At 43.3% G+C, this 72,089-nt stretch overlaps 2 protein-coding genes across 2 annotated transcripts; both read left to right on the forward strand.

The window, feature by feature from the left end:
* The first annotated feature begins 6,943 nt into the window (after nt 1-6,943).
* On the forward strand, nt 6,944-31,446 carry fabp6 (fatty acid binding protein 6, ileal (gastrotropin)). Its single transcript, XM_068042938.1, has 5 exons — nt 6,944-7,075; nt 7,467-7,537; nt 23,261-23,433; nt 31,053-31,142; nt 31,256-31,446. The coding sequence occupies exons 2-5, from the start codon at nt 7,471-7,473 to the stop codon at nt 31,307-31,309; spliced, it is 384 nt and encodes a 127-aa protein (XP_067899039.1). The 5' UTR covers nt 6,944-7,075; nt 7,467-7,470; the 3' UTR covers nt 31,310-31,446.
* A 26,643-nt stretch (nt 31,447-58,089) lies between these two features.
* On the forward strand, nt 58,090-61,188 carry LOC137375579 (gastrotropin-like). Its single transcript, XM_068042939.1, has 4 exons — nt 58,090-58,163; nt 59,935-60,110; nt 60,939-61,028; nt 61,114-61,188. Exons 1-4 carry the CDS (start codon nt 58,097-58,099, stop codon nt 61,165-61,167), a joined length of 387 nt encoding a protein of 128 aa, XP_067899040.1. The 5' UTR covers nt 58,090-58,096; the 3' UTR covers nt 61,168-61,188.
* The last annotated feature ends 10,901 nt before the right edge of the window (nt 61,189-72,089 follow it).

Here is a 72,089-nt window from a genome sequence, read left to right on the forward strand (position 1 = left end):
TTGATAGGTACTTTGGCTGGTCGTCTAGGTTTCATAGTTTCAAAAAAAATAAATTATCGTTCAAGAGAATTGAGACATTATAACAAAAGTGATCGAGTTTTGAATATAGTAACTACTTTCATATGTCGTGGACTCTGTAGAATGTAATAGCCACTAGAGGGTTTTATTTGAAGACGAAGAAAATGATGGGTGCATTAAGAGATTAAAGGAGCACAGTTTGATCTTACTGGTGACTTGAAACCTGTGTAAGTAGATGTTGGGCAGGATTTTGTTCTCCCCCAGGCATCAGGTTCCGTGGTGGGGGGGTCCTGAAGATGCTGCAGATGAGGCCCGCCACAGACCTTGACATCAGGAGGCTCAGGCCTGATCCTCCGAGCGGCAGTGAGGCTCCGTGAAGGACCCCTTGCAGCTGGGCGACGGGGCCACAATTTAAATATTATGAGGGCCCGCCGTGATCTATGGCGCGGCAGCCGGCAATCCCGTGACTTCAAATTCCTGTCCGGGGAAATGCGCCACACTGGTGGAGAGGAGGGAGGAGGTAAGGTTTTCAGCGAAGGAGGGAGGGGAAGGTCAGATGTAAAAGATAAGTCTTTTGGTGGGGGTGGGGGGGAAGGGCAAATAGTTATTGTAATTGCATTAGCGGAAAGGGGCATTAGAAATTTATGTATTTAATTTTGGGGGTAGGGCTTCAAAAATTTAAATTGGGCGGCAGGGCTGGCTGCACTTGAAAAATGGCGCCTGCGCCTGTGCACAGGCAGCTGACGCGATTGCCGGTGATGGACAGCCCGCCACCTCCACATGATGGGGGGTGGGGGTGCAGGCCGCACCGGCTATTTAAATGAGCTGCTGTGCTTGAGATTGCAATGGCTGTTTGGCATGCAGCCCCGAGATCACTGGCGAGCTCTTAAAATCCAGCCCATTGCCTCCCAACTGTGAATGCTGTCAATTACGCTGCTCAGGTAAAGTTTTTTTTTCCTGTCTCACATATCAATCAATGCAGCCTGTAAAGAAGCATGGTAACAGAAAGCTACTATTAAACTTTAAAATTGCATTTGGCAAAATTAAATGGGGACAATGGTGTCTTTTCATTGCTGAGTTAAGATGATAATTTCTAAGATTATGGTTTTTGTGTGCGTGTAATTCATTTTATGTTAAGATTTATCATTCAGCCTTCAGGACTGTGGCAAAATAATGTAAAGTTTAATGTGACGGAAATCACACCTGCCAAATGGAAACATTAATTTCCTCATATGGGACACTGCTTGAAACTTTTTTACTGGGCATTGCAAATAACTTGTTTAAAAAAGCAGAACTGAACAGCTGAAAACATGGCTGCACATTTGCATTCTGAGAAGACAAAGGCTGGCTAAGAGACAGATGAATAGAGAGACAATGGGGGTGTTCCTTCATTTTATTTTATTTTATTTTTTATTTGGAGATACAGCACTGAAACAGGCCCTTCGGCCCACCGAGTCTGTACCGACCATCAACCTCCCATTTATACTAATCCTACACTAATCCCATATTCCTACCACATCCCCACCTGTCCCTATATTCCCCTACCACCTACCTATACTAGGGGCAATTTATAATGGCCAATTTACCTATCAACCTGCAAGTCTTTTGGTGGTGGGAGGAAACTGGAGTACCCGGCGAAAACCCAAGATTGATCTTGGCAATAGTGGTGATCAACACCCTTTGACTTTGTAAGAGCCAAAACTCCACCCCCCACCAAGTATGTCTGGAAGGTTCTAAAATCCAACAACCGTCCAAGGACTGCAGATTCAAGCAAAGAGATGGTCACATGATTTGCCTGCTGGTAAGACTGGGGCTTTTGAATTGTGCCTCGCAGAAAGGAAACAGACTGCAATTCTGAACCTCAAGAGGAAGACATCTCTCTCTCTCTCTCCAACAAAGTCCCAAAAAAACCACGGTGGCAGCTTCTATGCTTCAGGACTACAGACAAAGTCTCTCTTTAGCCTTCTGATACCAAAAAAACAAGCCTGAAATTGTGCACGTGGCCCCAGCAAGGACTCCAAGACCTTAACTTCAATTGAGGACATTATACCAAGAACATTAAGAACCATATCTGTATTCCATTTATTACCAACTCTACTTCAATCCCCCTAACTCTTTCTTCTCCTCTGTATCTATTTGTGTGTGTGTGCCTCTCATATATCTGTGAGCATGGATGTGTCACGTATTTTTGTAATTTTAACCAGGTTAGAGTGATAAGGCTAATAAAATTATATCTTTCTTGTTTAAACTCAAGAAAACCTGTCTGATTGGTTCATTTACAATTGAAATTAGAGTGCAGTGAGCAAGGGCTCACTGAGGTGGTAAGCTAAAATCACTGTGTTTTAAAAGATAAACCCTGTTACGGCCAAACCAGAAAAGGGCAGGAGGGGGACCTGAGAACCCTTCCTCACCTGGTCGTAACATTAATAATTATGTGGATAATAACCAGCAGGATATCATATTACATATATCACTGTAACCCATTGATCCAATCCCATCACCCCCCTCATACGATTGGCATCATAATGGTTCATCCCAAAAAACTTTAAAATAAAGGACACTTTATAATTCTTGGTGATACGATGCAAGGAATTTGAAGTTGGATCTTCTTCTCTCCCCACTGCAAATTATTTTATAGCCTCAAAAGTTCATGGGATGTGCTCCCTACATCACTGCTGGAATCAGGCCTGCCTGTGTTCTCCAGCACTGTCTCACTGGGCATCCCTTATGGAATGGAAGAAGCTTGAGAAAGTCTGGAGAAAATTGTTTTTCTTTTCACTAGAACAATGCAGATTACAGGCCAGTGCAATAGAAGTTGTTAAAATTAGGGAAGGAGGGAATTTGATTCCTTTTTTTTGCAGCTTATATTTCGTGATCCGGATAATACACATTGAAAAAACTGATTTCTTTATCTTGTGAAATAGATGAGTCACCTATATGATAACATCCCATCTCATCTCATAGCAGTTGAAAGTCAAACATAAGGTTTATGATGGATATAAAAGGTACAATAGTAAAGTTTAAAAACACAGAAAAATAAGTCAAGAATGAAGATAGCTAAGTAACCTCTAAAAAACAAAGGTCATGAATAAAGTTCATTTTGAAGAATACTAATTCTAGCCACCTATCAGCCTTATATTGATTTTTTTTGATTCTTTCTTTCTTTCTTTCGGGCCTCCTTATCTCGAGAGACAATGGATAAGCGCCTGGAGGTGGTCAGTGGTGTGTGGAGCAGCGCCTGGAGTGGCTATAAAGGCCAATTCTAGAGTGACAGGCTCTTCCACAGGTGCTGCAGAGAAATTTGTTTGTCGGGGCTGTTGCACAGTTGGCTCTCCCCTTGCGCCTCTGTCTTTTTTCCTGCCAACTACTAAGTCTCTTCGACTCGCCACATTTTAGCCCCGTCTTTATGGCTGCCCGCCAGCTCTGGCGAACGCTGGCAACTGACTCCCACGACTTGTGATCAATGTCACAGGATTTCATGTCGCGTTTGCAGACGTCTTTATAGCGGAGACATGGACGGCCGGTGGGTCTGATACCAGTGGCGAGCTCGCTGTACAATGTGTCTTTGGGGATCCTGCCATCTTCCATGCGGCTCACATGGCCAAGCCATCTCAAGCGCCGCTGACTCAGTAGTGTGTACAAGCTGGGGATGTTGGCCGCCTCGAGGACTTCTGTGTTGGAGATACGGTCCTGCCACCTGATGCCAAGTATTCTCCGGAGGCAGCGAAGATGGAATGAATTGAGACGTCGCTCTTGGCTGACATACGTTGTCCAGGCCTCGCTGCCATAGAGCAAGGTACTGAGGACACAGGCCTGATACACTCGGACTTTTGTGTTCCGTGTCAGTGATTAAAAGGCGCAATTATACATTTTGTACAACATTAAATATTGCCATTGTTTCAAACTAATTTTTAAAAACTTGAATTTACATAGAGCCTTTACATCGTAAAACGACCCTCGACATTTTATTTATTTGTTTTAAGCCCTTTCAGTTTGTCTAGGATTTCCATCTCTATTATATTGGAGCCTGCAATTTTGTCTTGATACCTTTTTTGGGAGGAAGGCGAGTGATAAGTTGGAACAATGGTCTGGGACTGTGCGGTAGGAGTTTGCCAAACCAGGTGTGAATATACTTTTCCTAATTTTGAGATCCAGCATTTAATGAAAACAGCCAACTTTGGGAATCTAATAAGAAAGTGAGAAAAGAATAAGTGCCCAGTGAGACAAATATGGAAGAATTACTACTATAAGTACCCAGTGAGATGAAACTGACAGAATTGGCATTGCTAAGTATCCATTGAGACATTCCGAGCGAGGGAATGCTTTTGTCACTTAGGTCCATGACAAACCGTGTTGGATTGACTCTGACTCTAATGATCAAAAGATGCTAATATGCTTGAAACTGAGGATCAGAACAAGATTCTGAATGCTTACTTTGTCCAAGTCTTCCTGTTGGACCATCTTACCTTGCCATCACTACCAGTGGCCTTGTTGTCATCCTTGGTAACCCTGTTGCCTCCACTCCCTGTGCTGCTATTCTAATTTCCTTCTGAATAAAATATTCCTAGGATAGAGTTGGGGAACCTGATTTTTTTTTTTAAGTTGGGAATTAGGATTGGGCTGAGCCTTAGGGCTTGGTATTAGGTTTAATGCTTGACTTTTCTTTAGTTTAGAGTTAATTTATTTCAAGGAGGATTTTAATTTAATCTTTTAAAATTATTTGAACAGGGAAAACTTTAATAGGTAGGTATGCAAGTTCTTTATTAGTTGAATATGCTTAGCTAGTGAGGAATCCATTAGTGGGGCCAATATATTTCATGAAGCCAGCCTTGCTACTGCTCCACCACCAGCCCAGTGCTGCTCTCCTTGGGTCATAGCTTGAAAAATTGGGTTCAAGAGTTGTTGGTGGGGTCAACTACTGCAGGGGCAGGGGTCAATGGTACACAAATAGTGCTGTGGGGGTAAGTATCTCTTCTCAACACAATCCACTTTAAACACTGAATCATTATTTAAAATGACTAACATTGAAAGAACCACAACTGTCAAGATTACAAATGAAATGACAACCATCAATTCAGATCGACCACACCTGAACAAGTAGATATTGGCAGCTGCACATTTCAACTTCCAGCGCACATAATCCATGGGCCATTCCGTCCATCGGAACGAGAGAAAAAGCTGGAGCTCAGCTATCTATTGCCTTTATAATAATACGGGAGTCATTGTTACACAATACGATTGTAAGACTTTTATTAGATTTGTGATGGAATCTTTCAAAAGCTGGGAAGGAAATATATTTCCCAGAATGGGTGTACTTATTATTTTTAAGGTTCACTTGTGTCTTTTCTTTAGTGAAAACCGCTTAAAGTACATGATATTCCTCAGACTGTACAGAGTCACAGAGCCATTTACGACACAGAAGGAGGCCATTTGGCCCATCGTATCAGGCTGAATCAGGCAGGTCACCGTCATGGTGGCATGCTGTACATCCCGCTAAAGTTTCTGTGAGCCGCTTCCTCATCCCAGAATATTTATATACCTTTTAAACAATGGAGTTCTGCAGCCATTGTCCTAACTTCCTGTTTTCAGCTTTCATCAGTACATCACAAATCCATGCTACTGTTGTTGTAGCACAGTTTAACATAGTAAAATGTTCCAAGACGCTTCACAGGAGCATTATCAGACATTTGACACTAAGTCCGTAAGGAGATATTAGAATAAGTGACCAAAAGCTTGGTCAAAGAATTCGGTTTTAAGGAGCATCTTAAAGGAGAATAGAGAGGGAATTCCAGATCTTAGGGCTGAGGCAGCAGAAGGTACAGCTGCCAATGGTGGGACAAAGAAAATCAGGGATAGCCAGAAAATGAGGAATGCAGTGTTCTCAGAAGGCTGTAGTGCTGGAGGAGGTCACATAGATAGGGAGGGAGGGGCTAGGCCATGAAATGATTTGAACGCAAATTTTTAATTCAAGGCATTGCTAGACTAGGTGCCAAGATAGGTCACTGAGGACGGGGGTGCTGGGTGAACTGGACTTGATACAAGTTAGGATACGGCCTTTGTTGTTACTTTTCCCAGCTAAGTGTCTATTAAAGTATTAGAGAAGCCTAAACCTGACTGTCTTGGGATTGGTCAGCTTTCTGCCACTAGCAGCTGTGACACAATGAGAAAAGAATGCTCACAATTGAAAATGAAGGATTTTCAATGTAAAAACATTAACACAAAATACTCCAGCTAAAAGGACTATCAGCATTATGCTTCTAAAAGCCAAAACGTATGGTCAGTAGCCACTGTTTCCTGATTTACCTGGTCTTCCATTTTATTCTTTTCAGTTACATGATTGGCTGTTGTAGTATTGAATCATACAGACTAGGATATTCCTGGTTTGATCTCTAGCCTGTACTAACTTGGCTGTTCCTAGCCTGAGTGGCTGTAGAGATATCAGTTGGCCTTGGTATCCTAGAACTATTGTGTGGGGGGAAAAAAATTCAGACAGCGTTGCTGTTCCTGATCTTTGATTTTGTGTCTGTGGATGTCAGGTGAAAACATAATAGGGCGAGGCTGTGGTGGCCCTATGCATGAATAGTCTGCCAGCATTCACTGTATATACTTAAATGTGAACAATGGCTGTTTGAGTAAAGTAGAAGACTGCAAGCAAGAACCAAATCCCAGCCTAAATCAACACCTTCAGTAGACAGGGAAAAATGAAAGGGGGAAAATATAAAATTAAAGTGGATATTCAGTCAGTGTGAATCTGGTTAATCAAACCAGCAGCTTTCCACTTAAAATACAGTAAGGAAATTTCTTGAGTTGTGAAATCATTATGCATTGCTAATTTGGGGCAGTCATTGCTTGGGGTAGAAATGCAATACTGTACCAATGTGCCTCCTGGCTTGCCGTAGTCACGTGACCTCTATCATGAGGGACTCTGACTGCAGGCAGCCATTATAAGCAGTTTCAATAAAGACTCGGTACACACCAGACTGGTGTCCTGTGAGCTCGTAACAGTCATGTACATGCAGCTTTGTCAATGATAACCAGGTCTTTGTCACTGCAGAAGGTTAGTTGCTTATATTCCCACAATGTTTCAAAGGATCGCTGTTTGCTGCATTCAAACCAAGGTTCATTCTCTTCTGCTTCTGAGCAGGTTACCTGGGCTTACATTGTGTTCTTACCAGGTGGGCCTCAACCTGGCACTAAGTCTTTAGCCGATTAGATTCTCAGTGCTATGAGTGACAAGAGCCTTTTATTGGCCTGAGCCACTCACCACACCTTGATAAAATAGTTTAATAACTAGCGCTGAAATAATTTATGGTTAAAATTTCGTGAACAGTCTAGCTAATGATTGATCACAGGGTGCAGGTGAAATGTACAGACACTGAATATATTGCACTGTGCCTGCTGCCTTTATTGTCATAGCACTTAGTAAATCTTTGATTCCATTTTTACAGCAAAATGAATTTCACTGGCAAATATGAATTTGGGAGTCAGGAGAACTATGAACAGTTTATGAAGGCTTTAGGTAAGGAATTGTTTTCTGGTAAAATCATCAATTTTAATAAAGGACACTGTCCTCCTTTGTTGGAAGAGCTTAGGAAAACAAATTTAATGGATTACCATTACAAGAACAATTGACTCAGTTTGTGTTTTCACAAAGGCACAACATGGGTCTGAAATTTCTGTTGTGCTGATTTTATTGAAACAGTACATGTAAGTTAAAAAAAAATTAATGTTAATAATCTCATATTTTTCCCTATTGAGTCATCCTGCTGAGTCAGTTAGTTTATCCAGTGAGTATCTGACCCATACAAACCAGAAAGGTTTCAGTTCGATCTCCAGTCTGTGGTGCCTTAACTGATCTCTGACATGTTGGTGTTAGGGATGTTACAATTGGCCTGCATCTCTAGATTGGGGAGGGTCAATTTTGGCCAAGGTTTTCAGCCTAGGTGGACTTTGAATCAAAATTGACTCAGGCTTTTGCTAGGATACTCTGGGTTAAATAGCTTACCAACATTTACATGAATAGTGGCCACTGAGGCAAAGTAGCAAAGTGCAACCATGGAACTGTCAATAAATTTGTTTATGCCTTCAGCAGAGGAGGAAGGGAAAAAAATCAGTAAGGGGAAGAAAAGGATTCATCCAGAAATCTCTCAGATATCACTGATTGGTAAATCTGATCTTTTGGCCCAACAAAGCCTGTCTGTTTTTGATTACACTCAATCTCACTTCACTGCCTATCCATCCTATACAATCAGCTCTTCATAAATATAAGTAGTGTTTCTTGCACCCATTTATACCACTTGCTTCAATGGCCCTTCCTGTTTTTAAATTATGTCCTACACTTTATACAGGGAAAGAGAAGATTAAAGGGATTTAACAGAAAGCTCTCTGTTTTATATTATTTCATATTTTCCACAATTAAAGTTTTAAAAACAACAACCTCATACCTCATGGCATAAAACAATAAATCAGGAACCAGTTCTACTTACATGACCTTGGGGAGGTGAATTAAACAGAAACATACATTTTTATAAAATATAATAAAACCATCAGAATATCACCAGCTTTATTATAGTTTTGTCCAGCTAGAAATGTCTCTGTTACGACCAGGTGAGAAAGGTGTCTAGGGTTTCCTTTCAGCCTTCACCTGGTCTTACCGTAACAGGGTTTAATTTTAAACACATCATGTTTTTAGATCCTCCTTGGTGAATCCTCGTTCAACGCTTTCCATTTATCAGGCAAAGAAACCAGCACAAACAGGCTTGCTTAGGTTTAAAGAAAAAAAGTTGAAATTTATTAAACTTGAACTTAAACTCTAATTCGGCTGACGCCTACGGATACACGACGTGCCCATGCTAGCATGCATACACGATACACACATGCAAATAGAGACATAAAAGAGCAGAAGAAAAATAAAGTGGAAAAGTTTGAGGCAATATCTGAAGAGGTTTTGTTACGGTTCTTCGAGCTCTCTGTAGAGTCCTTGATTGTCGGTAGATCTTGCTTTTCATTGTGGCCCAGTATTCTTCTTAAACCTTGTTCTCTGTAGGAGACTTTACTCTCTTGGGGTTTATGTGTCTTCAGTGAATTCAGAGGCTTATGAGAAAGAGGTGGGAGCAGACAGGAGAGATCTTCTCAGTCCAGGAGCAAACAGACACTCTCAGTTCAAACTCTTTGTACAATTCAGAAAAACCCAGGTTGCCAAGCAGGTTAGTCATTGACTAACTGGTCTGACCATGTCTTGGATTGTATCACCTTAGCAGTCTCTGGAATGCTCCTGTTACACACAATACCTGGTGATCAAGGTCCATTGTGTGTTGAATGTGTCAGGGAGTGGCTGCTTTGTCCTTCCAAACACTGTCTGTTAATATGCAAATGTCTTTTCCAGCCACAGCTGATCTATTTAACAAGTCCTTTCTTCACTCCAGTAACAGTTTAAAATCAATGTTCATGACGAAATTAACGTACCTCACTCTTGGCAGATGGGGGCCAAACATGACACCTCCACACCCAGCAGAATGAAATGCGATTTGAGAAAAGGCACATTTCATTAAAAGGGTCAAGAGAAAATATAAGATACAGAAAAAAACCCATGCATTTATCTCATTCATTTACAAATCCTAAAACTTATTAAAATTGCCCCTTTTTTGGCACTCCAATAAACATCTGATTCTTTTTTAGGGAAGTGTCTCTTCTGTTTGCCCATTTCCATGGCTGCCTAGGGTCTTTGTTCCTGCTAAGGTAATTTTTTTCAAAGTGATTCCTAACAACGCAGTGGCCCGCTGCCATCATCAGAATGCGCCAAACTGCACAAATGCACAGCTACATCCTGCTGGGACTAAGAGGCGCGTGCGCGGGAAGACGTCATTGTGCAGTGCCAGCATCATCTCGTATCCACGCCTGGTCCATCTTCGCGTATGCGCGCTAAAACATCATCGGGTATCCAGCCCCCCACTCGGCTGGAGGAAGCGACTGAATGGGAGACTTGGAGGCTGGAGCTCTCCCTCCTCGGCATCTCACTCCAGACCTCACTGCTCCCCACAACTCCCCACTCCCCTGGCCAATTGTTCCTTACTCCGTGGCACCCCGCACTCCGGCCCCTCACTCACCGCTTCCTCCCCTCCCCCACCCCCTCCAGTCGCTAGCTCTAGGCCATGCCGCTTCACTCCTCTTGACTACTCGCTCTTACGTCACCCTTTGTGGCCTGCCTTGCTTCTTGGGGCGGCGCCTGGAGTCTGATCAAATATGGCAGCAAGTGGCGGAGAGGAGGGAAGCGGTGCGGCCTGGAGCTAGCGGCTGGAGGGGGGGGAAGGGAGCGACAGACTGACCAGAGAGTGGCGTTGCACGAATGGGGAACAATCGGTCAGGGGAGTGGGGGAGAGCAGCAAGATCTGGAGCGAGCGTCTGAGGGGGGAGGGAAGTGAATCATGGGGAGGAGGGGGAGAAAGCGAGTTGCCAAGATGAGGAGAGCGGCCAGTGGGGCGGGCGCTAGTAGCTACGTTTGGGTGAAATCAGTCCTGGTCAGTCATATAAACGAATCACAATAACCAATTGGCAGCACATTTTATCTTCTGCCTCTAGTTGAAGAGCCTGCATTAGCACATGTGTAAGTACTGCATCACCTAGTGGTTGCGTTGTCAGCAAACGCAACCATTTTTTTCAGGAGAGTCAGTAGTGGGCAGGTCTATCCTGAACTGTCTTTCAGTGCATTGCTGACTCATGCAAAGACTTTTGACTTCAGGGAATGGGTGGTTTTCTTTTGTCTGACTGTGGGGGAGGATTCTTTGCTAATCTCCCCTTTGTCCCAGAGGACAGTCCTGCCTGCAAGTATTTGTGCAGATGCTACTGCACTCCCCCGTGGCACTTCGACTAGATGAGGCATCACCCTCATGGTTTCTGTGTCCCCTAGAGGTCTTTCTTTGTCTCTGCAGGTTCCTATAAATGCTGTTAGCATCTCTGGTGGGGTGCTTCTAGTGTCTGCGTTTACGTAGGAGGATGTGTGGTCTAACCGTTCACATTTTTCAGGATTGACTGACTGGACAGTAAGGGTTTTCATTTGGGATTCCTCCCGAACGTCCTTTAACCTGCCCTCTTGGTTCACTTTTTCCCCATCTCTACCTAACCTTTTTCCAGCCTTGTGCCTGCCTGTCCCCTTTTGTTCTCGGCGGGGTTCTCTTACAGTTCACCAGCCTTCTGCTGGAGGGTCCTCTTAACACTGGTACAGGATTTAGGGATGCAGGTTTCACTGTAGGTTGGATTTTCCCCTCAACCTGGCACATGTGGCAACTCCTGCAGTACTCCACCACATCTTTGTGGAATTTTGGCTAGTCAAACAGCTGTCTAGTGTGGGCTTTGGTCTTTTGTATACCAGCATGTACAGCCACTGGAGTCTCGTGGGCCCTTCTTAATATTTCTCTCCGGTATCTCTGCAGCACCACTAAGTGGTGAATCACTGTCCACTCCTTGGTCTCAGGTCTGTGAGGGGAACTCCATTTCCTCATTGGTACCTCATTCTTTATATAGTAGCAATCAGGTACTCCCTCTGCTTCACTTTCAGACTGGGCAGCCTGTGCTAACTCTCGCAATACTGGATCGGCTCGCTGAGCCTCAGCTAGGGAAATCCATTTAATTCTTTCCCTGGGTCTCCTAATTTTCCAAAGAAAGTCTCGGACAGGAAGACCGCATGGTCATCTGCCTGCAGTGCCAATTCAGTCTCCTCTGGGGGAGCTGGTTTGATCATGGCCTGATCTACTACATATTCAGGGAAACTGTTGGGCACCGTCTCCTGACACTGCCCTGTTTCACTGACCTCCTGTGGTCTTTCTTTCACTACTCGGGGGGCTATCACCTTCACCCCCGCCAGATCATTACCTAGGAGCAGGCAACCCCATCCACAGGCAAACTAGGGACAATCCCTACGGTTACCGGTCCCGAAACTAGGTTGCCCTTTGGTGCACGCAGTGCACAGGTACAGGCATACACTGCCCTCCAATACCATTCACCACCATTCTGGTGTTCACTGCACTCTCTGGGGGAAAGGTCAGGCATTTTCCCAGTAAAAAGGATCTAGTGGCCCCTGTGTCTCTGAGAATTGCTATGTGATTGCTTGCCCCACTCGAGGAGTATGGGGTTACTTTCCCTTCAGACACAAAACCCTGATAGCCTTCATGAATCCTATTAAATTTTCCTGCACTTGCAGCCAAACGCTTCCTGGGTCTCATTCTTACTGCATACTCTTACTACTCTACTACAACTTGTTCTTCTGTGCTTTCCATCAGGTTCCCTTTTTCACTGAGGTGTGCCCTAATTAATCCTACCGGTTTTCCCTTTAGTTTCCAGCAGTCTGTTTTTAAAGGCCCTGCTTTATTACAATGGATGCACACAGGTCTCCGGGTCTCACTCCTGCTCATAGCACCTTCCTTTTTGGCTAGAGGAGGACCCCTTGTGTCTCTTGTTTTTTTTTCCCTCCCAGGACTGCTTGGGCTTCTATCACCTTCCCATTCTTTGTCCTTTTTGGATTTATGAAGGTGACTAGGAAAGGTTCTCCCCTGGGAAACTGACTTCTAAATTAAAGCAAACTCATGGGCCAGCACAGCCACTTGCCAGGGTCTCTGACTCCACTGCTCCTCTACACAGGTCTTTGTGGAGAGTGGGAGAGAGTGTTTAAATTCCTCTAACAGAATTACTTCTCTGAGATTCTCATTGCTGAGCTATACTTTAACAGCCCATAGCCACTGGTCAAAAGCCAGCTGCTTACTTCTTTCAAAATCCAGATAGGTTTGATTAGCTTGCTTCTTGAGGGTTCTAAACTTGAGGGTTCTAAGCGATAGACTTCGGGTGCTAACTCATATGCCCAGAAGATAGCATTTTTGGTCAGTTCATAATTTGATGAACTTTCATCTGACAACAAGGAATAAACATCATGGGCTTTTTCAGTTAGCTTGCTTTGGAGTAAAAGAAGCCATGTCTCAGCTGGCCATTTTAGCTGCCTTGCCAGTGTCTCAAAGGACACAAAAATTCTTCTACATCTTCCTCATTGAACTTTGGAATTAGTTGAGCTAATTGTAACAATTTTGTACCCAGCCCTGAATTACGCTCCTCCATATTGGCCATGCATTCACTGGGTTACTCTGTCGCACCCGAGCTCAAGCCGTTTCAGCTCTCCTTCTTCACATTTCTTCCGGAATATTCTTCCTCTCTCCCTCTCCTCCCTTTCATTTTCTTCACCTTCCTTCTGGAAGGCTCTCTCTTTCTTCCTCTCCTGTTTCTCTCTTTCTCTTTCTTCTAATTCAAGTTTCCTTTGTTCCAATTGTTTCTTTGCTAACAATACCCTGTCTGGGTCTGCTTCTAACCCTGTTTCTGCTTCTTCAGAGTCAAGGGAAAAATGGTTGGCCACAGCCTTAGGAGTTCAGACTTCCTAGCCTTGCCACATACAATGATCCTAACACCGCTCAGCCATTTTTCTCAACTCCTCCATAGACAGTTTTTTTAATTTATCCCAAGTTAATTCACCCTGGCTTGGGGAGCTACTAGCTTCAGTTGTAGATATACTAGTATTCAATCACACAAAACCATAAGAAAATCTGTATTGAAATCTTGCTCTTTTTTGATTGGGAACAATTTAACTTCCCACTTCCAATTTATCTTGTTTGTCTGTGGATCAATTCCGGATGCTAGCACCCATATTTCTGTTATGACCAAGTGAGAAAGGTGTCTAGGGTTCTCTTTTAGCCTTCACCTGGTCTTACTGTAACAGGGTTTAATTTTAAGCACATTGTGTTTTTAACTACCCCTTGGTGAATCCTTATTCACCGCTTTCCAATTATATGGCAAAGAAACCAGCACAAACAGGCTTTCTTAGGTTTAGAGAAGAAAAGTTGAAATTTATTAAACTTGAACTTAAGCTCTAATTCGGTTGACATCTATGGATACACAATGCGCTCACGCTAGCATGCATATGCGATACACACATACAAATAGAGACAGAAAAGAGCAGAAGAAAAATAAAGTGGTAAAGTTTGAGGCAATATCTGAAGAGGTTTTGTTACGGTTCTTCGAGCTCTCTGTAGAGTCCTTGATTGTCGGTAGATCTTGCTTTTCGTTAGGGCCCAGTATTCTTCTTAAACCTTGTTCGCTGTAGGAGACTTTTCTCTCTTTGGGGTTCATGTGTCTTCAGCGAATTCAGAGGCTTGTGAGAAACAGGTGGGAGCAGACAGGAGAGATCTTCGCAGTCCAGGAGCAAACAGACACTCTCAGTTCAAACTCTTTGTACAATTCAGAAAAACCCAGGTTGCCAAGCAGGTTAGTCATGTGACTAACTGGTCTGACCATGTCTTGGATTGTATCACCTTAGTAGTCTCTGGAATGCTCCTCTTACACACAATACCTGGTGATCAAGGTCCATTGTGGGTTGAATGTGTCAGCGAATGATCCATTGTCCTTCCAATCACCATCTGTTAATATGCAAATGTGTTTCCAGCCAAGGCTGATCCGTTTAACAAGTCCTTTCTTCACTCCAGTAACAGTTTAAAATCAATGTTCATGACAAAATTAATGTGCCTCATTCTTGGCAGGTGAGGGCCTAGCATGACAGTCTCTATTTGCAAATTCATTTTCTCGATCCCCTGAAGCCTGTTCTGTGGAGACAGGGTACTTTAATAATTAGGCTGAATACAAAAACAACACAGGCAATGACTCAAAATACTCCTGGGGCTTGTGATAACAACAGTGAGCACTTTAATCGTCAGAATGCTGGTCGGTGTAGGCCAATCAGCCTTGGTTTAAAAAAAATAATATTTTTAGCTCGTTCACTGCAGAAACTAATCCAATGTTGCAGCAATAAAAGTATTCGGATGCCACTGGTAGTTTCATTATTATTATATTAACCCTGTACGACAGAAATAATCATGTTTAAAAACATTTTAAACATTTTTATTTTTGCCTTGTGTTCCCTCCTGTTGTTTGCCCTGTCTTCACTTTCTCGCTCAATCTCCCTCCCTCTTGCTGTTTGTCCCATCTCTCTTCCACTTTCTCTGCCTGTTGTGCCTTCCCTCCATTTTTCTTTGTTTGCTTTGTCCGTTTGACTCGTCTCTCTTGCCCTTTCTCTGAATTCCCTCGTCCAGTCTGTGCTTGATTTCTTTCTCTCCCCCACTATCTGTGCTTGCCTTGCCTCCCCATCTAATTATCTCTTCTTCCACACTTCCTCTTATTAAATTATTTTGCATTTGTGCACATGCAGCTAGTTTTCTTTTAGATCTGGAGGGCTGATTTTTCTACCTTCCTGTTATAGACAGCCATATATCAAGGTTTGCTGATGACATCGTGAGTAGTGTAGATTGGAGCATAAAATTACAAAGAGACATTGATAGATTAAGTAAATGGCAGATGGATTTCAATGCAATTCAATTTCAATTCAATTCAATAAGTGTGAGGTCATTAATTTTTGACCAAAAAGTATAGATCTGGGTATTTTCTAAATGGTGAAAAACTAGGAACAGTGGAGGTTCAAGAAATTTAATCATCCATGTACACAGATTATGAAAATGTAGTGTAAAGTACAAGTAAAATCAAAAAGGCTAATGGAATATATAGGGAGGATGATGTGCGACAGCTGCACAAAGCCCTGGTTAGACCCCAGTACAGTTCTGGGCACTACACTTTAGAAAGGATATATTGGCCTTGGAAGAAGTCATAGAGCCATAGAGTAATTTACAGCACAGAAGGAGGCCAGTTGGCCCATCAAGTTCATGCCGGCTCTCCACGGAGCTATGAAATTAGTCCCACTCCCTGGCTCGATCCCCATAGCCCTGCAAGTCTACTTCTCCCAGGTGGCCCATCCAACTTCCTCTTGAAGTCATTGATCATCTCCACTTCCACCACCCTTGTGGGCAGCTGCATAAAAATGTGCTTTCTCATATTCCTCTGCATCTTTTGCCCAAAACTTTCAATCTGTGTCTCCTAATCCTTGTACTATTTGTTAATGGGAACAGTTTTTCCTTGTCTAACTTATATAAATCTATCATAATCTTATACACTTCTATTAAATCTCCCCTCAATCTCCTTTGTTCTAAGGAGAACAAACTCAGTTTTTCCAATCTAACCTTGCAACTAAAATCCTCCATCCCTGGAATCATTCTGGTAAATCTCCTCTGTATCCTCACAAGGATGCTCACATCCTTCCTGAAGTGTGGTGACAAGACTGGATACAATACTCCAGATGGGGCCTAACCATAGCTTTATAAAGGTTTAGCATAACTTCCCTGCTTTTGTACACAATGCCTCTATTTATGAAGCCTGAGATCCCATATGCTTTCCTTACCACTCTCTCAATATGTCCAGCCACCTTCAAAGATCGATGCTCCCCCTGGTCCCTCTGTTCCTGCACATTCTTTAGAACTGTGCCATTAAGTATATATTGCCTCTTCTATTCCTTCTGCCAAAATGCATCACCTCACACTTGTCAGTATTAAATTCGATCTACCACCTCTCTGCCTATTCTGCTAGCCTATCGGTGTCCTGTTGTAGGCAGTTCATATCATCCTCACTGTTTGCCTCACCTCCAAGTTTGGTGACATCAGCAAATTTTGAGATTCTACTCTGTCTTCCAATATCCAAGCCATTTATATATGGCAAAAAAAACCAGTGGTCCCAGCACTGATCCTTAGGGAAAACCACTGTCTACCATCCTTCAGTCTGAAAAGCAACCATTTACTATGACTCGCTGTTTTCTGTCATTAAGTCAATTTTTTAAATCCAATTGGACACTGACCCTCCTATTCCATGAGTTTCAATTTTGTTAACCAGCCTTTTATGTGGTACCTTGTCAAATGCTTTTGTAAAATCCATATAAACAACATCCACCCCATTCCCTTCATCAACCTTCTTTGTTACTTCATCAAAAAATTCAATTAGATTAGTCACGCATGATCTGCCTTTTACAAATCCTTGCTGGCTATCCTTAATTAATTCGAACCTCTCCAAGTGTCTGTTGATATTTTCCCTGATTATTGTTTCTTAAACCTTACCCACCACTATTGTTAACTGACCAGCATGTAGTTGCTAGGATGTCCTTACACCCGTTCTTGAATAAGGGTGCCACATATGCCACTCTCCAATCCTCTGACACCTCCCCCATATCCAGGGAAGATTGGAAGATCATGGAAAGCACTTCTATTATCTTCATCCCCACTTCCTTTAGCAAACAGGGTTGCAAGCCATCCTGATCAAGTGACTTAACTACACTAAACATAGCCAGCCTTTTTAGTACCTCCCCCCCTTTCAATTTTTATCCTATCCATTACCTCTACTCTCTCTGCTTCTACTGATAGTTTGTCAGTCTCCATTTCCTTAGTGAACACTGATACAAAGTACTCATTAAGTATATTAGCCTTGCCCTCCATCTTAAGCATATATTACCCTCTCTGTCCCTAATAGGCCCCACTCCTCGACTTATACTCGCTTACTATTTACATGCCAGATCTTTGGGTTCTCTTTTATGTTGACTGCCATTCTATTTTCATATTCTCTCTTTGCCAGTCTTATTTTCCTCTTAACCTCCCCCTCAAATTAATGTATATGGCCTGATTCTCATTTGATGAGTTCACCTGACATGCATCATATACCCTCTTTTTTTAGTTTCATCATCATCATATCTATCTCCTTCATCGACCAAGGAGCCCTGTTCTTGTTTCCCCTACCTTTTACCCTTGTTAGAATATGCCTAACCTGTACCTGAAGCATCTCTTCCTTAAAGACAACCCATTGTTCCGATACAGCTCTTCCTGCCAGTCTTTGGTTCCATTTTACTCTGGCTTGATCCCTTTTCATCGCATTGAAATTAGCTCTCTTCCAATCTAGACATTCTACCTTATTTTGTTCCTTGCTTTTCTGCATTACTAGTTCAAAACGTATGATACGATGATCCCTCTGAGTCAAGGGCTCCCCCACAGACGGTCCACTTGGCCCACATCATTTCCCAGCATCAGATCCAGCAATGCCTCTTTTCTAGCTGGGCTGAGAACATAATGATCAAGGAAGTTCTCCTGAACACATTTTAGAAATTTCCTCCCCTTCTTATCATTTGCTCTAAAATTATCTCAATCTATATTTGGGTAATTTAACTCCCCCAGTATCACTCCATAGTTCTTGCACAGCTCTGTGATTTCCCTGCAGATTTGCTCCTCTACCTCTCACTATTTGGAGACCTATAGAATAGCCTTAGTAGCATGAGCATACCCTTTTTGGTCCTCAACTCTAACCAAATAGATTCTGCTCTTACCACTTCAAGGACATCCTCCCTTTCCAGCATTTCAATGTCTTCCCTAATCAGGACTGCCATCCCACCTCCCTTTTTCCTTCTCTATCTTTTCTGAACACTTTATATCCTTGTATATTAAATGCCCAGTCCTCGCCATTTTTAACCTACGTTTTCGTTATTGCCACTGTATCATATTCCCATACTGCTATTTGTGCTTGTAGCTCACCAACCTTATTCACCACACTTTGTGAGTTTACACACATGCATTGAAATCCTGCCTTTGCATTCCTCATAGTCCTTCTCAGTCCACTCTCATCTAATATGGAACTACACGCTTCTCTAGTACTGTCTAACGTTCTCACTCTGACACTACCTAATATTTTGCTATTTCCTACTCTAATGCTATCTGTCTCTTCCAGTTCTCGGTGCACCTTGGTGTTCCTCTCTTGTATCATCTCCTGGTTCCCACACCCTGACCAAATTAGTTTAAACCCTCCCCAATAACACGAGCAAATTGCCCCGCAAGGAAATTTGTCCCAGTTCTGTTTGGTGCTATCCGTCTGGCCTGTACAGGTCCCATCTTCTCCTGAACTGGTCTCAGTGCCCCAGGAATCTAAAGCCCTCCATCCTGCACCATCTTTCCAGCCACACATTCATCTGCACTATTCTCCTATTTCTATACTCACTTGTGCTTGGTACTGGGAGTAATCCTGATATTACTACTTTTGAGGTTCTGGTTGCTACTTTCTTACCTAGTTCACTAAACTCTTTCTGCAGGACCACATCCCTCTTCCTACCTATGTCATTGGTACCAATGTGGACCAGGACTGCTGGCTGTTCACCCTCCCCCCTCAGGGTGATCAGTAGTTGTTCAGTGACATTCTTGACCCTGGCACCAGGGAGGCAACATATCATCCCAGATTCATGTCTGTGGTCACAGAAATACCTGTCTGTTACCCTGACTGTTGACTATCCTATCAATATCACTCTTCCAGTCTTCCTTGTACCCCCTTGTACAGCTGAGCCAGTCGTGGTGCCATGGCCTTGGCTCTGGCTGTGCTCCCCAGATGAACCATCACTTTCCACAGTATTTAGAACTGAATACAGGTTGGAGAGTCAGATGCACACAGGCGCCTCCTGTACTACCTGCCTATTTCTTCCTGACTGTTTGGTGGTCACCCTTTCCCTCTCTGCCTGGATACTCTTAAACTGCGGGGTGACAAAACTCTCAACCTCACGGATTCTCCGCAGTGACACCAGCGGCTGCTCAAGTTCAGAAACCTGGAGCTCATGCTGCTGCAACTGACAACACTTCCTGCACATATGGTTATCCAGGACACGCGAAGTGTCCTGGTGTTCCCACACAGCACAGGATGATGCACTCCAAATGTTGGAGCAGCCCTGCCATTCCTCTGTTTATTAGATAATAAACTTTGGTACTACAACTAAATCCTGCTACTAATAAACCCTTCTACTACTAATACTAATAAACCTTACAACTGCTAATAATAAACTTTGCCAATACTAATCTACCTTACCACTATTATTAAATGTACTTTACCAATACTGAAACGTTACCAATAGTAGTAATAACCTCACCAAGAGTAATAAACCTTACCAGTAGTAATAATAAGTAGGAAATACTCACCAGCCAATCTAATAAGCTTTACTACTATTAATAAACCTTACTACTACTAATAAAACTTTACGATTACTAAAATTACCCAAGTTTTGAAAGATAAGAGAGCAAAATACTCACCAACCAATCAACTACCTGTATTCAAAATAAAAGCAAAATACTGCGGATGCTGGAAATCTGAAATAAAAACAAGAAATGCTGGAACCACTCAGCAGGTCTGGCAGCATTTGTGAAAAGAGAAGCAGAGTTAACGTTTCGGGTCAGTGACCCTTCTTCGGAACTACCTGTATTCCCTTGACATCATACTTTGATTTTTCTCAAAACGCGGTCGGTCTGCTCTGAAGCCACAGACTGGACTGGACTGGGTAGCTCTGTGCTGCTCTTGCTCTCTCGCTCCTTCCTGCTGCCCCTCTTTTAAACTCCCCACTGGTCTTGCACTCCCTTGCTCTTTCCCGCTGCTCTTTTGAGCCCCCCCGTTGGTCTCGCAAGTGCAGTGCTGATTCACCAGAATATTACCAGAGCTCCAAGGATTAATTTATGAGGAGAGATTACGTACATTAGGATTGTATTCCTTGGATTATAGAAGGTTAAGGGGTCATTTTATTGAAGTCTTTAGGATCTTGAAAGGAGTTGATAGGGTAGATACTGAGAAAATTATCTGCTGGTGGGGAAGTCTAGGACAAGGGGACATAATTTTAAAATCAAAGCCAAGCCGTTCAGGAGAGAAGTTGGGGAGTATTTCTTAAAGCAAAATGTGGCAGAAGTGTGGAACTCTATCCCACAAAAAGCAGTAGATATTAGCGCAATTAATAATTTTAAATCTGAGATCGATAGATTTTTTTCCTAGCTGATGGTATAAGAGATATGGAGTCTAGGCAGGTAGATGGAGTTACCATATGACCATACGAATTAGGAACAGAAGTAGGCCATTCAGCCCATTGAGCCTGCTCTGATCTCATTGACTGGAGGGAATAGGCTTGAGGGGCTGAATTGTCTATTCCTGTGCCTGCATACCCCTGAAAAACACTGTGCCTGTCCTCCAGGCCCATGTGTATCAGAATTAATATGATTTGGAAGCATTTTGACTCAGACCAACCCCTCAGCAAGACCCAACGTGTAACTGCTTGCCTGCATCCCTGGCTGTCAGCAATGGTGCCTGCTGGGTGCTGCTGGAGAGGACGGGAAAATCAGACCCTCAGTCGGAATACTAAAATCAATAAAAAATGTTCATTTTGCTCAACCATAATGCATTGCCATCCCTTTTCATGCATCTAGGCATTGGGTTGCCACCTTGTGTTGGACATATTCCTGCCTCACCCAGTCAAACAGACTTTTTCTCCATCTCCAATATTTTTATAATTAATAAGCAAAAGCGTTCAAAGAAAATAAAATACTTTTTTTCATTTCCCTATAATTTTTCTCCTGGGTTTGCTCACAGATTAATCTTTAATCCCTGGACACTCCAGGATAATCCTGAAGAGTTGCTAACCCCACTTGGTTATGAGGGCATGCTCATATCTTTGTGACTTATGAAAATTGGATGGGTAGTCATACTGCAACAGCAGTGTGCATCTCCTTATAGATGGTTATATGATAGAGACCTGACGGCAGAATAATCTGTGTGGTTTGTCTATGTTTGTTGTATACCTCTTTAAGTTTTGCACATCTGGAACAGCATCTGAACATAGGAGCAGGAGTAGGCCATTCAGCCCATCGTGCCTGCCCTGCCATTCAATATGATCATGGCTGATTTTCCACTTCAATGCCTTTTTCCCACCCTATCCTCATATCCCCTTATGTCATGTGTATTTAGAAATCTGTCAATCTCTGTTTTAAACATACTCAATGACTGAGCTTCCACAGCCCTCTGAGGTAGAGAATTCCAAATATTCACAACCCTCTGAGTGAAGAAATTCCTCCTCATCTCTGTCCTAAGTGGCTTCCCCCTTATTTTGAAATTGTGTCCCCTGGTTCTAGACTCCATAACCAGGGGAAAAACCTTAGCTGCATCTACCCTGTCTATCCCTTCAAGTGTTTTATAGGTTTCAATGAGATCACCTCTCATTCTTCGAAACTCTAGTGAATACAGGCCCAGTTTCACCAATCTCTCTTCATAGGACAGTCCCACCATCCCAAGAACAAGTCTGGTGAACCGTCGTTGCACTCCCTCTATGGAAATAATATCCTTCCTAAGGTAAGAGGACCAAAACTGCACACAGTACTCCAGGTGTGGTCTAACCAAGGTTCTGTACAATTGAAGCAAAACTTCACTACTCCTGTACTCAAATCCTCTTGCGATAAAGGCTAACATACCATTAGCCTTCTTAATTGCTTGCTGCACGTTAGCTTTCAGTGACTTATTGACAAGGACATCCAGGTCCCTTTGTACATCTACATTTTCTAATCTCTTACCATTTAAGAAATACTCTGCACATCTATTCCTCTGACCAAAGCGGATAACCTCACATTTTCCCACATAATATTGCATTTGTTATGCTCTTGCCCACTCACTAATTCTGTCCAAATCCCCTTGAAGCCGCTTTGCATCTTCTTCAGAACACACATTCCCACCTAGTTTTCAGTCATCCATGATCTTGGAAATATTACATTTGGTCCCCATATCCAAATCATTGATATATATTGTGAACAGTTGAGGCCCAAGCATTGATCCCTGCGCTACCCCACTAGTTACAGCCTGCCAATGTGAGAATGACTCATTTATTCCTACTGTCTCTTTTCTGCCTGTTAACCAATCCTTAATCCATGCCAGTATATTACCTCTTATCCCATGTGCTTTAAGTTGGCGAACCAACGTCCTGTGGGGAACTTTATCAAAAGCCTTCTGAAAATCCAAGTATACCATGTCCACCGACTCCCCTTTATCAATTCTGTTAGGAACATCCTCAAAAATATTGCAACAGGTTCATCAAACATGATTCCCATTCATAAGTCCATGTTGACTATGCCCAATCAGTTCATTATTATCCAAGTGTCCATTTATCACATTGAGAATAGATTCTAGCATTTTCCCAACGACAACAGCTGACCAACCTCTGAAGAAACCTCCACAACTGAGTGACCAACCTGTGAGTGAGTTATCATTAGTACATCCTAATTTTAGCCCTGAGCAATCTATCATTAGCTTCTGTAGGACTGTTAAAGCACCAGCAATAACAGCTTCAAAAGGTAAATTCTAATATTTAGAAGACCATCTCCAGGAAGTCAAGACCATCAGCACAGATTTAGGTCAAGTGAAAATGAATTACAGCCGATGATAGTATTCATCATTATGGGCATGGAATGTCCCCAAACCTTTGCATTAATATGACCACTTATTTCCCACTTTGCAGGTGTGCCTGATGACGCCATCGAGCATGGGAGAAATTTAAAGTTTGTCACAGAGGTTGTCCAGAATGGGAATGACTTTATTTGGTCTCAGATTTATCCATGCCACACTACAACAAATAAATTTATTGTCGGCAAGGAGTCAGAATTTGAGATACTGAACGGTGATAAAGTCAAGGTAAAGCTCAAGTTACTAGATGAAGAACTGAATTTCCCTTATTTTTCTATATTGTGTTAAACGTCAATTGGTTTTGAAATCCTTGCACTGTGCACTTCCAGTACCTCATCTAAGTAGCCATCTTTTAGGTGTTAGCCTGGGCAGCGGGTATCAGCAGGCTCAATGAGTTGCCGTGGGCTATTTGACCATGGTAGCACCATCCTTGAGCAATATTCCCTTTAAAATTTAGCTGTTGTGCATAGTAAGTTTTTTCAATCCTCAATCCCTTTACATTGTGTTGTGTGATTGCTACACCAGCTCAGCTTAGCGGAAACATTGGGCTGGATTTTTTTGGCGGGCATTGGGATCCTGATGCCCAGCCATATGGGGGTTCTAAGCCCATATGGGGGTTCCAAGCCCACCCATGTCATCAATGTGCCCTCTAGTGCCATCTTCTGGGAGGCAGCCTCCTAATTGGCCGCCTCCGTGCTCGCCGTCCTGTTAAGGATGGCTGATGGGCTCCTGATGCTGCAAGACCAATCAGAGGGCCCACAGCGATGTAAGGCCGGCAGCCAGGCAAGGGCAATTCAACATGGAGACGCCCTCAGCTGCCTGCTTTGAAGCTATTAGTTAAGAGGCCGAAAGCTGGTAGGGCCATCGGGTTGGAGAGGAAACCCCTCCGCAGGCCTATTCATTGCCAGGCTCTGACCTTTCATCCCTGCCACTCTGTCATTGAGGATGGAGCCTCTTGCTCTGTTGGTTCCCGCCTGCTTCCAGGAGGTGGCCTTGATCAAGCCAGTGGCCTCAGCGCTCGGCCGGGGGAGGGGGAGGGTTGGCTTTCTGACATCGATAAAATACCAGCACTGACGCAAAACGGCCCCTGAGTGGGGCCTTAACTGGACTAATTGGCTGCCCACCTTGTGGAGCGGGCTGCCCTCCCAGTTCCCAGCCCACCCCGAGGAAAGTTCCCTGGAGGTGGGAATGTGTTGGGCAGCCATCCCGATGCCACTCCCCACAATTTTCCCGGCCACCACACCTCCATCCGGTCTCCACAGGGCCGGGAAAATGCAGCCCAGTATCTCCGAGCCTGATCACTGGGTAGTTATTTAGGAGGGGGAGCCCTGGCTGAAATGTTACCCTCGCTTCTGCAGGGAATGCTAAGGCTACTTCTAACATTCCCATTGGTTTAAATTGTCTAACTCAGCACAGGACAGGGGCCAAATGTGGGAATTTCTTGGTTTTTCTGCACAGTATTATAGCACACAGGGAACTCACCCACTGAGATCCCAAAAATGCTAAATTTTATTGACATGATGGGCTAAAGGCGAGCAGGCATGAGGTGCTCTGGCAGGTGGGTAACTGGGAAGATCAGGCAGAGTTCTTTTCTCCAAAAAGGTAAAGCCATCATACTCACACTTCATTTTGCGTTTTGCTATTGGGCAATATTTTATCTGTTTCAGAACCACTGCTTTGCTGGAAACAAGAGTTCACTCAAAACCTTTAGACTTCGTTTATGCTCAGAGTCATTTTCATTTCAAAAAGAATTACTCAGATTGAAGTAGATGATGATGTGGACCATATGAGCTGTTTCTAGGCAGCAGTTGAAACTAAAATATGACAGAGCCAGAGGCTTTATGATGATCTAGTAGTCTGTAGTTCCTGTTCTGAAATCTCAATGCCAGGATGTTACATTAACATGTGGTGCCAAAGCATCTGGTGCAACGTCCTCTGGCACAAGGACTCAATTGCCATCTCAGACATTTTCCAAAATGATCAGAACTCACACCTTGATCTGGAGGGTGTCTGTAAACCAGAAACCTCCATTTTCAAAGCTGTGGTTGGTACTCATGGTGTCAAATAGTCCTCGAGTCAGGCTCTTAACTAAGTTCCAGCCAATATGTCCAAGCAAGAGTCATGCAGAGATTGTTTGTGCAATCTTGAACCTTACCCTTTCACAGAGTCTTACACCTGAAGTATTGCTGCATTCAATATTGGCTACTTCCATGTCAATCAGATCGAGTCTAAAGGATTCTTAAGGGGGAGGGGGAGCAGCCAGAAGTCGTGGTACACATTGGTACCAATGACATAGCTAGGAAAAGGGATGAGGACCTGAAAAGCGAATATAGGGAGTTAGGTTGGAAGCTAAAAGGCAGGACGAGCAGAGTAGTAATCTCAGGATTGATACCGGTGCCAAGTGCTAGTGAGGCTAGAAACAGAGAGCGAGTGCAGCTGAACACTTGGCTACAGAGCTGGTGTAGGAGGGAGGGCTTCAGTTATGTGGATCATTGGGATACCTTCTGGGGAAGGTGGGACCTGTACAAGAAGGACGGGTTGCATCTGAACTGGAGGGGTACCAATATCCTGGGCGGGAGGTTTGCTAGAGCTCTTCGGGAGGGTTTAAACTAGTTTGGCAGGGGGATGGGAACCGGAGCTACGGAACAGTGGATGGGGTAGCTGTTGAACAGGCAGATACAGAGTGCAGAGAGTCTGTGAGGAAGGTTAGACAGTTGACTGGACAAAGTTGCAGCCAGTATGATGGGTTGAAGCGTGTATTTTAACGCAAGAAGTGTCAGGAATAAGGGTGATGACCTTAGAGCATGGATCAGTACTTGGAGCTACGATGTTGTGGCCATTACGGAGACTTGGATATCACAGGGGCAGGAATGGATGTTGGATGTTCCGGGGTTTAGATGTTTCAAAAGGAATAGGGAGGGAGGTAAAAGAGGTGGGGGAGTGGCATTGTTAATCAGGGATAGTATCACAGCTGCAGAAAGGGAGGTCATCGAGGAGGGTTTGTCTACTGAGTCATTATGGGTGGAAGTCAGAAACAGGAAAGGAGCAGTCACTTTGTTGGGAGTTTTCTATAGGCCCCCCAATAGCAACAGAGACACGGAGGAACAGATTGGGAGGCAGATTTTGAAAAGGTGCAGAAGTAACAGGGTTGTTGTCATGGGTGACTTCAACTTCCCTAATATTGATTGGAACCTCCTTAGTGCAAATAGTTTGGATGGAGCAGTTTTTGTCAGGTGTGTCCAGGAAGGTTTCCTGACTCAATATGTAGATAGGCCGACTAGAGGGGAGGCTATGTTGGATTTGGTGCTTGGCAACGAACCAGGCCAGGTGGCAGATCTCTCGGTGGGAGAGCATTTCGGTGATAGTGATCACAACTCCCTGACCTTTACTATAGTCATGGAGAGGAACAGGAGCAGACGGGATGGGAAAATATTTAATTGGGGGAGGGGGAATTACAATGCTATTAGGCAGGAACTGGGGAGCATAAATTGGGGACAGATGTTCTCAGGGAAATGCACGACAGAAATGTGGAGGTTGTTTAGGGAGCACTTGCCGCGACTGCTGGATAGGTTTGTCCCAATGAGGCAAGGAAGGGATGGTAGGGTGAAGGAACCTTGGATGACAAGAGATGTGGAACAGCTAGTGAAGAGGAAGAAGGAAACTTACTTAAGGTTGGGGAAGCAAGGATCAGACAGGGCTCTAGAGGGTTACAAGGTAGCCAGGAAGGAACTGAAGAATGGACTTAGGAGAGCTAGAAGGGGACATGAAAAAGTCTTGGCGGGTAGGATTAAGGAAAATCCCAAGGCGTTCTACACTTATGTGAGGAACAAGAGGATGGCCAGAGTGAGGGTAGGGCCAATCAGGGATAGTGGAGGGAACTTGTGCCTGGAGTCGGAGGAGATAGGGGAGGTCCTAAGTGAATACTTTGCTTCAGTATTCACTGGTGAGAAGGACCTGGTCGTTTGTGAGGACAGCGTGAAACAGGCTGATATGCTCGAACAGGTTGATGTTAAGAGGGAGGATGTGCTGGAAATTTTGAAAGTCCCCGGGGCCAGATGGGATATACCCAAGGATATTAAGGGAAGCGAGGGAAGAGATTGCCGCGCCTTTGGCGATGATCTTTGCGTCCTCACTGTCCACTGGAGTAGTACCAGATGATTGGAGGGTGGCAAATGTTATTCCCTTGTTCAAGTAAGGGAATAGGGATAACCCTGGGAATTATAGACCAGTCAGTCTTACGTTGGTAGTGGGCAAATTATTGGAGAGGATTCTGAGAGACAGGATTTATGATTATTTGGAAAAGCATAGTTTGATTAGAGATAGTCAGCATGGCTTTGTGAGGGGCAGGTCATGCCTCACAAGCCTTATTGAATTCTTTGAAGATGTAACAAAACACATTGATGAAGGAAGAGCAGTGGATGTGGTGTATATGGATTTTAGCAAGGCGCTTGATAAGGTTCCCCATGGTAGGCTCATTCAGAATGTAAGGAGGCATGGGATACAGGGAAAGTTGGCTGTCTGGATACAGAATTGGCTGGCCCATAGAAGACAGAGGGTGGTAGTAGATGGAAAGTATTCAGCCTGGAGCTCGGTGACCAGTGGTGTTCCGCAGGGATCTGTTCTGGGACCTCTGCTCTTTGTGATTTTTATAAATGACTTGGATGAGGAAGTGGGAGGCTGGGTTAGCAAGTTTGCCGATGACGCGAAGGTTGCTGGAGTTGTGGATAGTGTGGAAGGCTGTTGTAGGTTGCAACGGGACATTGACAGGATGCAGAGCTGGGCTGAGAAGTGGCAGATGGAGTTCAACCTGGAAAAGTGTGAAGTGATTCATTTTGGAAGGTCGAATTTGAATGCAGAATACAGGCTTAAAGACAGGATTCTTGGTAGTGTGGAGGAACAGAGGGATCTTGGGGTCCATGTCCATAGATCGCTCAAAGTTGCCACCCAAGTTGATAGGGTTGTTAAGAAGGCATCCGAAGAAGGGTCACTGACCCGAAACGTTAACTCTGCTTCTCTTTCCACAGATGCTGCCAGACCTGCTGAGTGAATCCAGCATTTCTTGTTTTTGTTTGAGGCATATGGTGTGTTGGCTTTCATTAACAGGGGGATTGAGTTAAAAAGCCGCGAGGTTATGCTGCAGCTCTATAAAGCCCTGGTTAGACCACACTTGGAATATTGTCTTCAGTTCTGGTTGCCTCATTATAGGAAGGATGTGGAAGCTTTAGAGAGGGTGCAGAGGAGATTTACCAGGATGCTGCCTGGACTGGAGGGCATGTCTTACGAAGAAAGGTTGAGGGTGCTAGGGCTTTTCTCATTGGAGCGAAGAAGGATGAGAGGTGACTTGATAGAGGGGTACAAGATGATGAGAGGCATAGATAGAGTGGATAGCCAGAGACTTTTTCCCAGGGTGGAAAGGGCTATCACCAGGGGGCATAATTTTAAGGTGATTGGAGGAAGGTTTCGGGGAGATGTCAGAGGTAGGTTCTTTACACAGAGAGTGGTGGGTGCGTGGAATGCACTGCCAGCGGTGGTAGTAGAAGCAGATACATTAGGGACATTTAAGCGACTCTTGGATAGGTACATGGATGATAGTAGAATGAAGGGTATGTAGGTAGTTTGATCTTAGAGTAGGTTAAAGGTTCGGCACAACATCGTGGGCCGAAGGGCCTGTACTGTGCTGTACTGTTCTGTGTTCTGTGTGATTTTCAGATAACATTGCAGTCTAATGACCATGTTCATCATGATAAGCAGAACAGTTCCTTATGAGTTGAAAGCTAAAATGTGTAGTAGTATAAAAATGGCAAGTCTGAGGATAAAGCTCATGAATACAATTTGCTGAGCTTTCCATGGAATATTCCCTAAAATCTAGGAAATTTAAACTTATTAAGGAAAATCTCCCTGTTTTTACACAGGTGTTTTGGAATTTCTTGCCAAGAAATTCCACTTGTGCCCAAAATGGGAGTAAAAATCAGCAGAGCAATTGCTCGGCAAAGCCACATACTGCCTTCAAGCCCAAACAAACAAAAATTCAATTTCAGATCTCATTTAAATGCCACCAGCGGGTTGCAGGTGGTAATTAGTTGTCATGCTGCCACCCACCAATCAGGGAGGCTGGGAAATTAGCCAGCTCCTACACTGAGCTGATATGCGGAGGCGAGCCAGCGTAAAAACTGAAAATTTGCTGGGCTGGTTTTTCAGTGGCTCCCAGCGATCCCTTTAAGGATTGGTCCAGTGGTCCAATTGATACACTGCACACTGCAAGCTCTGCCCATTTGTACCTGAATTTTCCACTTGGGGCCCTTGAACTGGGTACAGATCCCAATTTAAGGAGCCTAATGGCTGTTTCAGGCAGGTGCTTTGGATGATTAAAGTCACCTGAACCAATATGGTGTCCACTGTAAATCTGGTATAGTTATGGCATGGCAGATTTACGCCACAAAGTTCAGTGGTTTTGCACTGAAGCAACAACTGCAAGTTGAACTACTCCTCCTGAGTGCAAATGTAATTGCATTTTATTACCATTTTTAACCAAAGAAAACTGAGTAAATCTAGATTTATGAAAGGTTTAGGTTTGAAACCACTGTCAATGCGCAGCCTTGGAGATCACAGATTGACACACACAATTCTCCACTGTTGAATTTTCAATCTTAATCATGCTCCATTGAGTCAGGTTGAGTTGAGGTAGGTGTTACCCCAAACAAGACAAGTAGAGACTGGTCATAGACATCTAGAAATGAGGCTCCTCTGTGTTTCCTTGGGTGCAAACGACTCCATGGATGCTGTCAACTCAACTATTCAGTACTCACTAACAGGAATTGGACTTTGTATGACAAGATTGTTCCTCTGGTTCATGCTCCCCTGGATAGCACTGTCAATTAGGCTGAGAACTGAAGATCTTCAATTGTTTGGGAATGATAGAGTTCAAAGCAGAGATGAAATTGAGAGTCCCAACACAGGAATCCAGCACTGTGCCACAAATACCAGCTTGGTTGTCTTTTAATGCAATATATGTGAATAATCAATCAGGCAGCATATCATTCTCAATACCTCAGATGCTACAACTTTTATGGATTTATAGTAAAACATAAATATGATCACGATCTAAATATATAGCAATGGAATCTGTTTCTGAATACATCTTGAGTGTTGCCAAGTTGGATAAATTCTGTTAAAAGTGAACAGTACACGGTTCAATCAAAATTAAAGATTTCTTCACCTCAAGTTATCTCAAATAAATGAAACGTGGAGATGACAGGCAGCCAGATAAGCAAAATCTTTAATGAATAAAAATATTTATACTACTGGCTTATTTGATAGAGGCAATCCGAGTGTGGTACAACAGCATACAAACCCAGATTCAAATCCTGGATGGTGCTTAGTTGGGACAGCAGTTGTCCTAAACTATGTCGGAAGGAACTAAAAAGAATCAGCCAGGACTGTACTCCAGGGTGGAGTGCTATTCAATACTGCTGACACTGTACCTTTGGACGAACAATGTTTGTGGAGCCAAATTCTGATAGGAGTCAGTACTGCATCTTCAGGAGAAATCCTGCCAATCTCATATATTCCATAATTCAGGGCAAACTTCTTTCCCCAAATAAAGGTTAGAATGTGGAACTCGATATTACTTGGAGTAGAGGCAAATAGCATAGATGCATTTAAGGGGAAACTAGATTAGCACATGAGAGAGGAAGGAATAGAAGGAAATGCTGATGGGTTAGATGCAGAGGCGTGAGCAGAGGCTTGTGTGGAGCATAAATGATGGCACAGACCAGTTGGGCTGAACGGCCTGTTTCTGTGCTGTAAAGTCTATGTAATAATCATAAAAGATCCTTTGTTTTTTTCAGGCCACAGTAAACCTGGAAGGAGGAAATCTCCTCATGAATTTTCCTAAGTATGTTCATACTGTTAAGATTGAAGGAGACAAGCTGATTGAAGTGAGTATCCTGTTTTAAAATGTCTTAAATGTTCATTTAAATTTTTGTAAAAGGACTGTTTTGTTGTGCGATGTTCCTTTTGGTTTAAAGACCAAATTTCCTCTTGCAAACAGACTTCAGTGTGTGACGGGGTCACTTTGAAAAGAATTCATAAGAAAGCAGCTTAAGACGGACTGCTATTTCCAAGAAGCACTGTAGATGATAACATAATTCCACAATAAATAAATAATTCAGCATGTCTGAAACATTGTATTTGTCCATATAAAGGAAATGATTATGCCACAGGTCAAAATGGGCCATTGAATAAAGCTATAAAAAATGAGGATTTTTGTGTGTTCTTTTTTGCTTTTTGAAAATTAAACATCACCAATGTTTGACACTAGGAAAGTGCACAAAAATAGCCAAACACAAATTATGCAACTTTTATGTTAAGCTCATTCTCATGAAATTTTAGCCTCGCACCAGTGCTGTTCTGAAAGATGGAAGTAGTTTCCTTTCTTTGTATCTGAGCTGTACTATTCATTCTGTGGAAGTACACCAGCTTGCACTTGCTGACAGGTTCTATCATTTGATATGGCTGAACTTCAATAAAATGGATAGATTACAGAATACTCTATGGTTCTATGCAATTTTATCCAGGGCTGCTGTCCAATCAGTGTAAATACACGAGGTGAATAGTTTTGTGTACAGCTCAAGCAAGTTCTATTAATTGACACCAAAGTATTTTGAAAACAATAGATTACACAATACTCTGTGGTTCCATCAGATTCTATCCAATGCTCCTTTTAATATTCAGCCTCAGGAATCTGCAGAAAGCCATATTTGCAGATCTACTGGCAGCAACTGCCCTTATTTTGAAAGCTACATTTAGAGTAAAGAAGAAAAAATTTGGAAACATGAAATAAAACAGAAAATACATAACGGGTTGATTAATATCTGTGAAATATATTTTAGGTATAACTCTTCCCCCCGCCCCTCACTACTCAGGAGAATAGATACTGGAACAGCTACCATCTGTCCATATTGTGGCTGAACCGTCCCTGTCGTGAACAGTTTTTATCATTGACAAGAGCCAGTCATGACCCTTTTTCAATATTTTTCTGATTTTTGTTTTTTAGACACATTATTTCCAAATGATTTAGCAAAATTTACAGTAAAAGATTGAACTTGAATTCATTCAAACAGTTGCTTTAGCTACAAAACCACTAGGACCTCAAAATGAAGTTCACTAACACTAGGAAAAAGTGGAACAGCCAGGGGAAGAGTTATGGGGTGAGGCAGGGCAGGGGGCAGGGGGCAGAGGAGTCATGCGGTGAGCTAGAGAACTACATTAAGAGTGTATATACGCTGCAAACTTAGCACCAGTGCAAAGCGATTTCAAAATTGCACCAAAGCTAAACCAGCAATGTAAATCCAGAACCTGGGGGCTGGATTTTATGCTGGAGGCGAGGCTCTCGGCGCTGGGCTGAAAGGTGGGGGGAGCCCCACCTCTGACATTTCCCACAACCACCCTCCCCTCCCCATCCCCCCTACCCCCCCACCCCGCCCCACACTCCCAACACGATCCTCCGGTCTTTTTACGTCAAAGGTTTTAGGAGGCTGTCTTCCCACCTCCAAGAGCATCCAGTCAATCACAGGGTCGGCAGTTCAGCAGTAACGTCAGTGCCACTGGGAGCAGTGCCCACTGCCAGTACAACAGAGGCCTCGGACCCCAGGCCCAGCAGTGGAAACCCTGGAACAGAGGTAGGTGAGGGGAGTAGGGGGGGGTCATCATCCAGTCCAGCGGGAGGGAGTTCCCGGGGTTTAAAGTTGTTCCTGGTGGGGGTCCTCCATGGGCCACAAATTGCTCATGAAGGAGGGACCGAACCTGCCCCCCAAGCCCACAAGGAATGCACTTTATTTTACAAGTATCTTCCCCAAATGGCAGAGACCCCACTGCTCATAAGATCTCAGCGGCAGTGGGAATAGGCCCTCAATTGGCCATTAATAAGCCACTTAAGGGCCTCAATTTGCCTCTGGGCGGGAAGGCCGCCGTCGGCCTTGGGAAGATTGCTGGGCAATGGAGAGGCGACGGGCCATCCACCACGCTGCCCTCCCCACCACCCGTCGTGATTCTCTGGGGAGCGGGTGGGGCCCGTAAAATCCCGTCCCCAGGTCTGGTCAAGTGCGGAGTAAAGCAAGAGGTTTATATCTCTTGGGGTTGACCAGGAGTATTGAACCTATGGACACTGTGTACATCTGCCCACCCTTACTTTAAATGTTTGGAGACCAGAGAGTCTCCCCATGCCACTCATTAGAAATATAAATGTCTATCTTGACCCCTGCATGTATTCAGGCCTGTGCAGAGCATGCTGAATAGGGCAGTTAAAGTTTCAGCCAAGCAGGATCCAATCACTTTAACCAGGGCTTTGCCTGGTCAAAACCCAAACTACAGCATCAGGCTTAGGGTAAATACAGCCTAACTGCAACATTGAGACAAATGATTGAAACAGATAGGAGCCAGGAAATCCTGGTGCAACAGAGAGAAAGATCATTGAAATAAAGATACCCCCAGCCAGTTGAATGTTGAGACCACAACACTTGAAATAATTTGGTTTAGTACAATGCTGAATTGAGTTCTCCTCCTCCCCCACCCTATCAAGCCTCACCACCAGCTCCACCCTCTGTCTGCTTTTGGAATGTGTGTACTCAGCAACTTTAGGTGCGGCTATGGACTGTAAATGTTTCTGTTTACTGGATTTTTTCATTTTTACTCATTGCTCAGACAGTAGTTTGAAATAGAAATTAAATAAGACTATGGAAAAAAACAGAAAAAGATGCAGTATGTATAGGGAATTCAATTGAATAGTATTTATATGGTGTTGTTAAAGTGCTTGTGTACCACACTGCAGTGCTGGTGTATACACTAAAGTCTGGTGTATATCCTAAAGTGCTTGTGTACCACACTCCAGCGCTGGTGTATATCCTAAAGTGCTTGTGTACCACACTCCAGCGCTGGTGTATATCCTAAAGTGCTTGTGGACCACACTGCAGCGCTGGTGTATATCCTAAAGTGCTTGTGTACCACACTCCAGCGCTGGTGTATATCCTAAAGTGCTTGTGGACCACACTGCAGCGCTGGTGTATATCCTAAAGTGCTTGTGTACCACACTCCAGCGCTGGTGTATATCCTAAAGTGCTTGTGTACCACACTCCAGCGCTGGTGTATATCCTAAAGTGCTTGTGGACCACACTGCAGCGCTGGTGTATATCCTAAAGTGCTTGTGTACCACACTCCAGCGCTGGTGTATATCCTAAAGTGCTTGTGTACCACACTGCAGCGCTGGTGTATATCCTAAAGTGCTTGTGTACCACACTCCAGCGCTGGTGTATATCCTAAAGTGCTTGTGGACCACACTGCAGCGCTGGTGTATATCCTAAAGTGCTTGTGTACCACACTCCAGCGCTGGTGGATATCCTAAAGTGCTTGTGTATCACATTGCAGTGCTGGTGTATATCCTAAAGTGCTTGTGTACCACACTCCAGCACTGGTGTATATACTAAAGTGCTTGTGTACCACACTGCAGCGCTGGTGTATATCCTAAAGTGCTTGTGTACCACACTCCAGCGCTGGTGTATATCCTAAAGTGCTTGTGTACCACACTCCAGCGCTGGTGTATATCCTAAAGTGCTTGTGGACCACACTGCAGCGCTGGTGTATATCCTAAAGTGCTTGTGTACCACACTCCAGCGCTGGTGTATATCCTAAAGTGCTTGTGTACCACACTGCAGCGCTGGTGTATATCCTAAAGTGCTTGTGTACCACACTCCAGCACTGGTGTATATCCTAAAGTGCTTGTGGACCACACTGCAGCGCTGGTGTATATCCTAAAGTGCTTGTGTACCACACTCCAGCGCTGGTGGATATCCTAAAGTGCTTGTGTATCACATTGCAGTGCTGGTGTATATCCTAAAGTGCTTGTGTACCACACTCCAGCACTGGTGTATATACTAAAGTGCTTGTGTACCACACTGCAGCGCTGGTGTATATCCTATAGTGCTTGTGTTACCACACTGCAGTGCTGGTGTATATCCTAAAGTGCTTGTGTATCACATTGCAGTGCTGGTGTATATCCTAAAGTGCTTGTGTACCACACTCCAGCACTGGTGTATATACTAAAGTGCTTGTGTACCACACTCCAGCGCTGGTGGATATCCTAAAGTGCTTGTGTATCACATTGCAGTGCTGGTGTATATCCTAAAGTGCTTGTGTACCACACTCCAGCACTGGTGTATATACTAAAGTGCTTGTGTACCACACTCCAGCACTGGTGTATATACTAAAGTGCTTGTGTACCACACTGCAGCGCTGGTGTATATCCTAAAGTGCTTGTGTACCACACTCCAGCACTGGTGTATATACTAAAGTGCTTGTGTACCACACTGCAGCGCTGGTGTATATCCTATAGTGCTTGCGTTACCACACTGCAGTGCTGGTGTATATCCTAAAGTGCTTGTGTACCACACTCCAGTGCTGGTGTATATCCTAAAGTGCTTGTGTACCAAACTGTATTACCCACTCAACTTACTACTCCTGTTACGATTGTAGATATGATTTCTTTTCAACAAGACCCAAAACAATCCTTAGTTAGATACTTAACAAATGCTGATATTGCTGAAACATTTCATTGGCTCTGGAACACTAAAAATACCAGTGCTGCCCTAATAACTATGGACATTGGTGCCCTGGTAAAGAAATAACTTGGATGCCAGCTTACTAAGTTAGTGAAAAGAAATTGGCAAGTTGGTGGTGAGGGACTTATCAATTTAAAATACTGAGTGAATGAATGAGAAGAGGAATTAAAGAAAACTGCAGAGTTATGGGGGCATTGAATGCTTTGCCACAAGGAATGGTTAACACAGAAAACATTCCATCATTTAAGGGGAAATTGGGTAAATATTTGCAGCAAAGGAAGGTACAGGGTTAAGGGAAGAAAGTAGGCCAGTGGGATTAGTTTTGGATTGTATCCAGCAAAGAACCAGCAGACACAATGGACTGAATGGCCTCCCTCCGTACTGTGTGCTCTGTGCTTGTGTGTATGCAGTAATGGCATTTTGACATGTATGGTGCAAAATATTTCCTTGTTTGATTTAAATAAAATACATGAAAACAGTATCAATTGGTTAGGGTGCAGTGGATATGGAATGATCCACAGTGTGAGTTTTGCGAGATGGCAACATGCTGACTCCAAAATGGAGAAGTTCTTGGAGCAGAGCATGATAAAAATGAAACATTTATTGCTTTGTCTAGATTATTAATGGATTCTTTATTGCTGGGCAAGCACACACAGGGTTACCATCTGTTATTGCTACCTGTGTTTTGCAAGCTGACTAATATTTACATTATAGTCAGGCTAACATTCACTCTGCAGGGCAAGGCAGATTTTTTGTCCTCATTTATGATGTATTGGATGGCATCATAAGGGACAGCTTTGAAATGTTTATTCTGCCATTTCTGTGTGGGGATCTATTGAACTCTGTACGATCATTTTAGCGTCAGAGGCAGAATTCCACCTGTCCGTCTGTATGAAGATAAAACAATACTTCTTAAGAGGCCATTACCCCAGTGCCCCCGAGGTAATAGCTTACAGCTTTCGGTGCTCACTTGTTGCTTCAGCAATTTGTAAATTTGTCACTGAAAATAAAAATCACATTTTTGTTTATCTTCTTTCCTCATTACATGGGCGGCACAGTGGCGCAGTGGTTAGCACTACAGCCTCACAGCTCCAGGGACCCGGGTTCGATTCTGGGTACTGCCTGTGTGGAGTTTGCAAGTTCTCCCTGTGTCTGCGTGGGTTTTCTCCGGGTGCTCCGGTTTCCTCCCACAAGCCAAAAGACTGGCAGGTTGGTAGGTAAATTGGCCATTATAAATTGTCACTAGTATAGGTAGGTGGTAGGGAAATATAGGGACAGGTGGGGATGTTTGGTAGGAATATGGGATTAGTATAAATGGGTGGCTGATGGTCGGCACAGACTCGGTGGGCCGAAGGGCCTGTTTCAGTGCTGTATCTCTAATCTAATCTAATCTAATCATAACTTGGAAGATTGGATCTATCTGCAAGTTCGGTAAAAAGCTCACGTTGTACTGCACTCATTTATTTCACATGTCATAGACAAGGCTACTGGGATTCAGTTTTCACAGATAAACAAACCAAATAGCAGCATGTGATCCACAAACATTGTTAGAAATCTTGAAATCCGATATATTTAAAAATGTTAAACAATGGTAGTCTTTAGTTGGCAGGTGTTGCTGAGACATCTGGCTTTTTTGGGACTGTGTCAGCTCTGTTAATGATATTTGGCAATTCTTGTGAATATTCCACTTTCCAATCATCTTCCTCCTCATCTCTAACAACAAGTGAAGAGCTCACAGAATTCTTCATCGAGAAGATGGAGACTATCTGTTCAGCTGCTTCACCACTTTCTCCTTATTACCCACCTAACCCTACCCACATCCCACCACCCCCAGGCTCTCTCCTGCCTAAACCCTGAAATCGCACTTTTCTCTAGCTTCTCTCCCATCTTCCCTCATGCCCTCTCATAGATTGTCTTGTACATGAGCCCCACTACCTGCTTCCTTGACTCCATTTCCATCAAATTGCTGGCCATCTGTTCCCTTCCTGGTCCACATGTTAGCTGATATTGTGAACGGATCCTTCTCCTCAGGTACTTCCCCCTTACCTTTTAAAATGGCCATCGTTACCACCCTCGCACCCCCTCACACCTCCTCCCACCCCACACACCAAATAGAAAACCTACACTGGACCTCTTTGTCCTTCATACTGGCCCATCCCTAACCACCAAACTCCTTGCCCTGAAAGGAACTTCTGACCACTCATCTGTTCCATCACCAAAACTGCTTATTTTCACCTCCGCAACATCGGCCAACTCTGCCCCTGCCCCAGCTCATCTGCTGCTGAAACCCTCATTCATGGCTTTATTATCGCTAGACTTGACTATTCCAACACACTCCTAGCGGTTTCCCAACATCCCCCCTCCATAATAATGTGCTCATCCAAAATTCTGCTATCCTAACTCACACCAAGTCCCATTCACCCATCACCTCTGTGCTCGCTGGCCTACATTGGCTCCCAGTCTGGCAAGACCTCCATTTTAAAATTCTCATCCTTATTTTCGAATTCCTCCATGGCCATGCTCCTCCCTATCTCTGTAACCTTCTCTAGACCTACAAGCCTTTGAGATCTCCCCACTCCTCTAATTCTGGCCCCAATATTAATCGCTCCACCATTAGCGCCTGTACTCTCATCTGCCTGTGGCCTAACCTCTGGAATCTGTTCCCTATCTCTCGCGCCTGCTTTAAAGACACTCCTTACAACCTACCTCTTTGGGCAAGCTTTGGTCATCTGTTCTAATATGTGGCTCGGTGTCAAATTTTGTCTGATAACACTCCTTTGTTACATTCAATGTGCTGTAGAAATGCAAGTTGTTGTTGCTGTCATCTTCCAAATCAATGCCCATCTTTCCCAAAACTCAGAGGCAGCTTGCCTCCTGACCTAGACTATCAGTATGGAAGTTGTAGTTGTGTCTCTGATTTGGACTGGCTGACAGTTCCACTTTGAGTGTTTGTATTCAACCTGATGGACTGGACTGGGGAACAGAGTGTTCATATTCAGTGCAGTTCTCTTTCTTCCATCCCCCAATTCCTGTTGCTAAGGAGTGCAGAACTCTTCTGTAGGAACCAAAACAGATGGCTATCCTTTTAAGGGGTGGGGTTCCAACAGTAGGCCTCCCCATCCCCACACCATTGTCCCTGTTCCACTGCTGCTATAGTGAAGGAAAATTCAGGCCTATTATCTGACTATTTCATAGTATTTACAGCATAGAAACAGGCTATTTGGCCTAACTATGCTCCACTGAAGTCTCCTCCTACCTTACTTCATCTAACACTATCAACATATCTTTCTACTCCTTTCTCCCTCACATTTCAACTTAGTTTCCCTTAAATGCATCTAGGCTTCCTGCTTGAACCACGTCAAGCTCCACATTCGAATCACGCCCAGTGTAAAAAGTTAGCAATGCTTTCCCTATAGAAAATAACCTAGCTGAACACTGGAATGCTGGCCAGATGTGCTTCATTCTGGCTGCTATGAGCAGTCTCACTGAGCCTCAGCTTTGGGCTATTGTTCTCCATAAAACCTTTACAGAAGAGCCCAAGAATGCAGTACATTCTCCAGATTGATAACTTTCATTATCAGCCATGGGTAAACATCGGAAACTTTGGCACCCAAGAGAGGTTCTCGGGAAACACAGCAAGACTCTTAATTAAAGGTAAGAATTGAAAGGCAGGAAATCACAATTCAACAGGTGCATTAGAGCCAAAAGTATTAAATTGCTCTCAGGTATTTGCCTAAAATTTTCTGTGCCCAAATGAAAGAAAAAGCTTGAAGAAAAAGTGCAAGCAGAGAACACTCTTGCCATGGAGAAATTCTATGTTGTTTTGTTTAATTGCCTTTTAAGTATATAGTGGGAATTTTTCAAAGGGAGAGAAATTTTATACATCTAGGTTTATAATTACCCAAGTATGTTATTTGCATGTTGGAATTCACCTAGAGAATGCAAAAGACGAGCTTTGTTGTTTCCCTTCTTGCCCCATCTGCTGGTAATAAAGGAAACTGCCTCTTAAACAAGCAATGCAGATGAAATTTCAAGGTACTAAATGGGGCAACTCGAACAGTTTTCTGCAAAGAGTCTTTCTTTCAGGATTTTTTAACCAATTTTCTTATCTCCTGACGTTTGCTGGTATACAATCCCCACTGCGTCCAAGTGGCCAATTTTCACATTTGAGCAGAGACAAGCTTTTCAACATTGGGAGGATATTACTCCTGATTCTGTCCTCACCCAATCTGCACACATAACATCTAACCATAAGAATCACTGGATAGCAATCAGTAATTGAAACCGTGATTAATTTTTCCTCCACTTTCATAAATGTCGCCCATCTGTGTTTTCAGGCAGTGACAGTTTGCTCGCACTCACCACTAAAATCAACGCTGCTCCTACTGCTCTCACTGCTCCAGCAGATCAAAGATATCTGCACAGTAGGATAGGGAATTCTCCTAGAGCAAGAAGAAGATCCAGGAAAGGGTCAGTATGAACAGAGGGAGGCGGGGTAATGACCAAGCATAAACTAAAGGGAAAGAATGATGCAGACATGAACCGGGAGTGAGGAAAGACTGCTAATGTGAATTGAGGGGACAGAGAGACAGAAGAATGCTGACAGTTACTGGGGAAGGAGTGATGCGGGAAGAAGACTAACAGAAAAAGAGGGAGAGACAAGTGCTAGTGTAAAATGATGGGGTAGAAATAAAGAGGCATTCAATTTGCATGTATATACTATCTATTCGAACTATCCGAAAGTGCTTCACAGACAATGAATTATTCCAAGTACAATCACTTTGGATTTTTTGACAAAGTACCACATAAAAGGCTGGTTAACAAAATTGAGGCTCATGGAATAGAAGGGTCAGTGACAGCTTGGATAAAAAAATTGGCTGAAAAACAGAAAACTGTGAGCTGTGATAAATGGTTATTTTTCTGACTGGAGGATGGTAGACAGTTGTAGGATCACTGCTTTTTTGAGATATATATACATAAATATATATATATGACTTAGATATTGGAATAGAGTAACATTTCAAAATTTCCCAATGATCCTAAACTTGGAGTAGTGGCAAACAATGATAATGATACAAATCAACTGCAACAGGACATAAATAAGCTATGGACAGACAAGTGACAAATGGAATTTAATATAGAAAAGTGTGAAGTGATACATTTTGGCAGAAGGGATGGGGAAAGGTCCTATAGACTTAATGGCACTGTTCTAAGTGTTCATGGTAGTTTAATTATGTTGCTAAAGATACACAGGTGAAGAGTATTGTTTAATTAAGGATTTAGAGCTAGATTTTGTGCAAGAGGCAGGGCTCCCAGCGCCAGGCCATAAAGGCTGGGGGAACTCTGCCTCTGCATTTTTTAGCCCCACCCCCCAACCCCAGAGCGATCCTCTGCTATTTTGGGGTCAAAGTTTAAGGAAGCGGGATTCCCATCCCTTTAAAGACTTAATAGGGTCTGGGAGCCCCCTCCCCCATGAGCGGCTGGTCAATCACAAGGCCGGTAGATCAGCTGTATCGGCAGTGTCACCAGGAGCAGTGGTCACTGCAGTATTGCAGAGGCCTCAGACCCAGGCTCTGGGAGAGATAGGTGAAGAGGTAGGTGAGGCGGGGTCGCCGGAACCAGTCTGGAAGGCCTCAGCGAGGTTGGGGGTTTTTGGTCCAGGGGAGGGGTGAATTGGTTCATGGTGGGGGTCCTCCATGGGCCGCAAATTGCTCACGAAGGAGGGACGTCCCCCCCACCCCAGGTCCACAGGGAGGGCGCTTCATTTTCCAAGGCATCCTCCCCGTGTGGCGGAGGCCCCAGTGGCAGCAGGAAGGTGCTGTTAAGTGGCCATTAATAGGCTAGTTAAGGGCCTCAATTTGCATCTGGGCGGGAAGGGACAACTATCATCACCGCACCACAGTAGCAGTACCTTTACTGTGAGAAATGCTGGAGTGAATCCAACAAGATCTAAAGATCCACTGTGTGGTTCCAATATTTATACTGCTTCTAATCTGCATAACTAATTTTTTATGTCTTGCAAGTAGGTTTGCCTCCTTCTATTTCCCAAATAAGGTTGTGTAACTTTAATTTCTGGATAAGATCCACCTTCTTTGATTTCAAAGAAAGGCTAGGCCAGCAACAAGCTGGGAGCCTCTCATGGTGGTCAATTTCCTTAGTCACCTTACTGTGTTTCAAGATTCTAATACAGTTTCTTGGGTTTGGTCAGTTTTATCAACATTTCAATTAACTGTGGTTTAGAGCTGGCCACAAAGACCATCATATCAACTATTACACTATGGTAGCTTACATAATTGTTTGCAAACTGTATTATCAATGTTTTACTGTGTGATGAGGTTTGTGACTTTTTAGGAGTGAATCCTTCTTATCAGAAGCTGCCTCTATGTCCTAAGATGAGGCAAGCCCTTCACCATAGTGGCATGTTGGTGACAATGCCTATGAACTGCTTTTAACCTTTTAGGAAGATGAATCTTGCTTTTAATTTTTTAATCCCTAATTCAGAGGAAAATAACTCTTTTAACCTTAGAACCCCTTATTATGGTCAGATTCCTTCACAAGGGCACAATTAGGGTATTGCATCCAGTTCTGGTCACCACACTTTAGAAAGGAAATGAAGGTCCTTGAGAGGGTGCACAGGAGGTTTACCAAAATGGTTCCAGGGATGAGGGATTTTAGCTGCAAGGTTAGGTTGGAGAAGCTGGTGTTGTTCTCCTTGGAGTAAATGAGATTGAGGGGAAATTTTATAGAGGTGTACAAGATTATAACTGGTTTGGATAAGGTAGACAAAGTGAAACTGTTTCCATTAGCTTATGGTCCAAGGACTAGGGGACACAGATTTAAGGTTCTGGGCAAGAGATGCAGAGGGAACATGAAAGAAGAACATTTTTGCGGTGAGTGGTAATGGTCTGAAACTCACTGCTTACCAGGGTGATGGAGGCAGAGACAGGGACAATCAATAATTGCAAAAGGAAATTGGATGGATACTTAAAGGAAATAAACTTGAAGGACTATGGGGATAGGCCAGGGGAATGGAAGTGACTGGATTGCTCCATGGAGAGCTGGCATGGACACAATGGGCCGAATGGCCTCTTCTGTGCTGTAAATGACAATGACTCTATGAATTATTTTTTCAAGCAAGTGGCAGCTCTTGCACAGAAATAGACTACAAAATGTTTTTTTTTTCCCCCAATGATGTTTGTTCAGGGAGGAATGTTGATCAGGACAGTAGAAAAACTCACTGCTCATCTTCAAAATAGTGTCTTGAGATTTTTACCATTCACTCAAACCAGAACATAGACATTGGTTTCATATTTTATGAAAAGGACACATGTCCAATAAGCAGTGTCAGCCTCCACTATGTGCTGTAAATCCCTCCCCATTTTCTGCTTCCCTTCTTCTCTTGTTGTGGTAGCCTCCTGGTTCTTATGACATCTCGCTTAACAGCTGCTGCCACAAATATACAAACAAAGATACTCAACGACAATGCATCCAACCTTTCAGGTAAATGTAGTAACATTTGCAGATGTCACCTAATCAGATGGTCAGACATCAGACTTTCAGTAATGAATCCAAACAGAGTTGCCAACCCTAGGGCGTAATCTTAAAATTAGAGCTAGACCCTTTAGGAGTGAAATTTTTTCCCCACACAAAAGAGTAATGGAAACCTGGAAACCTCTCCAACAAAATGCTGAGGATGCCGGGTCAATTTAATTGTTTTAAGACTGGAAAGATAGACTGTGACTGTGAGAAAGGTAAACATTCCCTCGTCATCCTTCTCAACCTGTCTGCAGCCCTTGACATGGTTGACCACACCATCCTCCACCAACAGCTCTCCAGCTGGGTGGGACAGCACTCACCAGGCTCCATTCTTACCTATCTAATTGTAGCCAGGGAATCACTTGCAATAGTTTTTCTTCCTGCTTCTGCACCGTTACCTCTGGTGTCTCCAAGCATCTATCCTTGGCTCCATCCTATTTCTCATCTACATGCTGCCCCTCAGCGACATCATCCGAAAGCACAGCATTTTTTTTCACATGTATGCTGACAACACTCAGATCTACCTCACCACCATTCTCTTGACTCCTCAATGTTGCTAAATTATCAGACTGCTTATACAACATCCAGTACTGGAGGAGCATAAACTTCCTCCAATTAAATATTGGGAAGATTGAAGCCATTGTTTTCGGTCCCCACTCCAAACTCCATTCCCTAGCTACTGACTCCATCCCTTTCCCTAACAACATTCTGAGATTAAACCAGTCTGTCACAACCTTGGTGTCACATTTGACCCCGAGATAAGCTTCCGACCACATTTGTGCCATCACTAAGACTGCCTATTTCCACCTCCGTAATGTCGCCCGACTTTGCCCCTGTCTGAGCTCATCTGCTGCTGAAACCCTCATTCATGCTTTCTTTACCTCTAGACTGGACTATTCCAATGCCCTCCAGGCTGGTCTCCCACATTCTACACTCCGTAAACTTGAGGTTATCCAAAACTCTGCTGCCCATGTCTTACCTCACACCAAGTCCCATTCCCCTATCACTCCTGTGCTTGCAGACTTACATTGGCTCCAAGTCAAGCAACAACATCTTGATTTTAAAATTCTCATCCTCGTTTTCAAATTCCTCCATAGCCTCGCCCCTCCCTATCTCTGTAATCTCCTTCAGCCCCACAACCCTCCAAGATATCTGCACTCCTCTAATTCTGGTCTCTTGTGCATCTACTAGTGGTGGCCGTACCTTCAGTTGCCTGGGCCCCAAGCTCTGGAATACCCTCCCTACACCTCTTTGTCTTTCCACATTGCTTTCCTCCTTTAAGGCACTCTTGAAAACCTACCTCTGTGACCAAGCTTTTGACCAGCTGACCTAATATCGCCTTCTGTGGCTCGGTGTCATATTTTGTTTTATAATGCTCCTGCAAAGCACCTTGGGACATTTTATTATGTTAAAGGAGCTAGATAAGTATAAGTTCTTGTTTTTTAGGTAAGGGTATCAAGGGATATGGAACAAAGGCAGTCAAATGGAGTTGAGGTACAGAGGCAATAGCCATGATCTACTTGAATAGCGGAGCAGGCTTGATGAGCTGATGGCCGACTCCTGTTCCTATGTCTAAAACTAATATGTAATAAATAGGCCAAGGCAATATTTTGCCTTTGCATTGTGACACAGAGAGATGGGAAGTAGTTTCATACCAATGGATCTGCATGGCTTGAGGTTCCAATCTCAAACTTGCAGGAGGGTGAGATATAGGGCCAAATTTTATCAGCTCACCGCCGATCTCGGTGGCGAGCTTCAAAAATGGCGGTCTGCCTGCACGGACTGCTCATCGTGGAGCTACCGCGATATTCAGCATGGCGGCTCATTTAAATGGCCGGGTCGGAGCGGCCCTGCATCCCCTCCCCCAATGACATGGAGGGGGCGAGCAGTCCCCAGAAATGGCGCCGAAGCCATTTTTAAAGGCCTACGTTACAATTTAAATATTAAAGGGAAAAATTTTTTTTTGAAAAAATAAAATTTACTGATCTAAACCCTCTTCTACTGCACCCCCCCCACCCCCCGGCCAATAACCGTACATATAATCCGTTGCCCTCTCCGCCCCCCCAAAATACTTACCTTGTACACCTAATCTCCCCCCACAAAGTTCACAAACTTCAATCTTTACCCCTTCCCACCATCCCCGCCATCAATCAGATTAGTTTGACCTCACTCCCCCCTCTCCCGCACTGAAATACTTACCTGCTCCCCCCACCCCACCAATGTCCTGCATCGGATCTCCGAACGGAGATCCAAAGGCATGGGAGTGCCAGCCGCTGCCACCAATATGGCACCAGAACAGACAGTGGGAGCAGGTAAGTATTTAATTTATTAATTTAACTAAATTTAAATATTTATATTTTGGTTCAATTGCTGAATGCCGGGGGGTGGGGGTGTGGGTGCTGTGCACCACGAGGCTTTGCCGCCTCCGGCAATATCGGGCTGGGCCTTCTCGGCAACAAGGCCCATGGCGGACCTCTCCACAGTCATTTTCCAGCCCCTCCCCCTCCACTACCCCCATCGTCAGGTGGGCTGTAAAATCCAGCCCATAGAGTTGACATTAGCTGCTGCTTCACTGAGAGAGGGGATTGTTAAAGATGCGATTAAATGATCCCAAAACAATCTCTTTCACTTCACCTGCTTAGCCTTTCCTCATCATCCCATCCTCACAGGAACAAACCTAGTGAACCTTCTCTGAAACTGCTTCCAATACAAGTATGTCCGTCCTTAAATAAGGTGACCAAAACTGTACATAGTACTCTAGGCTGGTCTCACAGTTGTAGCAAGACTTCAGCTACTTTTATACTTCATCTCCCTTGCATAAAGGCCAACATTCCATTTGCCTTCCTAATTACTTGCTGTACTTACATGCTGACCTTTTGTGTTTCATGTACAAGGAAACTCAGATCCCCCTGTACCGCAGCATTCTATAGTCTCTCTCCATTTAAATAATATTCTACTTTTCTATTCTTCCTGCCAAAGTAGACATGGTGGTGGGGAGGGGTGTCACGGGGGAGGGGTGTGTAGGGGGGTCAGCATCAAGGGCAGGGTGGTGGCTGTTAGCGGGCACCCCCTTCCTGACGCCAGGTCTCTTGTTCAGGCACTATGTGCCTTTTAACGAGAGGCTCCCACGCCCCAAGCAACCCACCAGAGCCACAAGCAACCCACAGTTTTTGTCATACTTCCCGTGTGGTGATAAGCCTGCCCGCTGCTCAGCTTATTGCAGAGGAGGTGGGACCGCCTCAATTGGCGGTGGACTGGGAAGGTCGGCCATACACAGGCCTTCCCACTCTGGACTTAATTTTGGCGGAGGTGGGAAGGTGGCAGGGTACCCCCCCCCGCCACTCTTCCACCCGATTATATGCTTTCCCCGCCTCCAAACCCATAGCAGGGAAGAGCATAAAGTTTTTCCCTTTGTATCCTCCTCACAAGTTGCTTTCCTACCTATCTTTGTATCGTCAGCAAATTTAGCTACTATACAGTCGGTCCCTTCATCCACGTCATTAGTATTGATTGTAAATAATTGAGGCCCCAACACTGATCCCTGTAGCTTTCCACTAGTTACAGTCTGCCATCCTGAAAATGACCCATTTATTCCAAATCTCTGTTTCCTGTCAGTTAGCCACTCCTCTATCCATGCAAATAGATCACTCCAAATACCATGAGCTCTTATTTGGTGCAGTAACCTTTCATGTGGCACCTTATCGAATGTCTTTTGGAAATCCAAATACTCTTCATCTACTGGTTCCCCTTTATCCATACTGTTACATACTCAAAGAACTCTAATAAATTTGTCAAACATGATTTCCCTTTCACAATACCATGTTGACTCTGCCTGATTGTATTGTGATTTTCTAGCTGTCCTGTTCCTACCTCTTTAATAATGGATTCTAACATTTTCCCAATGACAGACCTTAGGCTAACTAGCCTATAGTTTCCTGCTTTCCATCACCTTCCTTTCTTAAACAGAGGTGTTACATTTGTTTTCCAATCCACTGGGACCTTTCCAGAATATCAGGAATGGAATAGACAGATTTTTGGTCTCAAGGGAATCAAGGGATATGGCGAGCGGTTGAGAAAGTGGAGTTGAATCCTAAGATAAGCCATGATCATTTTGAATGATGGAGCAGGCTTCATGGGCGATATGGTCTACTCCTGCTTCCATTTCTTGTTTTCTTGTGAATTTTGGAAGATAACAACCAATGCATCTATTATCTCTGTAGTCACTTCCTTTAAGATCCTCGGATGCAGACCACCTGGCCCAGGGGACTTGTCAGCCTTAAGTCCCAATAGTATTCCCATTACTTTTTCTCTAGTGATAGTAATTGTTTTAAGTTACTCCCTCCATTTTGCCTGCTGATTTTCTACTGTTCTTGGGATCCTTTTTGTGTCTTCTACTGTGAAGACAGATAGAAAATACTTGTTCAAAACTTCTGCCATTTCTTCATTTCCCATTATTAGTTCCCCAGTCTCACCCTCTAATGGACCAATGCTCACTTTAGCCATTCTTTTCCTTTTGTTACGACCAAGGTGGGAGGAGTACACTGTCTTTTCTAATCTCACTTCTCCACAGATCACAACATATATTTTTTAAAATGTTTACCCAGTTACCGATTCAGTCAATCATATGCTCTACTTTATACCTCAGAATAAAATACACCAACAAGGATTCTTTAATAAACAACAAAATTAGCAATTTATTATAAAACAAGATTTATCCAGTAATGAAGTAAAGCATTAACAGATTGAAATATGAATGTTCTTTTTAAAATACTCCACACACAAACTCACACACACACTGAAAAATATAAAGAAATTCTCTCTGCAGAGCTCTAGTACAAAAAATGCCAAAAAAGAATTCTTTGGCCAAATACTTGCTAATTCTTGAAGAAAATAGAGAAGATATGGAACAATGTCAGTTGTCCCTTTTGGTCTGGCATCTGGGTATATAGAGATGGGTCACTGGGATCTTTACTGGAGCAAATTGTTCTGGACATGTCAAGAATTAATCCATTATCACACTGAATACACGGGGTTTCTCAGCGACAGGAGGAAAGAGGAGATGACACACTGGACCTCTCAAGGTTTCTTAGAGAGGTGGAGGAAAGATGAACTGTGGTTTTATTCCTAGGCAGGTTGACCTTCAACTGCTTTTCAAACACTATCCACACCCCAACAGAACCATATGGCAATATACATTCCTTCAAGACACAAAATCCCCAAAAATAAAGGCAGTCAACCGTGGATAACAGAAAGTTAAGGTATGTATAAGATTAAAAGAAAAGGCCTATAAAGTTGCCAGAAATAGTAGTAAACCTGAGGATTGGGAGGATTTTAGAATACAGCAAAGTAGGAAGGGGAAGCTGATTAAGAAAGGGAGAATAAAATATGAATGTAAGCTAGCAAAAAATATAAAAACGGACTGTAAAGGCTTCTATTCTTTCTTTTGGGCCTCCTTATCTCGAGAGACAATGGATACGCGCCTGGAGGTGGTCAGTGGTTTGTGAAGCAGCGCCTGGAGTGGCTATAAAGGCCAATTCTGGAGTGACAGGCTCTTCCACAGGTGCTGCAGAGAAATTTGTTTGTTGGGGCTGTTGCACAGTTGGCTCTCCCCTTGCGCCTCTGTCTTTTTTCCTGCCAACTACTAAGTCTCTTCGACTCGCCACAATTTAGCCCTGTCTTTATGGCTGCCCGCCAGCTCTGGCGAATGCTGGCAACTGACTCCCACGACTTGTGATCAATGTCACACGATTTCATGTCGCGTTTGCAGACGTCTTTATAACGGAGACATGGACGGCCGGTGGGTCTGATACCAGTGGCGAGCTCACTGTACAATGTGTCTTTGGGGATCCTGCCATCTTCCATGCGGCTCACATGGCCAAGCCATCTCAAGCGCCGCTGACTCAGTAGTGTGTATAAGCTGGGGATGTTGGTCGCTTCAAGGACTTCTGTGTTGGAGATATAGTCCTGCCACCTGATGCCAAGTATTCTCCGAAGGCAGCGAAGATGGAATGATGGCTTCTATAGGTACATAAAAAGGAAACGTTTGGCTAAGACAAATGTGGGTCCATTACAGGCAGAGTCAGGAGAATTTATAATGGGGAATAGAGAAATGGCAGAGAAGCTAAATGATTACTTTGTGTCTGTCTTCACTGAGGAAGATACAAGAAATCTCCCAGAAATAGAGATCCAAGGGATTAAGGGGGAATGAGGAATTGAAGGAAATTAGTATTAGTAAGAAGGCAGCGAAGATGGAATGATGGCTTCTATAGGTACATAAAAAGGAAACGTTTGGCTAAGACAAATGTGGGTCCATTACAGGCAGAGTCAGGAGAATTTATAATGGGGAATAGAGAAATGGCAGAGAAGCTAAATGATTACTTTGTGTCTGTCTTCACTGAGGAAGATACAAGAAATCTCCCAGAAATAGAGATCCAAGGGATTAAGGGGGAATGAGGAATTGAAGGAAATTAGTATTAGTAAGAAGGTTGTATTGGAGAAATTAATGGGGCTGAAGATTGATAAGTCCCCAGGACCTGATATTCTACATCCCAGAGTGTTGAAAGAGGTAGCTATGGAGATAGTGGATGCATTGGTGATCATCTTCCAAAATTCTATAGATTCTGGAGCGGTTCCTGCAGATTGGAAAGTCGCAAATGTCACCCCATTATTTAAGAAGGGAGGGAAGGAGAAAACAAGGAATTACAAACCTTACATCAGTCATTGGGTAAATGCTAGAATCTATTCTAAAGGATGTGATAAATGGACACTTGGATAATAATGATCTGATTGGGCATAGTCAACATGGATTTATGAATGGGAAATCATGTTTGACGAACCTGTTGGAGTTTTTTGAGGATGTTACTAATAGAATTGATAAAGGGGAGTTGGTAGACATGTATACATGAATTTTCAAAAGGCCTTTGATACAGTTCCCCACAGGAGATTGGATAGCAAAATTAAAGCACATGGGATAGGAGGTAATATACTGGCATGGAGTAAGGATTGGTTAACAGGCAGAAAAGAGAGAGTAGAAATAAACGGGTTATTCTCGTGTTGGCAGGCTGTGACTAGTGGGGTATCACAGGGATCAGTGCTTGGGCCCCAGCTGTTCACAATATATATCAATGATTTGGGTGTCGGGACCAAATGTAATATTTCCAAGTTCGCGGATGGCACAAAACTAGGTGGGAATGTGTGTTGTGAGGAAGATGCAAAGCGGCTTCAAGAGGATTTGGAAAGACTTATTGAGTGGGCAAGAACGTGTCAGATGGAACATAATGTGGAAAAATGTGAGGTTATCCACTTTGGTAGGAAGAATAAATTTTCAAAGTATTTCTTAAATGGTGAGAGATTAGAAAGTGTAGATGTACAAAGGGACCTGGGTGTCCTTGTCAATAGGCCACTGAAAGCTAACATGCAGGTGCAGCAAGCAATTAAGAAGGCTAATGGTATGTTAGCATTTATCACAAGAGGATTTGAGTACAATAATAGTGAAGTTTTGCTTCAATTGTACAGAACCTTGGGTAGACCGCACCTGGAGTACTGTGTGCAGTTTTGGTCCCCTTACCTTAGGAAGGATATTACTGTCACAGAGGGAGTGCAACGAAGGTTCACCAGACTTGTTCCTAGGATGGCGGGACTGTCCTTTGAAGAGAAATTGGGGAAACTGGGCCTGTATTCTCTAGAATTTCAAAGAATGAGAGGTGATCTCATTGAAACCTACAAAATACTTAAAGGGATAGACAGAGTAAATGCAGCTAAGATGTTTCCCCTGGTTGGGGAGTCTAGAACCAGGGAACACAATTTCAGAATAAGGGGGAAGCCAAGTAGGACAGAGATGAGGAGGAATTTCTTTGGAATTCTCTACCCCAGGGGGCTGTCGAAGCTCAGTCATTCAATATGATTAAACAGAGATTGACAGATTTCTAAATACAAATGACATAAGTGGATATGAGGATAGTGTGGGAAAAAGTCGTTGAAGTGGAAGATCAGCCGTGATCATATTAAATGGTGGGGCAGGCTTGATTGGCTAAATAGCCTACTCCTGCTCATATGTTCCTATGTTCCAATGAACCAAAGCAACACTCCAAAGCGAAAACCCAAACAGCAGGTCAGAACTTCCTGACTACTATAAATCGTAACATGTCACTTCTCTATAAACATCTTTCCCAGGTCACCAAGGTTTCGGTTGTTTATCGTAAGGCATGTGACATCCGGTAAAGGTTGTTTTCATACACATCTCAGTGTCCTTTCAGTGAACTGTCAACAGCAAAACTAAGTCCAGCATCTATGAAATCTTTAGCCTTCCAAAATTGAATCAATTTCCACCATTTAGATATAAGTCCTCAAAAGAATTTAACAAAAAAAGGAAGCACCGTCATAACACTTTTTATATGTTTGTAAAAGCATTTGCTGTCTGTTTTTATATTTCTTGCTAGTTTACTCTCATACTCTAATTTCTCCCTCTTTATTTTTTAGTCATCCTTTGCCGGCATCTAAAAATTTCCCAACTTCTGGCCTACCACTTCTTCAGAGCATTTATGTCTTTTCTTTCAATTTGATACCATCCTTAAATTCCTTAGTTAGCCACAGATGGTGCTTCCTTCTGGTAGAGTATTTCTTACTCAATGGAATGTATCTTTGTTGAGAGTTATGAAATATTTCCTTTAATATCTGCCACTGCTTCTCTATTTTCCCAGTTCACTTTAGCCAACTCTGTCCTCGTACATTTGTAATTGCCTTTATTTAAGTTTAAGACACTAGTTACTGATCCATATTTGTCACCCTCAAACTGTATGTGAAATTCCATCATGTTGTGATCACTCCAGCCTTGTGGATCCTTCACTATGAGGTCTTTAATTAATCTTGTCTCATTACACATTACTAGGTCCAAAATAGCCTGGTCCCTGGTAGGTTCTAGAATGTATTGCTGTCAGAAACTGTCCTGAATACACTCTATAAACACATCTTCCAAGCTACCTTTTCTAATGATTTATCCAATTGATGTGAAGATTAAAATCACCCACGATTATTGTCATATCTTTCTTGCAAGCCCTCAGTATTTCTTGATGTATACTCTGTCCTACTTTGTAGCTACCAAGCCAAGGAAACCAAAAAAAGGAATGAAATATTTGAAAAGGGCACTATGGTTCTTTTAAGCATTTTTATTTTTTTTACTTGAACTGTCAGTTTAGATTTGTGCTGAATTACTTCATGCCTGTGGAACCTCAGTGAGAATTTTGCACACTATATCAAGCTTGCTATTTCAACAACAGTATGGCCAATTCTTAAGGTCAAGGAAACCAGTCTCGTATATATCCTTGTCTTTGCCATGAATGGAGCTATAAAAAAGTTATTGCCATAACTAAGCAATAAAAGAAGGAATTAATATGTGGCATTGAGTTCATGGCCTTATCAGCAAAAGAGATGCACTTTTATTACACTGGGGCTCTCGTACTGTAGTGCACTGACCTCAGGATGCTTTCAATGTGATCTGTGCAAGAATATTATCCAATATTATTTTGATTTCCAGCCATTTGTGCCCAGTTTTAGTTTGGTTTTTTTATCTCTCTTGCACCCAGGCCCACTCTAACAGGAAGGGTCAGTAGATCAGCCCCTTTCTCCACCCCATGCAGCTCTGAGACTCAGCCGACGGACAACATTCAGACTGTTAGTTTTTCCTCCGAAAAGGTGAGATTCTCCTCCTCCCCATGGCCACCCAACAATACAGTGCTGGCTGAGTTGACTGGTGAGGTGAATAGTTAAACTTCACTATTTGACAAATTGGTAAAAATAATAATGTCCAGTGATAGATAGAAGTCTTCTCATCACTTTTTAACAGAGGTGATGACTGTTCACTTACTAAGTTCTCGCCAATTTTGTTTTCCTTCCTCTCCAGAGAATGCTGACTTCTGCTAGGGTTCAGTTCCCTAGGTGGCAGCAAGCATCTAACCCACACTCCAAGCCTGAGCGTATGTGGTTAGCATCATTGTTCTATTTGACCACAATGCAGGGAAAGTTGAGAAAACCATTTCCTTACCCAACTTTGGCACATAAATTTTCCAGCAATTCCAGTGGATATTCATCTGGCTGGTTTATTCCCTCTCTCACCCAGAGTTACCGAGGCCACTCATTCTACCCTCCAGCTAAGTAAGGAGCTCAACATGGACCAAACCTGAAACCCTCTTCATCCATGTTGTTTAATGTCACATTATACTGTGCTTTAAACCTGTTAAGTCAGCAAGGTACAAAACATTGCTCATTTCTACACAGCCAGTATTTAATGAAATGTTATTAGTTTAGATGGTAGGAGCCAACAAACTATGAGTAGACACTCTCCCAGTGGCAGAAGGGTTATTCAGCACCAATCGAAGCAACAGAGTCTGAGGAGAAACTCTTGGTGTAGTGTAACATGATGAGTTCCAGTATATTTTCTTTTTATTGCAATATTCACATTTGTTGCACAAAAGAAAACTAAAAATTATAGGATATATACATACATACGAATTGGGGGCAGGACTAGGCCAATCAGCCCATTGAGCCTTCTCCACTATTTGATAAGATCATGGCTGGTCTGATTGTGACCTCAACTCTACTTTCCCATCTACCCCCTATAACCTTTGACTCCCTTGTCAATCACAAATTTATCTAGATCAGCTTTAAAAATATTCAATGAGCCTGCCTCCACTGCTGTCTGGGGAAGAGAATTTCAGAGACTAATGATCCTCTGAGAGATAGTTTGTGAATCTGGGCAATGTGAAAAGTTAATCTGCTTAAGGAACTTTACACAGTTTGTTCTCAACAGCTTAGGCCAGTACCAGCACACAGAGTTAGTACATGGTAACCAATCCAATATTAATATTGTTATGACCAGATGAGAAGGGGTCTAGGGTTTCCCTCTCAGCCATTGCCTGGTTTAACCGTAACAGGGTTTAATTTTAGAAACGCTGTGTTTTAGCTCCCCCTTAGTGAATCCTTGTTCACCACTTTCCAGGTGAAGACATCAATTCAGATAGGTTTTCTTAGATTTAAATGAAAAAGGTAGCAGTTTATTCATTTTAAACTCAAATCCAGTTAACAGCTACGAATATGCGATGCGATCACGCTAGCATGCATATGCGATAAACACACAAGCAGATAGAGACAGAAAAGGTAGAAAGAATAAAGGAGAAAAGTTTGGGCAATAGATGGGTTTCTATTTGTCCTTTGAGTTCAATTTGTGTCTTTGGTTGCCAGTAGGTCTTGCTGTTCGTTGGGGCCCAGTTCACGCTTCAACTTGTTTCAATGCCGGAGTCTTTTCTTTCTTGAGGTTTACATGTCTTCCATGGGTCCCGTAGCTTGGGAGAAAGAGAGAGAGAGCCAGCCAAGAGAGAGAGGCTTTCTTGTTCCAGGTTCCAGTTCAAAACTGCCTTCTGTTTCTTTCTGTGTGGCACAATTCAAAAAAACCCCAGGTTGCCCAGCAGGTTAGTCATGTGACTAGCTCCTTATTTGGAACAGTCTCTCCTGCGAGGTTTGTGGATTGTATTACTTTAGCAGGCCCTGGAATGCGTTTCCTTACACCTTCAATGTCTGGTGATCAAAATCCATTTGGGTTAATTGGATCAGTCCTCGTTCTCTCCTTGCACTGACTCTTAGTGTGCAAATTTCCTTCTAGCCAAGTGTCTGGTGATCTTCAAACAAATCATTTCTTCACTCCAGCAACAGTTTAAAATCAATGTTCATATGGCGAAATTAATATGCCTCATTCTTGGCAGGTGGGGGTCTACATGACAATATTGTCAGCACTCGTATGAAAAGAAACAAGTCATGTATGTAACAAGCTGTCCACTCTGGAGTATCCAAAATGGTGGTATGGGTAGGCTGAGTCCACAGTAACTACATGACAGAAAAAAAGAAGCCAATAAGACCATACATCATTGACATAATAGGTCATGTTTTCATGTCTTCCATTGTGGTCTCTCAAAGACTTTCTTATTATGCACCTCAGAAAAACATTCGCTGGACCTTTTTGTAATTCTGTCATACCTGTGCAGAGTTCTGATTGATTGAGAACTGGTATTCAAAACTAATTGGCTCAGTTTAGCATCCCCTCACCTGACATACATAGGAATAAATAATATTTATATAGCACCTTTAATGTAGTAAAACATCCCAAGGTGCTTCACAAGAGCATTATCAAACAAAATTTGACACCAACCCACATAAGGAAATATTAGGGGAGATGACCAAAACCTTGGTCAAAGAAATAGGCTTTAAGGAGCATCCTAAAAGAGGAAAGAGAAGAAGAGAGGCAGAAAGATTTAGGGAGGGAACCTCAGAGCTTAGGGCCTAGGCAGCTGAAGGTAAGGCCACCAGTGGTGGTACGATTAAAATCAGGGATACACAAGAGGTCACAATAGGAGGAGCACAGATACCTTGTAGGATTGTAAAAGATGACAGAGTTAGGGAGGGCGATGCCATGAGGGATTTGAAAACAAGGATGAGAATTTTAAAATTGAGACATTGCTTAACTGGAGCAATATAGATTAGTGAACACAGGGGTGATGGGTGAAATGGACTTGATACGGGTCAGGACATGGGCAGTAGAGTTTTGGCTGACCTCCTCAAGTTTATGGATGGTAAACTGTGGGGATACCAGCCAAGAGTGGGTTGGAAAAGGAAGGAAAAGAAAGAAAGAGAAAGAAAAGCAAAAGAAAGAAATAGATAGATAATTGGTAGGAAGAAGGATGGAGTCAGTGGCAAGGGAGTGGAGTCTGTGGTTAGGACTGGACAATGGTTTCGGTTTTACCAATACCCAGAAATGACACAAGGATAACCCTAGTGGAGGAGAGCTGTGGGAACCACAGGTCCAAAATTTTTCCTCCCAAACATGCCACGTTTACCACCTCATGCCAATCTGGCAATCTGAGATTGCACCACAAAACAGCCAGCATTTACCACACAAAAATGTAAAATGGTAATTTCCCCCCATTGGTCTATTTTTCTGAGATCCTTCAAAGCTCAAGCCCAGTACGTTTATGCAAATGTAACTAAACCAAACAGACCAGGTACATCACGGTCCCACTCCCCCATTTGTAATACGCAACGTGATCTCAGCCAGGATAGCTTTTGGAGCTTGTTGTTGGCCTTGGTTCCTTTGGGCTGTGGAAGGGAAAAATCAAATCAAAACTCTTGTCCTTACCCATTGTACAAAATATAGACATTCCTTTAAAGTGTGTATGTGTGGACAATGAATGACGAGAGCAATACACCCTATGATGATACCCTCCATAGCTAAATAACTGTCCAACACTTGGATAAGACACTGGAGAGTTACCATAACCTATTGATCTCCACCCCAGAAATTTCAGATAACAAAGAGAGTGGGGGGAATTTTATGCTCTCCCCCACGTCAGGTTTGAAGGGGGCGGAAAGAGTATATAATTGGGCGGGATGGTGGCAGGGTGGGAAGGCCTGTGAGTGGCAAGGCCTGTGAGTGGTCTTTCTGCCCCATTGCCAATTGAGGCCCTTAAGGGCCTCATCCACCACCACCGGAATTAGCCCAGTGACGGACGGGCCTGTTGCTGTATGGGGACAGCGCCAAGCAAACCCATGCAAGTTAAAAGGCAGTTAGTACCTGAACAAGGGACCCGGGCTCATGAATGGGGGGCCTGCCGACCCCACCCCCCCCTATGCCCCTCCCCCACAACCCCCACCCCATGAAACCCCTCCCACCCTGGTTTACTGTGGCCTGACTTACCTGTAGGCACTGCCTCCATGGTGGCGCTGCTCAGTTAAAGAGCTGGTGGCCTCTGATTAGCCGACAGCTCTCAGCAGGCAGGACATCTGTCGCCGGGGTCCTTGATCCCGGGGAAGGCCCACCGCTGTCCACTTAAGTGCCTAATTGGCACTTGATTTGGCAGGTCTTCCCCAAAGGAGGTGATGTGCAGCTAGTGCCGGTGATTTTGCTGGTGGTTGAGATCGCCATCGCCAAGGCAATATCCCAGCCATGTGTAACTGAGCCACATGAACCAAGGAGTTCCAGGTTTGATCCCTGTTCCGTGCTGTGTTCACAACTCAATCTGGGATGTCGGCAGTGATGCCCTCATGGGCCAAGGAAAGCAAATATTAGCCAAGGGTTCATGCTCCTGATCACCATCAAATGTTACAAAAGGCACATGTAGTTGCGGCAAGAGATCAGGATTGGCCTCGAATGTCCAGTTGGCATTCACTTAATTGCAGGGCTATGGGAAAGAGCAAGGAAGTGGGACTAATTGGATAGCTCTTTCAAAGAGTCACCAATGGCACGATGGGTTGAATGGCCTCCTTCTGTGCTATATGATTCTATCTTTCTATGATTCTAGAGAATAAAGGATGAATTTTTTAGGTATTCCCCTCACCAAGGTTCTGATGAAGGACCATATCCAAGTGTAAATTTTTCTGCCTGTCCTTTTTTTGGCTGACCTGCTTTGCATTTACAAACTTTTCTGCTTTTTCTTACAAAGATAGACTAATTCATATTTATTACAGTCAGCACCAAGGACAATGACATCCATGTCAATGACTTCTTCAGTAGATTATAATTTTATGCCATAAAAATCATGTCATTGTCCCCATAATACTATACACAGGAATATAAAAATCTTGTTAATAAATCATTAGGGTGTGACTGCTCCATGTGTATAAATACCAGGCAGACTGGTCACTATATTCGCTGGCTTCTTTATTTTCAAACTCACTCTGTATCCGATCCCAGTTGCATCATTATGGCTTTCACCGGCAAGTATGAAGTTACAAGTCAGGAAAACTATGAAGAGTTTATGAAGGTCCTGAGTAAGTTATGCTAACTAACTGTAATAATTTGGGTCAAATAATGTTACAACAAAAGATTTTATTAGTTGTTCAACATGTTAATTGTACAGATGATGGTCGCAGTAGGTTTACAAAGTTGGATGTCACCGTAGAAGATCCTGAGTTTTCTTTTAAAAGCAACTTTGTACCAAGAGGTGTATGCAACAATGTGAATGGTGATTTGATGCTAACAGTTTTGTCACCAGATATGACCATGAGAGGTTTTTAACTAAATAAAACACGAGTTGCAGCAAATGCATTACTGCAACACAAATGTGCCCGAGAGCCTGCTGGGGAGGGTCTTTTTTTTTTTAAACAAGCCTTGTCATGTAGTTTTCTTTTATTTGTCCTTGGGATGTGAGCATTGCTGGCTAGACCAGCATTTATTGCTCATCCCTAATTGCCTTGTGGAGGTGGTGGTGAGCCGCCTCTTGAACTGCTGCAGTCCATGTGGTGTAGATACAGTGCTGTTAGGGAGGGAGTTCCAGGATTTTGACCCAACGACAATGAAGGGACAGTGATATAGTTCCAAGTCAGGATGAAATTTCAGGTGGTGATGTTCCCATGCGTCTGCTGCCCTTGTCCTTCGAGGTGGTAGGGGTCGCAGGTTTGGAAGGTGCTGTAAAAGAAGGCTTGGTGAGTTCCTGCAGTGCATCTTGTTTATGGTACACACTGCAGTTACTATGTGCCATTGGTAGGGGGAGTGAATGTTTAAGGTGGTATACGGAGTGCTGATCAAGTGGGCTATTTGTATTGGATAGTGTCGAGCTCGGAGTTGCACTCCTCCAGGCAAGTGGAGAGTATTCCATCACACTCCTCACTTGTGCCTTGTAGCTGGCTTTTGGGAGTCAAGAGGTGAGTTACTCATTGCACAATTCCCGACCTCTGATCTTTACCCTTGTTTAGTCATCAGAACAAGATCTTTTCTCAAGTACCTCCTTTCCAGGGAAAAAAGTCCAAATTTCTCCTGTCTTTCCTCAAAACTCAGACCTCTGACATTAGGGATTAGCCCTGTGGCTTTTAACTGTGCTGCCTCCACAACTTGAATGTCTCCCTTGCTTCTTAGTGACGAGAACAGGACACAGTACAAGGCACAGTCTGACAAGATCTCTACAATTTGATCACAGCTTCCTCACAATTGTATTTCATTGTTTTGGCTATTTTAGTTCAGCAGTCTATTAGTTTTTTTGACTGCTACTCTGCACTGGTTAGAGATCTTGAGCCAATTAAGACTTTGAGGTCTCTTTCGGAGATTCATCCTCAATCAATTCAATATCATTCTTGGAGCATATATGTCACCTACTTTACCACCTTATGTGCAATATTTCACACTTGTCCGCATGAAGCTTCAGCTACCATCGTGTGGGCCATTCACATTTTGCTTCACTTAACTGAAAATTTGACCATTTTGCATTCAATTGCTGAATTTGCCTAACCAACGTAAATTAGAGTGAGCCGAACACGAAGCCAGCCAATATTTCCCCCCAACCCTGATATTACTACTGTTTTCTTAATAATAACTCCCCTCTTTTCCTCTAATCTTGGTTACATTGACATGCATTCATCAGTTATAAAATGAAAGGCACAAGCTGAATAAGAAATTGAACAACTGCGTTGAAAAATTATTTTGTGACAAGAGCAGTATTTGAATAACCCAAAAAAGCAGCAACATTCTGTAATACAGAAAGACACGCTTAGATATAAAGAAACTGGAGGTCAGCACAAACCTAATATATCAGTTATTTACCCCCAGAATATCCTGCTGAAATCATCGAGAAGGGAAAGAATGCCAAGGTCATTACAGAAGTGACCCAGAATGGAAATAATTTTACCTGGTCCCAAATTTATCCAGGAGGTAAAACCATGAAGAACATGTTTGCTATTGGGCAGGAATCAGAGATGGAAACTATGGATGGCAAAAAATTCAAGGTGAGCTTGGAAAATATATGTGCTATACAGAAAATGATGAGCTTATGTTTACCTCCCGAGCAGGTAGAAGTGGCTCAAGTGCCTCCATCTCTGCCATACCAGCACATCAGCTTGGGAACGGGTTTTGTCAGAATGTTACTGTTGTAAATAAACTGCACATTTATAAATCTATGCTGAATTAGCTGACCTGAGATGTTGGAAACACTAAAATCTGGTGTCCCATCTAAAGGAGAAAAATTTCAAGCAAGATTCTCATTCAGCAACACCTACTGGTAGTCTACATGCATGGGCATCAAGTGAAGGTAGAATTGAGTTCAGCTGTAATGTGCCCCGTGGTCGAATATTGAATGACCCCCCCCCCCTACCCCCACTGTCTCGACTCATGGATGAAGACCATTTGGAAATGGTAGCAGAGCACAGGCAATGTCTGTAAAACGGCACCCAAAACAAATCAGTGCCTACAGAAGGGGAAAATCTAGTTAAAATTAATGATATGGATCCAATATTTATCCTTTGAGGACTGCAACATAACTTAGCTTGTCTCCAGATTACTACAAGACAAGACAAGACTCTCCTTTTTATTTCTGCCTTGGAATCTACTTTTCCAATTCTGTAATGAATGGCACTTCCATATCTCTCATCTAGGGAGAAGTTTTGATAGTTGTAAATCCATCTCTTCCAGCTTCAATTTTTGTAATGTAGGATTAAAACACAAGGCCTAGTAGTTCTAAATAAACAAGGGCAGTGTCATTTTTTTGTTGTGAGATTGAATGACAAAATAACAAATAACTCATTACTGAATCTAGTTTGATTTTTTTTTTTATTCAGGCAACAGTCAAAATGGAAGGAAATAAGTTAATTTGCGACTTTCCAAACTATCACCACACTTCAGAGATTGAAGGAGGAAATCTTGTTGAGGTAAGTGACTTTTCAGTTAGAAAATGAACTCCAAATGGCAGGTGCAAATTGAGCATTTGCTAATTATCTTCATTTTTCCTGACAGATCTCTACATGCGGTGGTGTCACTTACAAGAGAATTAGCAACAGACTCGCCTAAGACAGCAAAACTTCAGTTACCCTTTGGAAGGATAAAATGTATCTCCATTATACATTTAAACTGTCTGATTTGTAATAAAAGGAGAACCATTTGTATGCTGTTGATGCTTTTTTCTTAACTGTACAATGTAATTGAATTAAATGCCACACAATCTGCTTATTTTTCCATACAATAGTTTGCATTTAACAGTTCTTTCCCAGTGCCAGAGTTCAGTAATTGCTTTGGCCAGTGGCGAACTAGGCCGTATAAGTTAGACACTCAAGTGGACAGCGGTGGGCCTTCACCAGTATCAAGGGTCCCGGCGACAGAAGTCCCGCCTGCTGAAAGCTGGCAGCCAATCAGAGGCCGGCAGCTGTTTAACTGAGCAGTGCCACCACAGAGGCGGTGGCTGCTGCTGGTACTGGACTCACCAGAGGAGCTGGTCCCAGGCACAGATGAACATACAAACATACAAATTAGGAGCAGAAGTAGTCCACTTAGCCCCTTGAGCCCCTCGATTCTGCTCCGCCACTCAATAAGATCATGGCTGATCTGATTGAAACCTCAACTCCACATTCCTGCCTACTCCCAATAACCTTTCACCCCCTTGCTTATCAAGAATCTATCTACCTCTGCTTTAAAAATATTCAAACACTCTGTTTCCACCACCATTGTGGAAGAGAGTTCCAAAGACTCATGATCCTCAGAGAAAAAATTTCTCCTCATCTCTGTCCTAAATGGGCGACCCCTTATTTTTAAATAGTGACCCCTAGCCCTAGATTCTCCCTCAAGAGGAAACATCCTTTCCACATCAACCCTGTCAAGACCCCTCAGAATCTTATATGTTTCAATCAAGTCACGTCTTACTCTTCTAAACTCCAGGCGAGAAGAAAATTGGGATTGGCTATGAATAAGCAGTTTATTGGCATTCAGAGTCTAGGTTCACACACTGGAATATAGCTACCGGGACTACTGTTGTTCACTATTCTTACTAATGATTTGGACTCTATAAATTTGCGATTTGCAGGATATAATTAATGCAGAGAAAAATGTGACAAATAGAGGAACTCATTAATAAACTTGCAGAATGGGCATGCAATTGGTAAATGAACTTCAATATCGATAAATATGAGGTGATGCTTTTTGTTAAGAAGAATAAGGAGGCCATGTAGTCCTTGAAAATAAGTGTCTGAATGAGGTAGAGGAGAAAAGGGATCTGGAGGTACTGATACACAAATCACTAAAAGTAGCAACACAGGTTAATAAAGCCATTAAAAAAACAAACCAAGCACTAGAGTTTATTTATAGAGGAATAGAATTGTAAAGAAGCAAAGTCATGTTAAACTTGTATAAAACCTTAGTTAGACCACACTTGGAGTACAGTTCTAGGCTTCATATTATAAAAAGGATATAGAGGCACTGGAGAAGGTGCAAAAATGATTCACGAAGATGATATCAGAACTGAGAGGATATACTTTCAGCAAAGGATGAACAGGTTGGGGCTCTTTTCTCCAGAAAAGAGAAGGCTGAAGGGTGACCTGATAGAACAATTTATGCTAATGAAATGATTTGATAAGATAGACATAAAGAAAACATTACCACTTATGGTGATGTCCAACACCAGTGTTCATAAATATACGATAGTCACTACTAAATCTAATAAGGAATTTAGGAGAAACCTCTTTACCCAAAGAGTGGCAAGAATATGGAATTCACAACTACAAGGAGTAGTTGAGGCAAATAGCATAGATGCATTTATAAGGAAGCTAGATAAGCACATGAGAGAGAAGGGTATGCTCACAAGATTAGATGAAGAGGGGCGGGAGGAAGCTCGTGTGGAGCATAAACACCCGGCATAGACAAGATGGGCCGAATGACCTATTTCTGTGATGTAGACTTTAACTCTATGTAATAATGCTGTCAGCCTTAATGCATCATATGACCTACATCAAGGTTTCTACCTACTTACGGGTAGAAATTTGAAGCGTAGAGCCAACACAGTCAACAGTTATATTGTGAAGTTAGGTGCAGGCATTAGATGCTCCAATTTCCTCTGAAATGAAAAATGCTTCTCTATATGGACTGCACGTCCACACCAGAAGTCAGAATTTTAGTGCATCCAGTGTATATAGGCATTGTTTTCAATGTATTTCACTCAGGCTGGTCAGGTAAAAAAGAACTAATACTGCCATGGAATCTTTTACATCCAAATGAGAGGGCGGACAGGGCTTCAGTTTAATGTCCCATCCAAAAGACAGCACCTCACACCATGCAACACTCCTTTGGTGCAGCATTGAAGTGCCAGCCTGGGTTTTGTGCTCAAGGGTCTGGAGTGTAACATAAATTCTCAATCTTCTGTCAGATGTGTTGATTGATTGCCTTAAGAGTGATGTCCCTTTAAGATCTCAGTATGCTAATGAGCTAAGTACCAGGATATAGTCATGTGACTACAAGCCAGAGTCACTCTGCAATTGTAACACCCAGCCAAAGATTCTGTAAATGGTTTGCTCTGTACTGTACATCATCGTTTAGCTGTTAATAAACCTGTTAGAGATCTTCAACGAACTGGACTCCATGCATTTCATTTATGTTGCACCAGACAACATAAAGAACTCATTACATGGTGGCAGCTCTGGTGAAAAGACATAGAAACATAGAAAATAGGAGCAGGAGTAGGCCATTTGGCCCTTCGAGCCTGCTGCGCCATTCATTATGATCATGGCTGATCATCCAACTCAGGAGCCTGTTCCCGCTTTCGCCCCATACCCTTTGATCCCTTTAGACCCAAGAGCTATATCTAACTCATTCTTGAAAATATACAATGTTTTGGCATCAACTGCTTTCTGTGGTAGCAAATTGCACAGGCTCACCACTCTCTGGGTGAAGAAATTTCTCCTCATCTCAGTCCTGAAAGGTTTACCCCATACCCTTAGACTATGACCCCTGGTTCTAGATGCACCCACCATCAGGAACATCCTTTCTGCATCTACCCTGTCAAGTCCTGTTAGAATTTTATAGGTTTCTATGAGATCCCCCCTCACTCTTCTGAACTCCGGCGAATATAATCCTAACCAACTCAATCTCTCCTCATACGTCAGTCCCACCATCCCAGGAATCAGTCTGGTAAACCTTCGCTGCACTCACTCTATAGCAAGAACATCCTTCCTCAGATAAGGAGACTGAAACTGCACACAATGTTCCAGGTGTGGCCTCAGCAAGATCCTGTATAATTGCAGCAAGACGTCCCTGCTCCTGTACTCGAATCCTCTCGCTATCAAGGCCAACGTACCATTTGCCTTTTTTACTGCCTGTTGCACCTACATGCTTACCTTCAGCGACTGGTGTACGAGAGCACCCAGGTCTCGCTGCATATTCCCCTCTCTCAGTTTATAGCCGTTCAGATAATAATCTGGCTTCCTGTTTTTGCTACCAAAGTGGATAACCTCACATTAATCCACATTATACTGCATCTGCCATGCATTAGCTCACCCACTCAACTTATCCAAATCACCCTGAAGCCTCTCTGCATCCTCCTCACAACTCACCCTCCCACCCAGTTTTGTGTCATCTGCAAATTTGGAGATATTACATTTAGTTCCCTCATCTAAATCATAAATGTATATTGTGAATAGCTGGGGTCCTAGCACTGATCCCTGCGGTACCCCACTAGTCACTGCCTGCCATTCGGAAAAAGACCCATTTATCCCTACTCTTTGTTTCCTGTCTGCCAACCAATTTTCTAGCCATCGCAATACACTACCCCCAATCCCATGCGCTTTAATTTTACTAGCTAATATCTTATGTGGGACTTTGTCAAAAGCCTTCTGAAAGTCCAAATAAACCACATCCACTGGGTCCTCCTCATCAACTCTACTAGTTACATGCTCGAAGAATTCTAGTAGATTTATCAAGCATGATTTCCCTTTTGAAAATCCATGTTGACTCTGCCTGATTCTACCTCTGTTCTCTAAGTGCTCTGCTATAAAATCTTTGATAATGGACTCTAGAATTTTCCCCACTACCGACGTCAGGCTGACTGGTCTATAATTCTCTGCTTTCTCTCTACCTCCCTTTTTAAATAGTGGGGTTACATTAGCTACCCTCCAATCTGTAGGAACTGTTCCAGAGTCTATAGAATCTTGGAAGATGACCACCAATGCATCCAATATTTTTAGGGCCACTTCCTTAAGTACTCTGGGATACATACCATCAGGCCCTGGGGATCCCATCAATTTCCCCAACACCATTTCTCTACTAATACTGATTATTTTCAGTTCCTCTCTCTCACTAAGCCATGTGTACCCCAACATTTCTGGTATATTTGTGTGTCCTCCTTTGAGAAGCCAGAACCAAGGTATGCATTTAGTTGGTCAGCCATTTCTTTATTCCCCATAATAAATTCCCCTGTTTCTGACTGTAAGAGACCTACATTTGTCTTCACCAATCTTTTTCTCTTCACATACATATAGAAACTTAGACAAAGTCTAAGCTTGAAGACCACTGGTAAAACAGCTTTGAAAACAACCCTTCCTACAGCCAAAAGAGAGAAATTTTTTTTTAAATACAGGGGCATAAACCAAGTGACGTCCTCACCACATTACCCTAGATCTAATGGTCTTGTCGAGTGAATGGTTCACACAGTCAAATCACTTATCCTGAAGTGTAGGACAACGGAACAAGATTTCCGTGTTGCCATGTTCCTCCTCAGAGCTACACCTATGGATATGGGCTTACTGTCGCCAGCAGAGATCATGTTTGGCAGACTCTGGCCATTGTGAATTGTTGTAAAAACCCATCTGGTTCACTAATATCCTTTAGGGAAGAACAGAGCGGTACCTTCTAAGCTAAGAGATGTCAATTAAACCCTTCAAGAGACATTGCTGAATTGAATGGGTTCTTCTGAAACAAAGAAGGTGTGAAGCAGCCATATCCTGGGCCATGTGGGTCACCAGAGGGAGGGAGATCTGTGTCTCCCAATACAGCCAAGATGTAAGACCATTTTGACCTTAAAAGTAGTTCTCCGGAGAGAGAGGCAAAAGACACAGGACAAATCTCACAAAAGCCTGTCCAGCTGAGAGCTGGGAGAAAATCCAGCAAGCCAAAAGAAGGTGCCCTGATGAGAGTTCTACACTTCAACTTGTGCAGCAGAGAACTGAAAGTGATCCTCTGTCTTCAGACTGAAATTTCAACCAATAGAGAAATCTACAAACAACCCAGGCCTGAATCTTTATAAAAAGAAATTGACCTCTGAGAAGATTCAAAAGGTTTACCATGAATGCCAAAAACCTACCTCACTTCAAATCACTTACCCCTTTTCCTCTCTATCTGTCTCTTGTGTGTGTGCACACGCGAGTGAATGCATGTGTGGGTGTGGTCGTGACCATTTCGGGAGTGAATATCACTTAATAAATCGTTAATCTTCTGTTTTAAACCTACAAGAAAACCTGTCACTGTCTGTTTATTTGACAAATAACACATTCCTAGTAACAAAAACACTTGCTGCGGTCATTTGGGAGTTGAACAGTGGGGACCACCCCTCCCTCCTTATCACGTGACCATAACAAGATACAATAAAGATAAAAACTTCTAAAATATATACTTTAATATATGTTTTATCATTATGGTGAAATTTGACATTCCACAAATATAAAATTACCTTCTCAGGGTCAGTGTGGGTGTTTAGCAATAATTATGAAGTTGGTATGCAATTAAAATCCCCGCTATACAAGATGTAATTTTTTTCAAGGGTTTGTACAGCTAAACTAAAAGTGTGAGAATGGAAGTTCTCATCAATTCAATTGGATTGTAGTCTGTGGGTGAGGGGGATTGGGGGGGTGCCTCAAAGCACACCCTCTGGAGAAGTGTAGGATCATTGACAGCAGCCTCTGACTATCCACATTATTCTGCGCATGTGTGCACTCCCAAAGTCACTGTCAGTTTCAGTGGAGTGATGACAGCAAACACTGATAGTTTTGCCATCATTACCACCACAAAATCCAGACCATTACCATCTACCTTAGTACATTAACTGATTTCTTTACTACCTACATTATAACTAAGCTTATGCAAATAACTCGATTGTAACAATAACACTAGCACATTCCACAGACTACAGAACGAGTTCCATCATTGTATAGGAATGGGTCACTAAATAATACAAGCCTGTCTCATAAGTATGATAAATACCCCCTGTGACCCTACAATTTTCGACAACTCTCTTTATTTAAATATAAAGAAAATAGTATTTTTGTCGTTATGAATCTGTTGCACAAAGAGAGGCAAGAATTGGGCGTAATGTGGATCTGTATCATGAAGCGTGTCCATTAATGGCTGGTGTTATGACCAGGTGAGAAAGGTGTCTAGGGATCCCTCTCAGCCTTCACCTGGTCTTACAGTAACAGGGTTTAATTTTAAACACACTGTGTTTTTAGCTCCCCCTTGGTGAATCCTTGTTCACTGCTTTCCAATTATAAGGCAAAGAAACCAGCACAAACAGGCTTTCTTAGGTTTAAAGAAAAGATAAAATTTATTAAACCTGAATTTAAACTCTAATTTGGTTGACCCCTACGGATACACTACGTGCTCACACTAGCATGCATACACAATACATCGATACAAATAGAGACAGAAAAGAGCAGAAGAAAAATAAAGTGGAAAAGTTGGAGGCAATATCTGAAGAGATTTTGTTATGGCTCTTCAAGCTCACTGTAGAGTCCTTGATTGTAGGTAGATCTTGCTTTTCACTGGGGCCCAGTATTCTTCTTAAACCTTGTTCGCTGTAGGATACTTTCCTCTCTTGGGGTTCATGTGTCTTCAGTGGATTCACAGGCTTGTGAGAAAGAGTTGGGAGCAGACAGGGGAGATCTTCTCAGTCCAGGAGCAAACAGTCTTTCCTCAGTTTAAACTCTCAGTGGCTAGTTCAAAAGAACCTAGAACAGCCAATTAGTCACGTGACCAGCTAGTCTAACCAGTCCTGGATTGCATCACCTTAGCAGTCTCTGAAGTGCTCCTCTTACACACAATACCTGGTGATCAAGGTCCATTGTGGGTTGAATGTGTCAGGGAATGGTCCTTTGTCCTTCCAAGCAGTGTCTGTTAATGTGCAAATGTCTTTTCCAGCCACGGCTGATCTGTTTAACATGTAATTTCCTCGCTCCAGCAACAGTTTAAAATCAATATGCCTCCTTCTTGGCAGTTGGGGGCCCAGCATGACACTGGTTATGCTAGTGTTAGGGAGCAATTAGTACAGTCCAAATTATAATTTAATGCAGTGACAATCTCCATTGTACCTTTAACAGAAGAGTAACGAGTGCTGACTTTGTATTACATCAATATCAGTTGAGGTATCCCTATATTAAATTTAGGGAAGGTCAGCAAGAAATATTTCCACCCCTCAACAGATTTTAGCAGTTTTGCAATTTTTAAAAATTCTTTAAGGGATGTGAGCAATCCTGGCTAGGCCAGCATTTATTGCCCACCCTTAATTGCCCTCAAGAAGGTGGTGGTGAGCCGCCTACTTGATCCGCTGTAGTCTGTGTGGTGACGGTACTCCCACAATGCTAAGGTAGGAAGTTCCAGGATTTTGACACAGCGACGATGAAGGAATGGTGATACTTTTCTAAGGCAGGATGGTGGGCAATTTGGAGGTGATGGTGCTCCCATGCACCTGCTTCCCTTGTTCTCCTAGGTGCTGGAGCTCCTGTGTTTGGGCATGCTGTCGATGAAGCCTTGGCGAGTTGCTGCAGTTCATTTTGTAAACAGTAAATTCTGCAGCCACAGGACACCAGTGGTGGAGGGCGTGAATGTTTAAGGCAGTGGATGGGGTGCCAATCCAGTGGGCTCTTTTGTCCTGGATAGTGTGGAGCTTCTTGAGTGTTGCTGAAGCTGCACTGATCCAGGAAAGTGGAGAGTATTGCACCACATTCTTAAACATTGCCTTGTGGATCATGGAAAAGGCTTTGGGGGAAGTCAGGAGGTGAGTCACTTCCACAGAATATCCAGCCTCTGACCTGTTGATGTAGCCACAATATTTATGTAGCTAGTCCAGTTAAGTTTCTGATCAATGGTGACCCCTAGGAAGTCGATGGTGTGGGATTCGACAATGGTAATGTTACTTAATTTCTCTTATTGGAGATATTACTTGCCATTTATCAGCCCAAGTTATTGTCCAGGTCTTGCTGCACGTGAGCACTTAACTGTTTCATTATCTAAGGAGTTATAAATGGGACTGAACATGGCAATCAGCAGCGAACATCTCCACGTCCAACACTGTGATGAAGGGTAGATTATTAACAAAGTAACTGAAGATGGTTGGGCCTAGGAAAGTGCCCTGAGGAACTGCTGCACTGATGTCTGGGGCTGAGATGATTCGCCTCCAAAAACCACCACCATCTTCCTTCCTGCTGGCATGAATCCAGTCATTGGAGCGTTTTCCCCCGGTTCCCTTTGATTTCAATTTTGCTAGGGCTCCTTGATGCTAAGGGCAGTCACTCTCACCTCACTGCATGCTTCAAAACCATATGTTTATTTTGTATTTGGCGAAGATCTGGAAAATGTTACATTTTAATAAACCTTTAAAGAAAGAAAAAAAGTTGGTGATATTAAAGGCCTGAATGTGCAAACCCATTGAGCAATGTGAAGGCAGACTGATAAACCCTTCATTAATGTTTTCTAATTTCCTCTTTATGCTGTGACTTTGAGCATTCAGAGTCTCTCTGGTCTGTTGATAACACTGGATTCTTTATATTTCAGAGCTGTTTTAGAGTGGAAATCATTGCTGCAACAGACAACTTACCTCAGTGGTGGTGCAACAAACATACAAAAATACGAATTAGTAGCAGGAGTAGGCCTCTCGGCCCCTCAAGCCTGCTCTGCTATGTAATGAGATCATGGCTGATCTGATTGTTACCTCAACTCCACATTCCCACCTACCCCAATAACCTTACATCCCCTCGCTTATCAAGAATCTATCTACCTCTGCCGTAAAAATATTCAAAGACTCTGCTTCCACCGCCTTTTGCAGAAGAGTGTTTCAAAGACTCACGACCCTCTCAGAGAAAACATTTCTCCTCATCTCTGCCTTAAATGGGCAACGCCTTATTTTTAAACAGTGACCCCCTAGGTCTAGATTCTCACACAAGGGGAAACATCCTTTCCACAACCACCCTGTCAAGACCCCTCAGAATCTTATTTGTTTCAATCAAGTTGCCTCTTACTCTTCTAAACTGCAGCGGATATAAGCCTAGCCCGTCCAACCTTTCCTCATAAACAAGAAGGGGAAAAGAGATGATTTCTTTTAAAAGTATGCTTATACCAGGCTGCTGCACAATTTCATTTTCTTTCAATTTTTCTTCATTTATGCTAACTTTGAAGACCAATTGCAGAACCCAGAGGCATCTTTGGATAGAGTGGCAATTCCAGAGCCATCTGTAGTACAGTCCTCCCTATAGCAAGACCACAATGGGAGCTCAACCATCTGTTATGGACTGTGCTATTGCCATGTTGCTCGGCATGGTTGCTGATTAGCAACTGAAATGAAGCATGGAATTGGGGCAGACTCTGATGGCATAATTGATCCCATCAGGTGTGTGCGGCCACAATTCAAAGGTCTGCTTGGAATAGATGTGACTATGGAAGATGATGCCGTCTTTCAATTCAATTCATGGAGCCTTGGTACTGAGGAAAGAAGAAGCTGTTTTGTTGGGATGGTCTCCACTTAAACTGGCTGATACCAGTGCCCTGGCGAATGAAATAACTAGGACAGTAGAAAAGGCTTTAAATTAATAACGAAGGAGGACGGTTCAGCCAGGTGTAAATTTACAACTCTGAAGAGAAATGTATATACAGCAGAGTAGCAATTTGGGTAAAATTAACCAGGAGATTTTACATTTACATATTCTAAACACCTGGGAACCTCAGGTGCAGCTAGGTGCTCTTTTAAATCTCTTACGAGTGCTCCTACATGGTGCTCCCCCTGTGCTTGCAGCGGAGGTGGAGGCAGGTTGCTGATCGTGCTGCCCCTTGGTGGCTGTCTTCTGGCTGCCAGAGGCCTGGAGGGCCCCGGCATACTGAGGGGCTCCTGCACAGGTGTAGGACTCTCCTCTGTTGTCGCACCTGCTTGAGGCGTTAGAATCACTGGCAGAAGGCTTGAGGAGCCGTTGTCCACACCAGGAACTGCCTGAGAGGAGCCCCCAGAACCAGACATCAGCTGCTCCTCCTCCCTTGCAAGGCGCACTTGTACCTCCCTGCTGACCTGAGAAGGATGAGGATCTGATGGAGACTCCAGGCTTCTCATCCCCCTCTCACCTTGCCACTGCTGCATTGAGCTCATGGACAAGGCAATGGTATGCAGGACTGCATGCATCTTCAGCATCCACCAAGTGGCCTGCTCGATCAGGCTCTCTGAGGATCCCCAATCTCTCCATGGAGGAAGCCATGCACACACACGCCAGAGACATGGCAGCACTCATGGCCTGGATGGACTCCTCCGTCATCCTCACATGGGTGAGCATAGCCTCCAGCAGCTCCACCAAATGTTCCCTCACCTCTCGCTGCAGCAGTTGCTGGGTTGCTAACAAGTCCAGAAGCACGTCATCAGCCTAGGGCTAGGCATGGGCCTGACCTCCGACTGTCATCTGACTGTGGGTGGCCTCGGCTGTCACAGCCTCTGTCAGCTGCTCGGGTGCGTCTGTGATGTCCTCATCAGATCGTGACCCTGAATCTACACATGAATGCATACCCACTGATGTGAGTATCTGTACTGCTGGAGGGTGTGGGGGAATGATGTGATGGTGCATCCTCTGAGGATCCCTCCTCCTCCTCGGGTGACTGCCTGGCCCCCAGTCTCTCGAACTCTGTATCCTTAGGCATGACACAGACCTACATGAGAAAACAAACATGGAAGGGTTAAGGGCTTCCCATTTCTTCATCCCACCTATGCCTGA

This window comes from Heterodontus francisci, chromosome 12 (assembly GCF_036365525.1).
Source record: "Heterodontus francisci isolate sHetFra1 chromosome 12, sHetFra1.hap1, whole genome shotgun sequence".
Classification (NCBI taxonomy): domain Eukaryota; kingdom Metazoa; phylum Chordata; class Chondrichthyes; order Heterodontiformes; family Heterodontidae; genus Heterodontus; species Heterodontus francisci.

Coding starts and splice junctions, on each gene's coding strand:
- fabp6 (XM_068042938.1), top strand. CDS start 7,471: ATGAATTTCACTGGCAAATATGAATTTGGGAGTCAGGAGAACTATGAA. Junction 7,538..23,260: donor ACAGTTTATGAAGGCTTTAG/GTAAGGAATTGT, acceptor CCCACTTTGCAG/GTGTGCCTGATGACGCCATC. Junction 23,434..31,052: donor TGAACGGTGATAAAGTCAAG/GTAAAGCTCAAG, acceptor TGTTTTTTTCAG/GCCACAGTAAACCTGGAAGG.
- LOC137375579 (XM_068042939.1), top strand. CDS start 58,097: ATGGCTTTCACCGGCAAGTATGAAGTTACAAGTCAGGAAAACTATGAA. Junction 58,164..59,934: donor AGAGTTTATGAAGGTCCTGA/GTAAGTTATGCT, acceptor ATTTACCCCCAG/AATATCCTGCTGAAATCATC. Junction 61,029..61,113: donor AAGGAGGAAATCTTGTTGAG/GTAAGTGACTTT, acceptor TTTTCCTGACAG/ATCTCTACATGCGGTGGTGT.